General features: G+C 37.3%; 2 protein-coding genes and 1 pseudogene across 2 annotated transcripts; 1 reads left to right on the plus strand and 2 right to left on the minus strand.

Moving 5' to 3' along the window:
* Positions 1-4,919: 4,919 nt before the first annotated feature.
* On the minus strand, positions 4,920-6,008 carry LOC104657701 (olfactory receptor 9K2). Its single transcript, XM_010357569.1, has one exon. The coding sequence runs from the start codon at positions 5,942-5,944 to the stop codon at positions 4,937-4,939; it is 1,008 nt and encodes a 335-aa protein (XP_010355871.1). The 5' UTR covers positions 5,945-6,008; the 3' UTR covers positions 4,920-4,936.
* A 5,514-nt stretch (positions 6,009-11,522) lies between these two features.
* Positions 11,523-39,848, plus strand: LOC104657705 (annotated as a pseudogene).
* A 2,650-nt stretch (positions 39,849-42,498) lies between these two features.
* LOC104657702 (olfactory receptor 9K2-like) lies at positions 42,499-43,440 on the minus strand. Its single transcript, XM_010357570.1, has one exon. It carries the CDS (start codon positions 43,438-43,440, stop codon positions 42,499-42,501), a length of 942 nt encoding a protein of 313 aa, XP_010355872.1.
* Positions 43,441-72,089: the final 28,649 nt, after the last annotated feature.

Raw genomic sequence — 72,089 nt, forward strand, 5'->3', positions numbered from 1 at the left:
CTTGCCAGGTCAGCCCTAATTCACTGTCCAAGTGCTTTCCAGGGGAACACAGGGTTGTGCCTGCCCACAGAGTTCAGATAGAAGCAAGACCACTGGGCTGGAAGCTCTAGCAAGCATGGTGCATCTGATTATGAGAAAAAGAAGTGGGTGGAATTGCCTGCTCTGCCATCCGGGTGTTTCCAAGGCAATGGGAGGCTGCACCCCTTGGTAAATTCGAGCAGAAGTGTAACTGCTGGGCTAAAAGCTATTGCAGGCATGTCTTGCCTGGCTACAAGAGGCAGGGGTGTGTGGAGTCTAGCAGGCATTGCCAGCAGCAGGTGTCACCCGCCCTGCCATCTGAGTGCTTCCCAAGACAACAGGGCGCTGCACCCTCTGGCTGAGTTCACATAGAAGCAGGACTGCTGGGCTGGAAGATTTAGCTTGTGTTGCCTGTCTGGCTACCAGCAGAAAAGGTGGGTGGGGTCACGTGTCTGGCTGTCTGGGTGTTTCCCACCACAGTGGGAGGCTGAACTTGCTGGCTGAGTTCAGGTAGAAGAGGGATCACTGGGCTGGAAACTCTAGCAGGTGTTGCCCGCCTGGCTACCAGTGGCAGGAGTGATGCCATCCAGGACAGTGGGAAGCTGTACCCACCACCTGTGTTCACACAGAAGTGGGATCGCTAGGCTTAAAGTTCGAGCAGGCATTGCCTGCAGGCATAGCTACCAGTGGCAGGGGTGGGGGGGATGGGTTTACATAAGATATCTTACAATTATAACAATCTATTTTTAGCTGATAACCACTTAGTTTCAATCATATACAAATACTCCACACTTTTCATTCTTCCCTCCCACACGTACACCTTATGTTATGGACATCATGACTTACATTTTTTAATATTGTGTATCCATTAACATATTTTCGTACTCTTGTCTTTTAAGTTTTATACCAGAATAAAAATTATTTGTGTGTCGCCATTACAATATCAAAGTGTTATGTGTTTTCTACCTTTACTAGCAAGCTTTATACTTTCATATGCTTTCATGCTGCGGTTTAATGTACTTCATTTCAATTTGAAGGACTTTAGTATTTTTAAAGGCAGATGTGTTGATGATGAACTCTCTCACTTTTGTTAGTCTGAGAAAGTTTTTAATCCTTCATTTTTCAAAAATATTTTGCCAGGTATGGTATTCTTAATTGGCGCTTTTTTCTTCCAATACTTTGAATTGTATCATCTTATTTTCTTCTAGTCTGCAAGGTTTTGGCTGAGAAATATACTGACTGTTTTATGAAGATTTCCTGGTAAGTGATTAGTTGCTTTTGTTTTGCTGCTCTCAAGATTCTCTTTGTCCTCAACTTTTGAAAATTTAATTATAATATTTATCTGTGTGGATTTCTTTGGGATCATCCCACTTGGAGTCCACTGGGATTCTTGTACTTAGATGTTCATTTCCCTCCCCAGAATTGGGCAGTTTTCCACCACTATTTCTTTAAATAAGCTTTTTGCTTCTTCTCTTCTTTCCTTCTAGAATCTTAATAATTTATAAATTCTTTCACTTGATTATGTGTTTTAGGTTTTCTTTACTGTTTATTATTGTTTGTTGCTGTTACTCTTACTGAATAATTTCACATGGCCTTTCTTCAAGTTGCTGATTTTCTTCTGCTCTGTGAAATCTCCTGTAAAACTCTAGTAAATTTTAGTTCAAGTATTGTATTCTTCCAGCTCTAAAATTTTTGTTTGGTCCTTTTTATATTTTATATCTTTTGTTAATATTCTCATTTTGTTCATGCATAGTTTTCTTTAGTCATGGAGCATTTTTATGATAGCTATTTTGAACTCTTTTCAGATAATTTATATATCTCCAATTCTTTATATATCTCTAAATCTTTAGAATTGTCACTGAAGATTTATTTTGTTAATATTTTGAGCCTTGTTTCTTTGCTTATCGCTTTCTTCATGTGTCTCACATGTCTCATATGTGTCATGTGTCTCATAACTTTACGTTGGAACCCACACATTTGAAAAAATAGCCACCTCTACCCGCCTTTACAAACCGGCTTTGTGTAAGAGACCCTCCCCAATCAGCCCTGCTAGAAATTCCAGGGATATGTGAAAACTTTTGGGGGAAAATGTGACTTCTCTGAATCTGTTCATGCAATTTCTCAGAACCAATTACTAGTTTCTTTTTCTTTAGTACTGTCTTGCCTTGGTTTCAGTGGTCACCAGGTATCCAAAGTGTGCTGCTCCTCATCAGCATCCTTAGTCAGGCAAAACTGATTCCATTCCTTAAAGCAGCCTTCCAAAAAGCCTACAACCAGATGTACACTCTGCCACTCTCTTTGCCTGTGAGGTAGAAGGCTCAAGTTATGTGGCTTTATCTGATTCTGCCTAACCATGCTAGCTACAGCAAACCACCTCCACTCCCACCCCACATACACACTCTCCTTTGTTCTCAGAAGCCCCCAGGAATTAAAACTATGCTAGTTCCATCAGTGCTCTTAGTGGAGAATGACAGAAATTAGTCCTTCCTGCAGCCCTCTGAAAAGCTAGAATATTGGATTCTGGCTTGGATTCTCCACTGTTATCTTTGTTCTCAAGGGGGAAGTCATGAGGCAGGGTGCTGTCCCAGTGCAGAGCTGTGCCAGCTTGGTAGAGTAGCTGATGTGGACAAAGTGAAATTTCTCTTCTTACCCATGTCATTGTAGCTTTCCTTGGCTTTGCGATTGCCTGGGGGTACTGCAACTTCTTAAGTGCATTCTGGAATTCTCATAAAGGTATTTTGGTTCATTGTTAAATTAGTGTTTCTGTGAGGGAACCAGGGCTAGAAATTACTATACTGCCATCTTGCTTATGTCACCTACAGAATTCTGTTCTTAATTTTAAAATCCAAAATATTCATTGCTGGTATGTAGAAAAGAAATTGGCATTTGTATATTAACCTTATATTCAGCAACTTTGGTATAACTACTTATTAGTTTCAGAAGGGTGCTTTTTTATTATTTTTAATTTTCTACATAGATAATCATATTATCTGCAAACAAGGAATGTTTTCTCTTCTTTTCCAATTTATAGATCTATTCGTATGAATTTGCTGGAGATCACATAATAAAACACCACAGATTGGCTTCTTAAACAACATAAATTAATTTTCTTAGTGATGGAGGCTAGAAGTCCAAGATCAAGGTTTCAGCAGAGTTGGTTTTCTCTGAGCCCTCTTTCCTCAGCTTGCAGATGGCTGCCCTCTTGTTGATTCTTCACATGGTTGATGTTCTGCGCACATGCATCCCTCATGTCCCTCTGTGTGCCCTAATCTCCTCTTTCTATAGGGACACAAATGATATTGAATTAGGACTTATCGTAAAGCCTTATTTTACCTCCAATAGATCTTTGAAGACCCTATCACTAATTAACGTCATATTCTGAAGTACTAGGGTTTAGGGCTTCACTGCATGAATTTTGAGGGAATACCATTCAGTCCATAACACTTTCATTTCCTTTTCTTTTCTTGTTGCATTAGCTAGCACGTTCATTAAATATTGAAAAGACGTGGTGACAGAAGGCATCTTTGCATTTGCCCTGATAATAGCAAGAAAACTTCTAGTTTCTTGCCATTTAATATAATGTTCACTGTAGGTTTTTTATACATGTTCATCAAGGCAAGAAAGTTCCCCCTTCATTTCAGGTTTTCTGAGAGCTCCTATACTTTTTATCTATTTGTACCATGACCACACACACACTCAGTTTCAAAAATGGGGTGACATACCTTCTTTTGTACATTCTCTTCATTTACCTGCAGTTTTAAAAATCTGCTTTTGTTCACTAATATCAGCATACCTTTAAACCCACATCAATATTATAAACCACTGTAGCAGGTTTCCTGACTTCAATCTAATTCCCCTTTGATCAGTGTTCCATGTAGCCCAAGAAGGGTTTCTCTGATTACCAACCACCTTCTTAAGGCACCCCACTTTGTGATCTCTTTGAGTACCTTTGGTAAAATGTCTGGATTTTGGTTTTATGTCCAAAGATTTGAATATCTCACTAACTTTTAAACTTCCAAAAGAATGAGGTTATTTATCCCTGAGCCCACCATAAGGCCAGAACATATTATACAGATATTCAATAAGGTTAATCAAATATATACCTATATGAAAAGGCATCAATAAGTAAATTTTGGATCATAATCTGTTTTGATGACTTCCCTGATTCTATACCTTTATTAATTATTCCTTAGCAATTATTAACACAAGACAAAATCATGAAAATCAAAATTGAGGGAATGATTGCTCAAAATATTTGAAGATCTCGATTTCCTATTTTAGTTCTTTGCACTGGGACCCAGCACCTAGCAGTACCTTAGAGCACTCCACAATAATAAAGTATAAAGTTTTCCAAATTAATGTATAAAGATTACTTATAGTTTGTGTCTTATTATTAGCACTTCCTTTCTATGTAGCTCACATAAAATATTTGATCAAGGTGAAAATTTAATACACATTTAGCATGCTAATGAAACTAGCTACAAAATTAAAGACATATTTTATTTAAAAATAATCTGGGCATCTTTGTCAACTACCCATGATTGTGTGTAGGAGGGATGGGCAATCCCAAAGACAAACACCAGACAAAATTTTGCCGAAGCACTATAACAAAGTAAAAAATATTGTTCTACATTATGCTACAAGAATCAATAGATATAAATTCAGTGAAATAAAATGTTGAAGACCAGTGAGAGGGTTTATCATAAAAATACTTCCCTAATGTCCAGGATAGCTCCAATATCCAAGATTTTCAGAATTAATGATGTCTTGGGGGAGTAAAAAGTAAAATATGGAAAGCATACATCACATGAAAAAATCTACTAAAAGTATTTTTATGACATTCAGGAGAGTAACTTTTATTAATGACCACAAGTGTATTAAATAAATAGCCACAATACAATTGGTGCAAGAGAAATAATCAAAGACTAATATTTTTCTTCTCTAGAAGTTTTTTTAGAGCCTCTTGGACATCTTTGTTCCTCAGAGAATAAATCAAAGGATTCAACATGGGAGTGACTAGGGAGTAACATAAGGATGCCACTTTACTCAGCTCAGGAAATCTGTCAGGAGTGAGATACATAAAAAAGACAGCACCATACAGCACACTCACAACTCCGAGGTGAGAGCTGCAGGTGGAGAAGGCCTTCTTACGTCCCTCAGTAGAGTGTATCTTTAGAACTGTGGACACAATATACATATAAGATACAATAATGACTATGATAGTAGGCAAGATAATAATACATGATAAGGAAAAAGATATCATTCTATGGATAAAGAGATCAGAACAAGATAGTCTCTGAAGCGGGCGAGAATCACAGTAAAAGTGGTCAACAGCCCGAGAAGCACAAAAAGATAAAGTAAATGTCATGCTGGTCTGAATAACTGAGCTAATGCAGCCACAAAAATAGGAACCAGCCACCAACTGAGTACAGAGACGTGTTGACATTTGAACAGAGTAGAGCAGAGGGTTGCAGATGGCAATAAAGCGGTCATAAGCCATGGCCGCCAGGAGAAATCCCTCAGTCACAATGAAGAGGGCAAAGAGAAAGAGCTGGGCCACACAGCCTGCAAAGGAGATAGACTTGCTTTCAGACCAGAAGTTGATTATAGCCTTGGGTGCAATAACAGATGAATAGAAAAGATCAATGAAGGAGAGATTGCCTAGGAAGAAATACATTGGTGTGTTCAGCCGAGGATCAGTCATAATAATGGCCATCATCCCAACATTCCCTAGAAGGATCATGGCATAAACAAACAGAAATAGCAGGAAGAGGAGACTGTGGAGCTCTGGGCGGACCCTGAAGCCTGCAAGAATGAAGTCAGTCATTTCTGAGTGATTGCTTGCTCCCCTGTCACACATGGTAGAAACCTGTTGAGAGGCACAGGGCAAAATATACAAATGAACTCTTGGTTTGGATCCTAGCATTACAAATAATCTCTTATGATATTAAGATTTACAAAGCTATTTTAATTTTAGCCTCATAAGTATACTGTGACTTAAAGCCAACCATTGCTATTGAAACCAAAGATTAGTTGTATTTCTTAATTCTTTAAGTGGTAGAGTTAGGTTTTTTTGCCTCTGCATCTAATACAATGCCTTTCTACCCAAATGCCTTTCATATTTCCAAGTATCACTTCTCTATACACTTCCCACTCATGATTCACACAATAACTTCAACATCATAAAGCAGTGACTGGAAGAGAGCACAACCAATTTAATAAATGACTTTGGGAAGCACATTAGGTAGTTTGGGTTGGGAGATATTTGGGGTTTTAGTAGTCAAGTTTAGGAAAACGGGGACTTAATTTGGAGTACCAACAAATATAAAGGAAGTGACTGAGTTAAAAAAAAGAAAAAAACTACTTGTGAAGTGCAATTACCTTTCACGAGTCATGGAAACTGGATTCTGATGGAAGTTATGTACCTGCTAAGATAGAAGGTGTGCACAACCAAGCACAAATTATTAGTACTCACATTCAAAAATTTCTGTCCCAGATGGGCCATCAAAGCACTTTCTTTTTTTTTTTTTTTTTTTTGAGACGGAGTCTCGCTGTGTTGCCCAGGCTGGAGTGCAGTGGCCGGATCTCAGCTCACTGCAAGCTCCGCCTCCCGGGTTTACGCCATTCTCCTGCCTCAGCCTCCCGAGTAGCTGGGACTACAGGCGCCCGCCACCACGCCCGGCTAGTTTTTTGTATTTTTTAGTAGAGACGGGGTTTCACTGTGTTAGCCAGGATGGTCTCGATCTCCTGACTTCGTGATCCGCCCGTCTCGGCCTCCCAAAGTGCTGGGATTACAGGCTTGAGCCACCGCGCCTGGCCTCAAAGCACTTTCATAAAGAAAACTTCCTTTCATTTCTTGATCCCAAGACTTGGAGATCTTTGTTTTAACTTCTATTTTAAGTTCAGGGGTGCAAGTGCAGGTTTGTCACATAGGTACATTTGTGTCATGGGGTTTTGCTGTACAGCTCATTTAATCACTGAAGTATTAAGCCTAGTACCCATTAGTTATTTTTCCTGACCCTCTCCCTTCTCCCATCCTTCACTCTCCAAAAGGCTCCAGTGTGTTTTTCCCCTCTATGTGTCCATGTGACTTGCAGTTCTTTAAAAAGAGATCGACAGTAGAACTCTTCTCCAGATAAAGGAGTTACTTTAGAAATTAATACTGCAAAGGATACATATGGGGGCATTGTTGTTTACACTTTTGTTTGCCCTGAATACAACTTTTGTAGCCATTATTAACTCATTACTGCTCAAATAGATTTTTTAACTTCATACAAGCCACTCTTTCTTTGTCCTAAGGGCCTTCTGTGCATCAGTCTGTCTAGGCAACAATAATAACGAACATGTACATGGCACTTTTCATGTGCCAGACACTTTTCTAAATGCTTTCATAGTAGCTTATTTAATCCATACAATAATAACATGAGGTGGGTATTATTATATTCCCAAGTTTACAGATGAGGAAACTGAGGTACAGAGAAATGAAGTCTGCTGAAATTCACTTACTAGAGTCAGAATCAAGATTTGAAGCCAAGAAAACTGGCTTCAGAATCCATGCTTTTAATCATCATTAATGATTAATCACTGTACTATATCAGCTTTTAATAAAGGACCCTTCTTGTTCCCCTACCTTACTTCTGCTTATACTTTAGAGTTTAGTTAAAATTTCATATTTCCAAATAAAATCTCTAATTCTTCAACCTGGGTCAAAACATCTCATCCAAAGACAATTGAAGAGACCAACTATCACCATATTTTAATATTGAGATTACATATTAATTATTCTTCACTTGACAATAGCTTACTTAAGATAAAATTCAATTTGTTCTCCATACATTGTTAGCATAACATTATGTGTCTGGTAGCTGGCAATTAATCAATACATATCTATTATAGATCAAAGTTGAATGATAATGATCATGCAGAAACAGAGAAAAACATAAAAACTATCTATCTAATACTGCAGTGGTTAGTACAGGTTTTAGGTTTAAATAAATCTAGGCTCCAGTTCTGCTTCACTCACTTTCTAAATGGGACTTTGGACAAGTTATTTATGCTCTCTCTCTATGCTACTGTATTCTCATATATAAAGTGGAAATAAGAGTCCTCAAAGTTTTCTTGGGAATAGAAAATGACTTATGTACATAAATCGCTTAGCACCATTTATGGTAAAGTAAGTATTCAGTAAATGTTAGCCATTGTTTTCATTATAATCTTCAGTGCTCAGTCCCACTATTCATACCAAATAATGCTTATTAGGTTGAAAATTAATAATATATATGTTCGTTTTTGGACAAAACATTCTCAGTTGAGGGGAAGAATCAATCTGTTGAAAGTTTAGAGAGATGAAGAAATCTTGGAGAAATGGGACATTTTGTCTGAGAAAAAAGATTACTAAGAGAAAAGTTGCATAAGATGTTATCATTATTTAAGACTGTATTAAATGTTGAAAATAAAATATTCACCCATTTTATCAAAAATTAGATATGTAAATAATTAAAAAGTAGTAAGAGCTTATATTAGATTGCACTTACGGTCTGGAAAGGTGTAAGATATTTAAGAAGTGAAAGAAAGCTGACTGAAGTAAGCATGAAAAATCATTTTTTGAAAAATAATAGGCCGGGTGCGGTGGCTCAAGCCTATAATCCCAGCACTTTGGGAGGCCGAGACGGGCGGATCATGAGGTCAGGAGATCGAGACCATCTTGGCTAACATGGTGAAACGCCGTCTCTACTAAAAAATACAAAAAAAAACTAGCCGGGCGAGGTGGCGGGCGCCTGTAGTCCCAGCTACTCGGGGAGGTTGAGGCAGGAGAATGGCGTAAACCCGGGAGGCGGAGCTTGCAGTGAGCTGAGATTCGGCCACTGCACTCCAGCCTGGGTGACAGAGCGAGACTCCGTCTCAAAAAAAAAAAAAAAAAAAGAAACAAAAGAAAAATAATATATATCATTTATCTTTGTTTTATTCTCATCTAGAGGCAAAACAGATTATTTTAACTTCTAAGATTTATTCCTATCAAACTCATTCCAACATTATAATTTAATATTATTATTAAATGTTAATTATTCCTCACTTGAAAATAATATCCTTAACATCAAACTCAGCTTGTTTGCTGCGTATTGTCAACATAATGTTCTGAATCTAGTGAATGACAATAATTCAGTACATATTTATTACATAGAAAAAAGCTGAATGATAATGAGCATGTAGAATCAGAGGAGAATAAAAAAACAAATTTATTAAAATAAATTTATATCATTAACTGTTATAAACATTATAACATTATAAATGTTAATAAATGCATTGCTGATTACCTTTTTTACTGGAAAAGAGAGTTCTTCCCGGAGAAGCCAAGAACAAGTACCAGTTTGTGACTTATTTTTCAAAAACTTAACATGTTTTAAAAGTTACTTTTACCTTGTATTGTTTAGTGACTTGTCAGATTCTGTTAATAATGAAGCAGCAGAGTTCCAATGTTTTCCTCTGTTTATTGTTTTAATTCTAGAAAGGATAAACAAAATTAATTAATGACTGTCATAATTATAAGTACTGAAAAATCATTACTTTGAAATAAAATGAATCATTCCCCACAAATGTACATTTATTATTACAGTTTTAGATTCTTCCTATAGATAAATGTGGCTTATGTGCCTCATTGCTCTATTTTAAAAACAGTCCTTTTTTTGGTAGTTGATTTCCTAAAAAATTTTATAGTCCTTTTTATAAGAGAGTCAAGGTGAATTTTTCAAATCATGTTCTGCCAAAACTGAAGTAATTCCAGGAACTATAGTCTACAGTTATGCAAAGTGAACCTGAGAAATCAATCCATAGGATATTATCTATCCTGCATTGTCAGAAGCTTGGACGCTTTCAAGGCAAGAGGACAGATTGCCATGGATATGCAAGTAGAGGTCTTAAGCTCTTTGGCACCTTTCTGAATACTGCCAAAATATCAACAACAGTTATCCATGAGGGCTTTGGTTTTGCTATAACTTTTTCATATAATTGCAGTATTGAGATTTCCTTTGTCTTCTGGGAGACAGTACCTCTGGGAGAGAAGAAAACAAGTTGATTAATTAATAAGACTTCTAGGATCTAGAAGCAAGATCCGTGAAGACCTCAGAGACTCTAGATTTTTTTAAAAAGCCTAAGAGGACTTAAAGTACATATGAGACATTATTTAGGAAAAATTACAAGGATCTTTTAATTTTAACTTCTTCACTGAAAAAGAAGCATTTTCAATTTATCATTATAGCACAGTTTTTGATAAACAAATAGAAATAGATATGAAAGGAAATGTGGTTCATAATGCAATTTGTAGGAAAATTTGGGGTCCTAGTCATAAAGTTAATTTCATATTTACTTTCAGAATTCCATTCACCCAAATCTCTCCTTGGTGACTTTTTAACTATATTTTCTCAATAGTAATTGATAAGAAAAGATAGAATAGCATGACCATGATATGGGCAAAATCCAACAAATTCCTTCTAATCCATCAAGTAAAGGCCAAATGATTAACTGGATCTAAAGTTGGGTTTATATCGTAATTTTAATCACTTTAAAGTTGTTTATTCAGGTGTTATGTATTAAGTTAGTAACTTCTCATCAGTCACTATATATAGTTCAAAATAATTTAAAGAACTGTTCTATATCAGGAAAAAAATCATAATTTGTCTTTGATAAATCTTTAACTGCTATAAATGCATATGTGTAAAATAGGAAGAAAAGGGGAATGGGTGGAAAGAGGAGAAAATAATGATGGCTCATAAAGTCGTCATATATGCAGCTAGTTAAAGGCAATATTGATATTTATCCACCCCATATTACCTTTTGTCTGAACATCAGCCTCAATATCTTGAAGTTGTTTACTGGTAGGGTGACACAAACTTCACCGTTGAAGGATCCAAGACCCTGTGGTCCTGCCTGTGATTAATTGCTGTGGTTGTTCATTAATATTTACAATGAGTCATGGCAGTATTAGAAGGGTTTCTGGAAAATGTTCTAGGTTACTGCTATACTCCTTCTACTAATATCTGTTGCTAATAAGAATAATTTACCCAAGAGAATACAAAGCATTTTTTTTAACCTGTTGGTTCAGCAAAATGAATGTGTTCAGTAAAGAGACTGAATTTAGAGGTCATTTTATCAATTGTTGTGTTCTCCTAGTAAAATTATCCCTCTGTTAAGCAGTAAGAATATTCATTCAGCAGGGACAAATGTCATGCAGGCATCCAGCAAAAAAAAAGTTGAGAGTGAGTTGATAGGTTTTACAGTGGTGGCTGACATTCCCATTTTGAACCCTTGTACTTCGACCTGTAATTGCTTAGTATATTTGTTGCTAAAGAAGAGCACAGATTATATCCTGGATGACAGTTACTCACCTTTCTAAAGCAATGACATCCAGTTGGTCCAACAACTGAATCTTTAATAAACGATTCCAGTCGCTGCCGCCGACGCTACCACAGCGTTTGGGTGTAGTTTGGAATCCCTGCGCTGCGTTAACAATGAAGCAGAGTTCGAACGTGCCGACTTTTCTCAGCAAGATGTGGACGCTTGTGGAGGAAACCCACACTAACGAGATCATCACCTGGAAGCAGAATGGCCAAAGTTTTCTGGTCTTGGATGAGCAAGGATTTGCAAAGGAAATTCTTCCCAAATATTTCAAGCACAATAACATGGCAAACTTTGTGAGGCAACTGAATATGTATGGTTTCCGTAAAGCAGTACATATCGACTCTGGAATTTAAAGCAGGAAAGAGATGGTCCTGTAGAATTTCAGCATCCTTACTTCAAACAAGGACAGGATGACTTGTTGGAGAACATTAAAAGGAAGGTTTCATCTTCAAAACCAGAAGAAAATAAAAATTCGTCAGGAAGATTTTTTTTTTTTAAATTATAAGTAGTGCTCAGAAGGTTCAAATAAAACAGGAAACTGTTGAGTATAGGCTTTCTGAATTAAAAAGTGAGAATGAGTCCCTTTGGAAGGAGGTGTCAGAATTACGAGCAAAGCATGCACAACAGCAACAAGTTATTCGAAAGATTGTCCAGTTTATTGTTACATTGGTTCAAAATAACCAACTTGTGAGTTTAAAACATAAAAGGCCTCTACTTTAAACACTAATGGAGCCCCAAAGAAGAATCTGTTTCAGCACATAGTCAAAGAACCAACTGATAATTACCATCATAAAGTTCCACACAGTAGGACTGAAGTTTTAAAGCCAAGGGAGATGATTTCAGATGACATCATTATTTACAATGTTACTGATGATAATGCAAATGAAGAAAATATCCCAGTTATTCCAGAAACTGGGATATTATATCATATCCATACATTATATCACATATATATATATCTATATCTATCCAGGATGTTATATATGGTCCCTCCAATTGTACCCAGTACCCTGATATTGTCACCGTTGAAGATGACAATGAAGATGAGTATGCACCTGTCATTCAGAGTGGAGAGCAGAGTGAACCAGCCAGAGAATCCCTAAGTTCAGGCAGTGATGACAGCAACCCTCTCATGTCTAGTGCTGTCTACTAAATGGCTCATCCAGTCTGATCTCAGAAGACCCAGTGACCATGATGGATTCCATTTTGAATGATAACATCAATCTTCTGGGAAAGGTTGAGTTGTTGGATTATCTTAACAGTATTGATTGCAATTTAGAGAACTTCCAAGTCGTGCTATCAGGAAGACAATTTAGCATAGACCCAGGTCTCCTGGTTGACTCTGAGAAAAAAGGATTAGAAACTACCAAGAACAATGTAGTTCAGCCAGTTTGGGAAGAGGGAAGAAAATCTAAATCCAAGCCAGATGAGCAGCTTATCCAGTACACTGCCTTTCCACTTCTTGCATTCCTCGACTGGACTCCTGCTTCTTCTGTTGAACAGGTGAGTACAACAGCATCATCATAAGTTATGTCCTCTGTAGATAAATCCACAGAAGTTGATCAAGTGAAATTTATCCTACAGTGCAAACACACAAACACAAATCTATAAATATGGTATACTATATTAACATAATGAAGAACATAAACCATATGATCATCTCTATAGATGCAGAAGAAAAACATTTGACAAAATCAAACATCTTTTAATAATATAATAAAAACTCTCAAAAATATGTGGAGAAGAAATATACCTATACCTCAACACAATAAAGGCCATACATGACAAGCCTACATGCGCGCGCGCACACACACACACACAAACACACACACACATCTGCGTTGCTGATATGGTTTAGCTCTGTGTCCCCACTCAAATGTCATCTCAAATTGTAATACTTGTGTGTCGACCGAGGGAAGTGGTGGGAGTGATTGGATCATGGGGTGGTTTCCCCCATGCTGTTCCTGTGATAGTGAATGACTTCTCACAAGATCTGATGGTTTAAAAGTCTGTGGCAGTTTCCCCCTCACTCTCTCTCTCTCCTGCCACCTTGTGAAGAAGGTACTTGCTTCCCCTTCACCTTCCACCATGATTGTAAGTTTCCTGATGCCTCTCCAACCATACAGAACTGTGAGTCAATTAAATCTCTTTCTTTATAAATTACACAGTCTCAGATATGTCTTTATAGCAGTGTGAGAACAGACTAATACAATTGCCTACTGGTGACATTTATTAACAGCCTTTTTTATTAATAGGCTAGTTATCAAACTTCTGTAAGTGGTAACATTATGTTTTCTACTTTCTCAGATAACATTTTTAATATAGTGCTTCATAATTAACCCTGGCTTTTCCCTTTTTTCTATACTTTCATTACTATAGTGATAATCCAGATTTGGTACCTACTCAACTCAACTTGAACATGATTTTTTAAAAATCCTATCTGATTTCTTTTTTCTCCTCAGCATTTACTTTTTAAGATTCCAGATTTATCTTTCTCAAACACTATTTTAATTATGTCACTTGTTTCTTAAGAGATTTTGTTACTTCCCAATTTCCTATTTAGCAAATTGGGCTTTCTATTACTCTCCAAATTGTAACCTCTATGAAACCAGATGAGATGCCTCACTGCATTCATTCATCTTGCACAGTGTAGGCTTAACACGTTGATTTTAATTATACCCAATACATTCTCTCTGAACCTAGTTCTAAATCCTACCAATATTTAAGATTCCATTCATATCTCCCCAGAGTTACTATTGTCTTGCTACGGTAGCCAAACTTGGCATCACTTCTCCATACTCTTCTAAAATATTATTATAGTTATCCCTACATATGATAGCATCTATTTATGCTTTGATTACTTAATGCATGTCATTTTACATTTACAATTGAATTTTCAGTTCCTCACAATGAAATGCATTACTTGCAAGATCCAATAACACTTATCATAATTTGGAGTGCAGCATAAGTGCTCATTCACTTTTAATTTATTGAATTCATTTATAGTTCATTTGTGATGGTTAATATTGAGTGTCAACATCATTGGATTGAAGGATGCAAAGTATTGTTCCTGGGTGTGTCTGTGAGGGTGTTGCCAAAGGAGATTAACAGTTGAGTCAGTGGACTAGGAGAGGCAGACCCATCCTCAATCTGGTGGACACCATCTATTCAGCTGCCAGTGAAGTGAAGCTAGGATAAAAGGAGGCAGAGGAACATGGAAGGACTAGACTGGCTAAGTCTTCTGGCCTCCATCTTTCTCCTGTGCTGGATGCTTCCTGTCCTCAAACATTGGATTCCAAGTTCTTCAGCTTGTTGGCTCCTGAACCTACAGCAGTAGTTTGCCAAGCACTCTCAGGCCTTTGACCACAGACTGAAGGCTACACTGTCAGCTTCCCTACTTTTGAGATTTTAGGACTCAGACTGGTTTCCTTACTCCTCAGTTTACAAACAGCCTATTGGGGGACTTCACCTTGTGATCATGTGAGTAAATACTTCTTAATAAACTCCCTTTCATATATGCATCTATCCTATTAGCCCTGTCTCTCTAGAGAACCATGACTAATACATCTTATTTTAAAAAATTTTGAAGTAACTTGCAACAACTGCAGTAACAAACTAATTTATTAAATGTATTCAAAACTTAATTTGGGCCAAGCATTTTTCTAAGCACTTTACATGAATTTCATAATTTAATCATTAAAACAATTTCATATACTAATGGAACCTTTTATAAGTATATGAATACCAATAACCTTTTTTATTATACTTTAAGTTCCAGGATACACGTGCAGAACATGCAGGTTTGTTACATAGGTATACACATGCCATGGTGATTTGCTGCACCCATCAACCCCTCATCTATATTAAGTATTTCTCCTAATGCTCTCTGTCCCGTAGCCCTTCACCCCCGACAGGCCCTGGTGTGTGATGTTCCCCTCCCTGTGTTCTCATTTTTCAACTCACACTTACGAGTGAGAACATGCTGTGTTTGGTTTTCTGTTCCTGTGTTAGTTTGCTGACAATGATGGTTTCCAGCTTCATCCATGTCCCTGCAAAGGACATGATCTCATCCTTTTTTATGACTGCATAGCATTCCATGGTGTATATGTGCCATATTTTCTTCATCCGGTCTATCATTAATGGACATTTGGGTTGGTTCCAAGTCTTTGCTATTGTGAATAGTGCAGCAATAAACATACATGTGCATGAGTCCTTATAGTAGAATGATTTATAATCCTTTGAGTATATAACCAGTAATTGGATTGCTGGGTCAGATGGTATTTCTGGTTCTAGATCCTTGAGGAATTGCCACACTGTCTTCCACAATGGTTGGATTAATTTACACTCCCACCAACAGTGTGAAAGCATTCCTATTTCAACACATCCTTTCCAGCATCTGTTGGTTCTAGACTTTTTAAAAATCGCCATTCTAACTGGCATGAGATGGTATCTCATTGTGGTTTTGATTTGCATTTCTCTAATGACAAGTGATGATGAGCTTTTTTTCATATGTTTGTTGGCCACATAAATGTCTTCTTTTGAGAAGTGTCTGTTCATATCCTTCACCCACTTTTTGTTTTTTTCTTGTATATTTGTTTAAGTTATTTGTAGATTCTGGATGTTAGCCCTTTGTTAAATCTTAAAAATGCCCCTTTTCAGATGGATAGATTGCCGAAATTTTCTCCCATTCTGTAGGTTGTCTGTTCACTCTGATGATAGATTCTTTTGCTGTGCAGAAGCTCTTTAGTTTAATTAGATCCCATTTGTCAATTTTGGCTTTTGTTGCCATTGCTTTTGTTGTTTTAGTCATGAAGTCTTTGCCCATGCCTATGTCCTGAATGGTGTTGCCTAGGTTTTCTTTTAGGTTTTTTGTTGTTTTAGGTCTGACATTTAAGTCTTTAATACATCTTGAGTTAATATTTGTACAAGATGTAAGGAAGGGGTCCAGTTTCAGTTTTCTGCATGTGGCTAGCCAGTTTCTCCAACACCATTTATTAAATAGGGAATCCTTCCCCACTGCTTGTTTTTGTCAGGTTTGTCAAACATCAGATGGCAGGACATGTGCAGCATTATTTCTGGGGTCTCTGTTCTATTTTATTGGTCTATATATCTGTTTTGGTACCAGTACCATGCTATTTCAGTTACTGTAGCCTTATAGTATGGTTTGAAGTCAGGTAGCATTATGCCTTGAGCTTTGTTCCTTTTGCTTAGGATTGTCTTGGCTGTATGGGCCTTTTTTGGTTCCATATGAAATTTAAAGTAGTTTTTTCTAATTCTGTGAAGAAAGTCAATGGTACCTTAATGGGGATAGCACTCAATCTGTAAATTACTTTAGGCAGTATGGTCATTTTCACGATACTGATTCTTCCTATCCATGAGCATGGAATGTTTTTCCATTTGTTTGTGTCTTCTCTTATTTACTGGAGCAGTAGTTCGTAGTTCTCCTTGAAGAGGTCTTTCACATCCCTTGTAAGTTGTATGTCTAGGTATTTTATTCTCTTTGTAGCAATTGCGAATGGCAGTTCACTCATGATTTGGCTCTCTGTGTGTCCATTATTGGTGTAGAGGAATACTTGTGATTTTTACACACTGATTCTGTATCCTGAGACTTTGCTGAAGTTGCTTACCAGATTAAGGAGATACTGGGTTGAGACAATGGGGTTTTCTAATATACAATCATGTCATCTGCAAACAGAGACAATTTGACTTCCTCTCTTCCTATATGAATACCCTTTATTTCTTTCTGTTGCCCGATTGCCCTGGTCAGAATTTCCAATACTGTGTTGAACAGGAGTGGTGAGAAAGGACATCCTTGTGTCATGCTGGTTTTCAAAGGGAATTCTTCCAACTTTTGCCCATTCAGTATGATATTGGCTGTGCGTTTGTCATAAATAGCTCTTATTATTTTGAGATACATTCTATCAATACCTGGTTTATTGAGAGATTTTAGAATTAAGTGCTGTTGAATTTTGTTGAAGGCCTTTTCTGCATCAATTGAGATAATCATGTGGTTTTTGTCATTGGTTCTGTTTATGTGATGGATTCCATTTATTGATTTGCATATGTTGAACCAGCCTTGCATCCCGGGGATGAAGCCAACTTGATCGTGGCAGATAAGCTTTTTGAAGTACTGCTGGATTCAGTTTGCCAGTATTTTATTGAGGATTTTCACATCGATGTTCATCAGGGATATTGGCCTGAAATTTTCTTTTTTTTTGTTGTGTCTCTGTCAGGTTTTGATATCGGGGTGATGCTGGACTCATAAAGTCAGTTAGAGAGGAGTCCCTCTTTTTCTATTGTTTGGAATAGTTTCAGAAGGAATGGTACCAACTCCTCTTTGTACCTCTGGAAGAATTTAGCTGTAAGTCCATCTGGTCCTGGGCTTACTTTAGTTGGTAGGCTACTAATTATTGCCTTAATTTCAGAACTTGTTATTGTTCTATTTAGGGATTTCACTTCTTCCTGATTTAGTCTTGGCAGGGTGTATTTGTTCAGGAGTTTATCAATTTCTTCTAGATTTTATAGTTCATTTTTGTATAGGTGTTTATAGTATTCTCTGATGGTAATTTGTATTTCTGTGGGATCGGTGGTTATATCTCCTTTATCATTTTTCATTGTGTCCATTTGATTCTTCTCTCTTTTCTTCTTTATTAGTCTGGCTAGTGGCCTATGTATTTTGTTAATCTTTTCAAAACCCCATCTCCTGGATTCATTGATTCTTTTAAGGGTTTTTCTTGTCTCTGTCTCCTTCAGTTCTGCTCTGATCTTAGTTATTTTTTGTCTTCTGCTAGCTTTTGAATTTGTTTGCTCTTGCTTCTCTAGTTCTTTTGATTGTTACATTAGGGCTTCACTTTTAGATCTTTCCTGCTTTCTCCTGTTGGTATTTAGTGCTATAAATTTCCCTCTGAACACTGCTTTAAATGTGTCCCAGAGATTCTGGTACACTGTGGCTTTGTTCTCGTTGGTTTTAAAGAACTTATTTATTTCTGCCTTAATTTCATTATTTACCCAGTAGTCACTCAGGAACAGGTTGTTCAGTTTCCATGTAGTTTTGTGGTTTTGAGTGAGTTTCTTAACCCTGAGTTTTAATTTGATTGCACTGTAGTCTGAGAGAAAGTTTGTTATAATTTCCATTCTTTTGCATTTATTGAGGAGTGTTTTACTTGCAATTGTGTGGTCAATTTTAGGATAAGTGCAGTGTCATACTGAGAAGTATGTATATTCTGTTGATTTTGGTTGGAGAGTTCTGTAGATGTCTACTGAGTTGGCTTGGTCCAGAGCTGACTTCAATTCCTGAATATCCTTGTTAATTTTCTGTCTTGTTGATCTAATATTGACAGTGGGGTGTTAAAGTCTCCCACTATTATTGTGTGAGAGTCTAAGTCTTTTTGTAGGTCTCTAAGAACTTGCTTTATGAATCTGAGTGCTCCTGTATTGGTTTCATATATATATGTAGTATAGTTAGCTCTTCTTGTTGCATTGATCCCTTTACCATTATGTAATACCCTTGTCTTTTTTTAATCTTTGTCGACTTAAGGTCTGTTTTATCAGAAACTAGGATTGCAACCCCTGATTTTTTTTTTCTTTCCATTTGCTTGGTAAATCTTCCTTCATCCCTTTATTTTGAGCCTCTGTGTGTCTTTGCACATATGGGTCTTCTGAATACAGCACACCAATGGGTCTTGACTCTGTATCCAATTTGCCAGTCTGTGTCTTTTAATTGGGGTATTTAGCCCATTTACATTTAAGGTTAATATTGCCATTGGTGAATTTGATCCTGTCATTATGATGCTAGCTGGTTATTTTGCTCTTTAGTTGATGCAGTTTCTTTATAGTGTCGGTGGTCTTTACAATTTGGTATGTTTTTGCAGTGGCTGGTACCTGTTTTTCCTTTACATATTTAGTGCTTCCTTCAGGAGCTCTTGTAAGGCACACCTGGTGGTGACAAAATCTTTTAGCATTTTCTTGTCTGTTAAGGATTTTGTTTCTTTTTTGCTTTTGAATCTTAGTTTAGCTGGATATGAAATTCTGTGTTGAAAATTCTTTTCTTTAAAAGTGTTGAATATTGGCCCCCACTCTCTTCTACTCTCTCTCTCACTTGCCCTGGGTATCTGCTAGGAAGAGAAGGAAACCAGGGATGCCTGCTCCTTTCTTTCGAGACGAGTAGCCATTCATTTTCAGTCTGTACCCCTTTCGAATGCATCCTGAACCACTGGGACTCCTTTGGGAAAAAAAAAATGCCTTTATTTTTCCTTTCTCCTCCTCGGTTCTCCACAGATAGGTAATCGTGTCTCTGTACTTCAGGACACTCCCCTCAGATGCATCCTCCAAACTGGAAGGAGTTAATTTCCCAAACCTTAAACTTGTTGGTTTAGGATTGGGCTCAAGAAAGGGAACCCAGAAGCCCAACATGCTGGCAAAAGGGTCAAGTTTTCTTTTACCAGTCAGGCTTTTGACCCCACTCTCCCTGTGCAAACTGGTAAAAGACCTCAGGATTTTTGAGCTGTTCTTATCCCTCCCCTTGTTCCTTTTTGTTACATGTTTTCTAATAACTCAGTTTGTCTCTTCTTGACTTCAGGCCATCAAATTCCAAACGGCCATGCAACTGGAACCTAAGATGATGGCCCCTTCTGCCAGGGACTCTTAGATAGGCCTCTGAGGGAGCTCTGACTGCCATTTTCCCAAAACAGCGCCCTCTGTCAGCAGGAAGCAGTTAAGATTGGTCTTCATCCTTATCCCTATCCTTATTCTAACAGTTAGATGTGCTTCTTTAGAGGGGAGAATGAGACAGCCGGGTGGGAAGGGGTTCCCAGAGAAACTCCAGTCAGCCTGCATGCTGGAAGGAGTGCATGCTTGGGTGGAGCTTGGGAAGTTCACATCATTTGCAGCAGGGAGGAGCCTGGCCCTCCACTTCCTGGGTGGAACCTGGGATTCAGTCCTTGACAGGGGAAGCCCACTGGCAGGAAAGCACACTCTCTCACTTTGCTAAGAGTCTCTGTTTCGCTTTTTCTTCTTTTTCACCTAATAAAACTCTGCCTTACTCACCCTTCAAATTGTCTGTGAGCCTAATCTTTCGTGGCCGTGTGACAAGCACCCCATCTTTAGCTGAACTAAGGAAAGGTCCCGCAATAAGTTATACCTGAATGACAAAGCAAGGTTAAAAAATTGTGCTAAAAATTAAGTGTTACATAAAATATAGTTCTAGTCAGAAACAAACAACATAAATTGCTCAATTGCTTAATTATGTTAGAATGTTCAGGCTAGAATAGTACCTGTATTAGTCTATTTGCATGCTGCTAATAAAGACATACCCAAGACTCGATAATTTATGCAGAAAAGAGGTTTAATGGACAAACAGTTTCACATGGCTGGGGAAGCCTCACAATCGTGGTGGAAGGCAAGGAGGAGCAAGTTGCATCTTACATGGTTGGCAGCAGGAAAACAGAGAGCTTGTGCAGGGAAATTCCCCCATATGAAACCATGAGATCTCATGAGACTTGTTCACTACCATGAGAACAACACCAGAAAGACCCACCCCAAGATTCAATTACTTCCCACCAGGTCCTTCTCACAACACGGGAATTGTGGGAACTACAATTTAAGATGAGATTTAGGTAGGGACACAGCCAAACCATATCAGTACCTTTTAAAGTTTGGTTAAATTAGTACACTCTCTGGTACTACTTATTAATATTTTATGCTTGCTAGCAAATAAACTTGAAAGACACAAGATAAACTCATACGTATTTACTTCTCTTTATCATTTTTCTATAGTTTCTATAAAATATTTTCTTTTACAATAAGAAAACAGGAATTTGAACTGTTACAGAATTTTTATTATGTGTCAAATATTCTTAATATTGAAGAATCATAGCATACAATTCAAAAATACATTATAATGTATGTAGATAACAAACTGAAAGCAACTCTCTCTGTGATAAATTAAGGATAATATTTTCTCTTTTTTGGATGTTAGTTTTAGTATATTACATTCTATAACATTGCTAAATAAAAATAGTTGGAAAATTGGTTAAATATACCTTGCTAAAGTCACATAATTAAAATAACTTATCTGTAGTTTATGAAGGTAAACATAATTTTATCTGCTGTTTATAAAATCCACAGATAAAGCAAAAAGTAACAAAATGTCATTTTGTACTTCAAAAAATGCCCTACAAACAAAAGCACAAGAGTAATTATGACAATAATGTAATTACTGTCAAAGTGAGACAAATAATGTGTTCTTGCTTTAGCTCTAAGTTTATTCAAAAACATTTCAACAAACATTTAAGAGAATATTATATAAATATTATTCATTGCATAACCATGCCATTGAACTCACTAACAAGGAAATATAATTATAGGCAATAAAACTTATGCAGCTTAGAGTACATTTGAGGTTACAAAGTCAAACTAATTTATACTTATTTACATATATTGATTCACTTGAGATTTCTTGTAGTTTTGTTTTGCTGTAGAATTGATACAATTTTTTCTTATGAAAAAAACTCAAGTTCTAAATTCATTGTGCAAAAGTAATCTTTCCTTTATATTCTACCAGTATTATTCTTGCCTCTTATTCTTGTTTGAAGATTTCTCTAACTTCTTTCTAGGGTGTTTTACAGTTTAGACAGACAATGTGAGTTAAAATGCTGCAGGATCCTTACTGACTTCACTGTGTGTATTAGTCAGCGTTCTCTAGAGGGACAGAACTAACAGGATAAATATATATATGAAGGGGAGTTCATTAAGGAGAATTGACTCACATGATCAGAAAGTGAAATCCCACAATAGGCCATCTGCAAGCTGAGGAGCAAGGAAGCCAGTCCAAGCTGCAGAACCTCTAAAGTAGGGAAGCCAACAGTGCAGTCTTCAGTTTGTGTCTGAAAGCCCAAGAGCCCCTGGCAAACCACTGGTGTAAGCCCAAGAGTCCAAAAGCTAACAACGTGGAGTCTGATGTTCCTGGGCAGGAAGCATCCAGCATGGGAGAAAGATGAAGGCCAGAAGACTCGGCCAGTCTAGTCCTTCCACCTTCTTCTGCCTTCTTTTTCTAGCCACACTGGCAGCCGATTGGGTGGTGCCCACTCACATTGTGGGTGGGTCTTCCTGAAGGTGGGTCTTCCCCCAGTCCACTGACTCAAATGTTAATCTCTTCTGGCAGCACCCGGAAACACCCAGATACACCCAGAAACAATACTTTGCATCCTTCAATCCAATCAAGTTGGCACTTAATATTAACCATCACACTATGTTACTGTGGTTAATTACCTGAGGTAAAAATGTCAGCTTGTTTGGCTGCCCTTGTGGTAACTAATTATCATATCACATGAGTTTTGCTTCTTTACATCAAATAAAACAAAACGAAACAAAAAAACAAATAAAAACAGAGTCTTTCTGTCTAATTTTGATCCCTCCCTAAGATAAACCTTGATATTCCCCATAAATTGCTGACTCCCTAATAAAAAGAAACTCTTTTCTGAATTTCACAATGCTTATATCTGAAGATATGCCATGGAATTTATGGGTGTGACATAACTGGCATATTTATCACCAAGATCAGATTAACTATAATACCTGTAACCTTGATAATCTTGTGAGTTTTGGGGATTTTGTTTTTCCTTTAAATGGCTGTTGCTTTTCTTTTTTCTTCAATCTGGCGAGCTAGTCCTAAAGCCTAGACTTTATTGCAAACTTTCATTGCAAGTAAACTACCCTTTTTTTTCAAGGTAGGAAAAAAACTACCTTTTTTTCCTTTTTCCTTTGAAACTTCTTTTGAAGGTTTTGCTGGGTAAACTGAAGGCCAAACCTAACTCAACCTCATGTGCAGAGATTTGAGCCTTCTGAAGTGTTTTCACCAAGATCTCTCTTTTCTCAGTTCCCAGGGTGAATGTCATGTAGCTATAGAACTCTTGCTCTAATTTTGTATTTCTTCCCTAATTCTGGTTTTTCAGCAAATCTAACTCTGATCCTGATTTGTCCCCAGCCTCATGCTTCCTCATGGACATCTGATATTGTGGGACAGTATCTATTAGATGACAGTCAACAAGACAGATGTTCTACAGAGTTGACTTTTTTTATTGTTCATCTTGAGTGTTCACTTTATTTTAACATCCTTTAAGCTATGCATTTTATCTGTATGCCATTGTGAGCCTAAATCATCAGAAAGAAAACAATACATTTCTCTCTGGAATAAAGGGAAGATCTTAGAGATCTGGAATAACTATGACTATTATGGAGCTTTTGTGCTACATTTACTTTGACTTACAGCTGCCACTGGAAAATGAGACTTCTAGTTCTCACTATAATCCTGTAAATTTTAAAAATGCCTTTTCTATCCTGCAGTAATTCATTTCTTACAAAGATCTTTTGTACTTTTTCTGAATCTGTGGCAAATTCTCTCTTATGTCAGGAAATATTTGGAAATAAATTGGTTCTAAAGCCATTTTCACACACTGTAATAACATCTATTTCAAACAGGCACATTCACATCTATGAGGAGAAGATGCGTAAATGTTTCCCAAAAACTTTTGAAACTGGTTTTGTATGGCAAAGTCTCTGGCTTTTAAGAAAAGTGTTCATGATTTGATAAACTGTACAAAATAGAACAAATGAATGAAAGAATGAAGAATGGAGAAAATTACTTTTGATTTGAGAAGAACAGTTTCATGACTATGAAAAATCTAATAATTCTGAGTACATGATTTCTCTTTCTCCTCTTTCATACAATAAGAAAGGCCCATAGAAATATATAAATGATGGAAAATTCAGATGTAAAATTGTGCTTCACGTACTGACATCAAGAACTTAATGGTGCTTAAAGTTATGACCCTAGCTGAACCCTCAATCTCACTCAACAGGTGCTACAGAAAAAGCAATACACAATATGTTGAGAGTTAGTCAGCTAAAAACTATTTCTGAATGTGCTAATCTGCCTACGAGTTTGATAAGAATAAAGTGCGTTTTGAGTCAGAAATACTTTCTCAGCAAACACATTGATATATCTTCACTTATAGAACTACACAGTAGTCTGTTGATCAGATGAAGCTGTTCTTCGTTAGCTTATAAAGACTAGAAAAGCATTTTCAATATGAGAAAACTGTAAAATTTTCTAGAAATACTTCATGCAAAATGTTCTACATTGGTTGGTTTGCTTAAAATAAGCTTCGGACACTTGATAAAACTTAAGGAGAAAAATAATTTAGCTAAATTTGTAAGGGTTTTGGTTATTAGTCTTTGTGGTAGATATCAGTGTAGTGCAAGTTGTTAGAAAGACAAGAAAACAAAGTAAACTTCAGTATTCTCCAAAAAATGAGATTCATATTTGATATATTAATGTGGTAAAAAAAAAAAAAGCCTTGTGTAAGTTGACAATAATTTTGGCTTTGAAACAATGATATTTCTTCTGCCTGCTCTTATCAGTTTTAAAAAATAATGTGAAAATAATGATTTCATTTATACAAGATTTAGATTCATTTTCTCATGCAAAGCCTAATCAATTTAAATTTCCTAAATTACTTTTACTAGATTTTATAATAAGTTCTCACTTTCACAAAAATGATATAGTAAGTGGGAATTTATAATTATATCAGTTAAAAGCTCAACTAAAGCAAAGCATAATATCTGGTTACTTTTAACAAGCATTTCCTCTCATAAACATATTTACTTCTTATAATGCTGATTATAATGAAAATTTAATAATTCTACTTACACTATTTGGACAAACATTTAAATACCATATCTAAGCATGACAAAATGCTCAATCATCAAGTATAGGTTTAATTTATACATGGATCTCTTTTATTACATAGAATATAAACTGGCCATCATTTAATATGTGGAAAAGAATATGTAGGATTTGGGATGCATTAGTATCATTTTCATATTTAACACTTTAAGGCATATCTGAAAAGTCATGCCTGACTATGGGAGCATGTGTAGGAAAGAAAAGAAAGGGAGTAACGCCAATTTAAAATTGTCTGGTTGTGTCAACACATTATAAAATATAAAAGACAACTTTTTTGATATAGTATGTTGTAGAAAGTTTGAAGGTAGACTTTCAAAAAATGAGTATAAGAGAAAACAATAAAATGTTTATAATTTTGGCCATGTTGGGTGCCTCTTGTTTTATTTATACACAGGGGGAAATCTTTTGAATCCTTTCATGCAATGTGTTACACAGATGGGAACATGACAAACTGATTTTTGAGTACATAGGCTACCCTAAAACAAGTTAATTGGTTCACAGAGTGTAGACGTTCTTTATAGTGTCAAAATCATCTCACTTGAGAACTGTTAACATTGTATGCTTTTCTTTGCATTTACAACAGTTTTTCATTTTGTCTATTCTGAATAAGCTAGAATTTCTTTTTTTTTTTTTTTTTTTTTTTTTTTTTTTGGTTGAGATGGAGTCTCGCTCTGTCACCCAGGCTGGAGTGCAGTGGCCGGATCTCAGCTCACTGCAAGCTCCACCTCCCGGGTTTATGCCATTCTCCTGCCTCAGCCTCCCAAGTAGCTGGGACTACAGGCGCCCGCCACCTCGCCCGGCTAGTTTTTTGCATTTTTTTAGTAGAGACGGGGTTTCACCGTGTTAGCCAGGATGGTCTCGATCTCCTGACCTCGTGATCCGCCCATCTCAGCCTCCCAAAGTGCTGGGATTACAGGCTTGAGCCACCGCACCCGGCCTAGAATTTCTAATTATCAGTTTTTGCTTCTCTGTTTATTTTCACTGTAGCCTGAAACTGTAACCATTTTTAATGGCTTGTGTTCATATCTTGTCTCTTCTATCAACTCTTCCCAAATTCAAGCCACAAATTCAGAATAATGAAACTCTTTTGGTGTCTCTTTCCCAAACAGCATCCATAAAAACTTTCCCAGAGAGAATTTACAAAGATCTTTGCTGTAACATTATAACAGAAGAAATCCATGAGATTCTCCGTATTTATCATCGCATCAGAGTAAATGTGGGATCAGGAAAGCATTCATAGTAGTCAACTGGTGGGACCTGGCATAGGACAGCAGAGCATGGTGGGTTGTAGATGGTTCCCACACAGCAGAAAGGCCCCAGGCAGAGTGTTGGATAATGGGCAGGATGCAAAGGGTATTTACACAGGTTTATACTAGCAGCAGCCCAGCAACAAGTGCAGAAGCCAGATTAAGATAAAAAGAACAATCATGTAGGGAAAAGAGAGACAGCTGTAATGAGAGAATAGAGAATGTATAAAGTGGAATTAGTCAAAAAGTAAATATATTAAACATAATGAGTATTGGAGAGGGAGTTTGCAATATGGAAATTGAGAAACCAGAATAAACTCTGTACTGAAGATTGGAATTCATAGTATAAGAATAGATTCACTGTAATTGTTCATTCTCACACTGCTATAAAGAACTACTTGAGACTGGGTAATTTATAAAGAAAAGAGTTTTAATTGGCTCATGGTTCTACTGGCTGTACAGGTAGCATGACTGGGGAAGCTTCAGGAAACTTTCAATCATGGCAAAAGGCAGAGGGGGAGCAGGCACATCTTCACATGGTGGAGCAGGAGAGAGAGAGAGAAGTGGGAGGCGCTACATGTTTTTAAACAACCAGATTTCATGAGAACTAACCCACTATCACAAGAACAGCAAGGGGTAAGTTTGTCTCCATGGTACAATCAGCACCCATTAGGCACCATCTCCATCATGGGGGATTACAAGTCAACATGAGCTTTGGGGGGGGACACAAATCCAAACCATATCACTCATTCATAGAAATGTAAAGGCAAAGGATGGTATGTATGCAAACATGTATGAGTGCACGTATGAATATATGTGGATGTGTACATATACGTATGTATGTCTGCCAACTAAGAGACCTACCAGCACCTAAACAGCAATAACATTGAACACACATCACCCATATCTTGATTTCCAAATACACTTCTCCACTAAAAGGAACCAGGGATTCTTGGAGAAATGCCTAATTTCATATCAGATAGGCAAAGAAAACAAAAATCTGTTACGTTGTTTTGTGTCAAAAAGTATAACGTGTTAAAAGAATATTGGAGGCCGGGCGCGGTGGCTCAAGCCTGTAATCCCAGCACTTTGGGAGGCCGAGACGGGCGGATCACGAGGACAGGAGATCGAGACCATCCTGGCTAACACAGTGAAACCCCGTCTCTACTAAAAATACAAAAACTAGCCGGGCGAGGTGGCGGGCGCCTGTAGTCCCAGCTACTCGGGAGGCTGAGGCAGGAGAATGGCGTGAACCCGGGAGGCGGAGCTTGCAGTGAGCTGAGATCCGGCCACTGCACTCCAGTCCGGGCGACAGAGCGAGACTCCGCCTCAAAAAAAAAAAAAAAAAAAAAAAAAAAAAAAAAAAAGAATATTGGAGATAAGTCAAAAAAACACAGAAGCTAGCTCAAAGAAACTCCCACTGGCTAAATTTGGGATAATTTGAGCATCAAAATAAATAATGTCAATAAAGTATTATAACACATTAAATAAAGTAGAAAACCATGAGTTCATGCTGATATAAATAAATAAATTTTTCAAAATTAGAGAACTAGAATATCTACATGGTCTCACAATATTTAATAATAAAAATACTTACTAATTACAAAAAGAGAAAGTAAATTTACAGAGGAGGAAGATAGCAGATACGATTTTAATCAAATGGGTTTGGGACAGATTGACTTTGTGTGCCACTGAGAGAACGTATTGTAAACACGGCTCACTCCACTTGTTTGATAATCCTGCCAAGGATACATACCTGAATTTAATCATTAAGAAAACCAGAAAAACACAAACTTGAGGGGCATTCTACCCAATAACTGGCCTGAAATCATCAAGAATATCAAGACAAAAAAAATCAAGGAGTATCAAAGAAAGACTGAGGAATTGTTCTATATTTAAGGAGACTTACATATACAACTGGATGCAAAAATGTGACTCTAAACTTTACATATTACCATTCCTTTTACTATCAATGATGCTTTTGGAACAACTGCTCAATTAGGAGGTTTAGATGACGGTAAAGCAATCCTGATTCTGTGTACTGAAATATGATTATGAGGAGAATGTCTTTGTTGGTAGGAATTACACACGAAAGTATCTGGGGAAGATGGACTACTACGTTGGCAACTTACTCTCAAATGATTTCTTTTAAAAGATCTTTATTTTGTACCAACAATTCTCTATAAGTTTGAAATTATTTCTAAATTTAATGTTTCTGTGTGTTAACTCTCAAAACATCATATTTATCTGATGATCCACTTATATAGCACTACTCTATAGCACTATAGTACATATTTAGTGACCAGTCGAGTGTATTTGGAAATAGGTTAAAAATATCTTTCGTTGTCCAACTCCCAGCACGAGTGACACAGAAGACTGGTGATTTCTGCATTTTCAACTGAGGTACTGGGGTCATCACACTAGGGAGTGCCGGACAATCGGTGCTGGTCAGCTGCTGCAGCCTGACCAGCAAGAGCTGAAGCAGGGCGAGGCATCGCCTCACCTGAGAAGCGCAAGGGGGAAGGGTATCCCTTTTCCTAGCCAGGGGAACTGAGACACACAACACCTGGAAAATCGGGTAACTCCCACCCCAATACTGCGCTTTAAGCCAATTGGCACACCAAGAGAATATATCCCACACGTGGCCGGGAGGGTCCCACGCCCACGGAGCCTCCCTCATTGCTAACACAGCAGTCTGCAGGGATCTATCCGCAAGGCAGCAGTGAGGCTGGGGGAGGGGCGCCCGCCATTGCTGAGGCTTAAGTAGGTAAACAAAGCCACTGGGAAGCTCGAACTGGGTGGAGCTCACAGCAGCTCAAGGAAACCTGCCTGTCTCTGTAGACTCCACCTCTGGGGACAGGGCACAACAGGGGAAGCAGCAGAGGCCTGTGCAGACGCGAATGACTCTGTCTGACAGCTTTGAAGAGAGCAGTGGATCTCCCAACACGGAGGTTGAGATCTAAGAACGGACAGACTGCCTGCTCAAGTGGGTCCCTCACCCCTGAGTAGCCTAACTGGGAGACATCCCACACTAGGGGCAGTCTGACACCCCACACCTCACCGGGTGGAGTACACCCCTGAGACGAAGCTTCCAAAGTAAGAATCAGACAGGTACACTCGCTGTTCAGCAATATTCTATCTTCTGCAACCTCTGCTGCTGATAACCAGGCAAACAGGGTCTGGAGTGAACCTCAAGCAATCTCCAACAGACCTATAGCTGAGGGTCCTGACTGTCAGAAGGAAAACTATCAAACAGGAAGGACACCTATACCAAAACCCCATCAGTACGTCACCATCATCAAAGACCAGAGACAGATAAAACCACAAAGATGGGGAAAAAGCAGGGCAGAAAAGCTGGAAATTCAAAAAATAAGAGGGCATCTCCCCCTGCAAAGGAGTGCAGCCCATCGCCAGCAATGGATCAAAGCTGGTCAGAGAATGACTTTGACGAGATGAGAGAAGAAGGCTTCAGTCCATCAAACTTCTCAGAGCTAAAGGAGGAGTTACGTACCCAGCGCAAAGAAACTAAAAATCTTGAAAAAAGAGTGGAAGAATTGACAGCTAGACTAATTAATACAGAGAAGGTCATAAACGAAATGACAGAGATGAAAACCATGACACAAGAAATACGTGACAAATGCACAAGCTTCAGTAACCGACTCGATCAACTGGAAGAAAGAGTATCAGCGATTGAGGATCAAATGAATGAAATGAAGCGAGAAGAGAAAGCAAAAGAAAAAAGAAGAAAAAGAAATGAACAAAGCCTGCAAGAAGTATGGGATTATGTAAAAAGACCAAATCTACGTCTGATTGGGGTGCCTGAAAGTGAGGGGGAAAATGGAACCAAGTTGGAAAACACTCTTCAGGATATCATCCAGGAGAACCTCCCCAACCTAGTAGGGCAGGCCAACATTCAAATTCAGGAAATACAGAGAACGCCACAAAGATACTCCTCCAGAAGAGCAACTCCAAGACACATAATTGCCAGATTCAACAAAGTTGAAATGAAGGAAAAAATCTTAAGGGCAGCCAGAGAGAAAGGTCGGGTTACCCACAAAGGGAAGCCCATCAGACTAACAGAAGATCTCTCGGGAGAAACTCTACAAGCCAGAAGAGAGTGGGGGCCAATATTCAATGTTCTTAAAGAAAAGAATTTTAAACCCAGAATTTCATATCCAGCCAAACTAAGTTTCATAAGTGAAGGAGAAATAAAATCCTTTATAGATAAGCAAATGCTTAGAGATTTCGTCACCACCAGGCCCACCTTACAAGAGACCCTGAAGGAAGCCCTGAACATGGAAAGGAACAACCGGTACCAGCCATTGCAAAAACATGCCAAAATGTAAAGACCATTGAGGCTAGGAAGAAACTGCATCAACTAACGAGCAAAATAACCAGTTAATATCATAATGGCAGGATCAAGTTCACACATAACAATATTAACCTTAAATGTTAATGGACTAAATGCTCCAATTAAAAGACACAGACTGGCAAACTGGATAAAGAGTCAAGACCCATCAGTCTGCTGTATTCAGGAGACCCATCTCACATGCAGAGACATACATAGGCTCAAAATAAAGGGATGGAGGAAGATCTACCAAGCAAATGGAGAACAAAAAAAAGCAGGGGTTGCAATCCTAGTCTCTGATAAAACAGACTTTAAACCATCAAAGATCAAAAGAGACAAAGAAGGCCATTACATAATGGTAAAGGGATCAATTCAACAGGAAGAGCTAACTATCCTAAATATATATGCACCCAATACAGGAGCACCCAGATTCATAAAGCAAGTCCTTAGAGACTTACAAAGAGACTTAGACTCCCATACAATAATAATGGGAGACTTCAACACTCCACTGTCAACATTAGACAGATCAACGAGACAGAAAGTTAACAAGGATATCCAGGAATTGAACTCATCTCTGCACCAAGCGGACCTAATAGACATCTATAGAACTCTCCACCCCAAATCAACAGAATATACATTCTTCTCAGCACCACATCACACTTATTCCAAAATTGACCACATAATTGGAAGTAAAGCACTTCTCAGCAAATGTAAAAGAAGAGAAATTATAACAAACTGTCTCTCAGAGCACAGTGCAATCAAACTAGAAATCAGGACTAAGAAACTCAATCAAAACCGCTTAACTACATGGCAACTGAACAACCTGCTCCTGAATGACTACTGGGTACATAACGAAATGAAAGCAGAAATAAAGATGTTCTTTGAAACCAATGAGAACAAAGATACAACATACCAGAATCTCTGGGACACATTTAAAGCAGTGTGTAGAGGGAAATTTATAGCACTAAATGCCCACAAGAGAAAGCAGGAAAGATCTAAAATTGACACTCTAACATCACAATTAAAAGAACGAGAGAGGCAAGAGCAAACACATTCAAAAGCTAGCAGAAGGCAAGAAATAACTAAGATCAGAGCAGAACTGAAGGAGATAGAGACACAAAAAACCCTCCAAAAAATCAATGAATCCAGGAATTGGTTTTTTGAAAAGATCAACAAAATTGACAGACCGCTAGCAAGACTAATAAAGAAGAAAAGAGAGAGGAATCAAATAGACGCAATAAAAAATGATAAAGGGGATATCACCACCGACCCCACAGAAATACAAACTACCATCAGAGAATACTATGAACACCTCTACGCAAATCAACTAGAAAATCTAGAAGAAATTGATAATTTCCTGGACACTTACACTCTTCCAAGACTAAACCAGGAAGAAGTTGAATCCCTGAATAGACCAATAGTAGGCTCTGAAATTGAGGCAACAATTAATAGCCTACCCACCAAAAAAAGTCCAGGACCAGAGGGATTCACAGCTGAATTCTACCAGAGGTACAAGGAGGAGCTGGTACCATTCCTTCTGAAACTATTCCAATCAATAGAAAAAGAGGGAATCCTCCCTAACTCATTTTATGAGGCCAACATCATCCTGATACCAAAGCCTGGCAGAGACACAACAAAAAAAGAGAATTTTAGACCAATATCCCTGATGAACATCGATGCAAAACTTCTCAATAAAATACTGGCAAACCGGATTCAGCAGCACATCAAAAAGCTTATCCACCATGATCAAGTGGGCTTCATCCCTGGGATGCAAGGCTGGTTCAACATTCGCAAATCAATAAACGTAATCCAGCATATAAACAGAACCAAAGACAAGAACCACATGATTGTCTCAATAGATGCAGAAAAGGCTTTTGACAAAATTCAACAGCCCTTCATGCTAAAAACGCTCAATAAATTCGGTATTGATGGAACGTACCTCAAAATAATAAGAGCTATTTATGACAAACCCACAGCTATACTAACTGACTTCAAACTATACTACAAGGCTACAGTAACCAAAACAGCATGGTACTGGTACCAAAACAGAGATATAGACCAATGGAACAGAACAGAGTCCTCAGAAACAATACCACACATCTACAGCCATCTGATCTTTGACAAACCTGACAAAAACAAGAAATGGGGAAAGGATTCCCTATTTAATAAATGGTGCTGGGAAAATTGGCTAGCCATAAGTAGAAAGCTGAAACTGGATCCTTTCCTTACTCCTTATATGAAGATTAATTCAAGATGGAATAGAGACTTAAATATTAGACCTAATACCATAAAAACCCTAGAAGAAAATCTAGGTAGTACCATTCAGGACATAGGCATGTTCAAGGACTTCATGTCTAAAACACCAAAAGCAACGGCAGCAAAAGCCAAAATTGACAAATGGGATCTAATTAAACTAAGGAGCTTCTGCACAGCAAAAGAAACTACCATCAGAGTGAACAGGCAACCTACAGAATAGGAGAACATTTTTGCAACCTACTCATCTGACAAAGGGCTAATATCCAGAATCTACAAAGAACTCAAACAAATATACAAGAAAAAAACAAACAACCCCATCAAAAAGTGGGGAAAGGATATGAACAGACATTTCTCAAAAGAAGACATTCATACAGCCAACAGACACATGAAGAAATGCTCATCATCACTGGCCATCAGAGAAATGCAAATCAAAACCACAATGAGATACCATCTCACACCAGTTAGAATGGCAATCATTAAAAAATCAGGAAACAACAGGTGTTGGAGAGGATGTGGAGAAATAGGAACACTTTTACACTGTTGGTGGGATTGTAAACTAGTTCAACCATTATGGAAAACAGTATGGCAATTCCTCAAGGATCTAGAACTAGGTGTACCATATGACCCAGCCATCCCACTACTGGGTATATACCCAAAGGATTATAAATTATTCTACTACAAAGACACATGCACACGTATGTTTATTGCGGCACTATTCACAATAGCAAAGACTTGGAATCAACCCAAATATCCATCTGTGACAGACTGGATTAAGAAAATGTGGCACATATACACCATGGAATACTATGCAGCCATAAAAAAGGATGAGTTTGCGTCCTTTGTAGGGACATGGATGCAGCTGGAAACCATCATTCTTAGCAAACTGTCACAAGAACAGAAAACCAAACACCACATGTTCTCACTCATAGGTGGGAACTGAACAATGAGGAAACTTGGACTCGGGAAGGGGAACATCACACATTGGGGCCTATCATGGGGAGGGGGGAGGGGGGAGGAATTGCAGTGGGGAGTTATACATGATATAAATGATGACCTGATGGGTGCTGACGAGTTGATGGGTGCAGCACACCAACATGGCACAAGTATACATATGTAACAAACCTGCACGTTATGCACATGTACCCCAGAACTTAAAGTATAATAAAAAAAAAAAAAACAATAAACAGCAGGCATATACAATAAAAAAAAAAAAAGAAAAGAAAACAAAAAAAAAATATCTTTCGTGTGACTGGAAGAGACACTCTGCTCCAACTAAGAGAAGAAGAATCTTGTCTGAGTTTACTCTATATTTTTTAGAACCCCTTCCTTGCTCAGGTTTCAAAGTCAAGTATTCTGGAAAATGCCCAGTCTCCCTCCAAAAAGCTGGCTGTATATTGTCCTTACATTTCACTGTCAACTTCAAGAATATTTTTACTTGAACCAATTTACTACAAGACAACATAGAGCTGCAAAGGGAGCTCAGGAAAAATTAAATCTTTCCTACTGATAGACAAATGCTCTCATGAATTCGATGAATTTTTAAGTAAAATAGCGACATGTATAGCAAGGGAAACATAACATTCTCTGTTAGAGACACAGTTTTTCAATAGTGTATAAGCCAAATTCTGTACTTTAACATCATTGTTTTCCCTAAGCTTCTGTAATGTCTATTCTCAAGCCCATCCACATTGCTACTTATCCTCATTTGTCAGCTGGCTCCTGCCTGTGACTCTCAGGCAGACTCTGGTCCTGTGCTCATTTTGCTGCTACAACTGAAACTACTAAAACTACTGTCCACCCAGTTCATGAAGTTACCACCCTGAACTCAAAAGTAGAGATGATTCCCTAAAGATTCCATGACCCTTTACAACCTGTTAGCCTCCCACAGCAACACTAGCACACACCGATTTTGCTCCAATAAACTCACCATGGAGCTTGTCACTGCTATATTTTTGCCAGTGGTTCTCATATCTGCTATGGTTTTGAGCCCTCTTTATCTCCCCGTATAATCTCTCTGCAATTGCTAGCTCACACTGCCAAAACACTTTAAAATCATGCCTAGCTTACTTTTCTTTCAATGGTCTATTTTAAAGTAGACTTTGAGCCATCTATTGTAAGTCTCAAATTTAATTAAGGTTCTGTTAAACGTAAGTGCTGTTGACTTAGAATTTCTGCCCATGGTCATGCAAATCTCATAATAAATCCAACCTTCTCAATTTTTTTTAACATTATCTAAATCAAATTCCTACAGATGGATCTCTGTCCCGGACCAGCCTAATAGAGAAGTGTTATGAAAATGCTGTATATCCCCACCCTCCTCAGAGTTAACTCAATAATACAGAATTTTGTAAACAATATTTTAAAATCTTAAGTAAACGATTTTATTTTAAATATTTTTAAACATATCTCCAAAATTATCTCCAACATCATGTTAATAAACTCCAAAAGATATTTCTATCAAACTTTTAATCAATTAAGAAGACCTACTCTCATAATTATTTAATATATCCTGGATAGGTTCACCCTGAGATGTTATAAAATTTTCCATTTACCAGTGACCAAGGAAACAACCAGCGACTTTCAAATCAGCCGTGATGTTTCTCCCTAAGAATGTTCATGGGGCAATGATAACGTGAAAACAATCTTCCTGATATTAGTGGTAATGGTGTAGTGACAGACTTCAAATTGTGGCACTTGACTGAGAGAGCCAAGGAAAATTTCATGTAGACGATAGTAGCAGCTTTGGCTTGTTAGTCAAAAAGATGGATGTGGCACAGTGATCTCCACCTATATTTAGTTAATCATGGGAAATGAAATAAGTGGGTACTCCAGAGACAGAGAGAGAGAGAGAGAGAGAGAGAGAGAGAGAGAACCAATCTATTCAACAGAGACCTAACTTTAGCCACTATGAGTCACAACCTGTTCATCTTCCAATTCTGACAGAGTCACCAAAATGAAGAAGTCTAGGTAGCCCTGAGTAAGGTTCTCATTCTAATACCAAAGATATGAACTGGAATCCTTCCAACAATCCTTCTCCGAATATTTTGGTGGCTGATTTATGGTTTACTAAGCACTAAAGAAAAGTATACACCCAAACATTTTGTGGACCTTTAGAGATATTTGGATTCTGTTTTAGAACTATCACTAGATCTTAAGAACCCAGAATGTTACCCAGGCTGCTCATCAGAATGAAGGACTCCAGAGGGTAAGACAGGGAATGGGTTTTGATTTGTCCTCATCTCCTAACAGATACCATGGAACCTAAAAATCCGTAGTGTATTTCCCACTTCCTAAGTGTATATGTAATTGTGGTATAAGGCTGAAGAAATTGGTAAACATGCACAGCTGATCCATGACATAGAGTAAGGACTAATAAAGTAGTAGGGGACAAATGGAATTTCATGGAGCTTCTTGCTAAAATATATTAAAATTTATACAGCTCACAAGAGGAATAGCAGAGAATTAGTGCCACCAGCAAAGATGACAAATAAATGTGATGCTTTCTTTGCATTTATCTGACAGTTTAGCCAGTGAAAGAACAGGGCTCTTGAGAGTCAGTTTAGCTTACCATAATTTTATCAAATGATGAGCGTAGTGGTAGTTATTAAAACAGATATGATCCCTACTAGAACAAAAACATTCAGCGCATGAGAATATATTATGCACATATTTATTTGAAAATAATATATACAAGATCACTTTGTTTTTACTTGATAACAAAACAATAAGTATTTGGCATCCTGTAAATTCTCTATTCCCACATGGTTCAAAAAGAAATTGAGGAGCTGTAGTCTTTCATTAATTCTGCCTCTTTTTTAAATAAGGAAAAATAAATGCATGTATTTCCCAAACTCTCCAGCAGACTATTTACTTCAACTTATTTAAGTATATTTTAATAGAATATGTTTCCATTCCTGAACTAGTTACCACTAAAGAGGAATAAAAACGCTATAATAAGAGTAAACTAAAGATCTACCACTGGTGATAGAAACTTTCCTGACACGAGGTTTGTCAAGAAGAAAGAAGACAGTGCCTCCCTATGAAGGCAACTGAGAGTATACACTACAGTACGTGTACCCCACAAAACTAAAACTCTCCAGGATGCAGATTAGAACAAACTCACTAGACATTGGAATCTGAAAAGCTGAGATCAAAGGCAAGAGAACACCAAATACAAAGAGAAGTAAGAAATGTATAGTAAGAAATGTAACCTCATGGCCTGTTTCACAAATAAGGACTTAGTTTGCTTCAAATTTACTTCCTCGATAAATATTTTAAGACAACTTTAATATTTAATTAAATTGTTTATGTTTTCTCATTCATATTGAAAGGTATATTTGTTTACATATTTTATTTATTATTAATTATAGTAGGGATGATGATAGCTTACCATCAGTGTATAGATTATAAACTATTAAAACAGGATTCTCAATTAATTAATATAAGAATGGAAATCGACTGGGAATGTTAGACTAGTAGCTAAATAGAGCAACACAAAATATTTTGAATCATGTCTCTTAAGGGATAGAATGACAATAATTTTGTAAAGACATGAACTTTTTGCATTATGTTACATGTTCAAGTTTGATAACTGTATGAACTGAAAGAAAAGAATCTGGACAGTAGAATATCTGAGATGGATTGTTAGAATAATGAGTGAATACATGCTCAAAGTGGGAACATAGGGTCTTATTCACTGTAATTTAATTTTCCAGCAGAAGGAAAAAGAGCCTTAAATTTATCGAAGTAAATATTTCCAAGAGTAGCATTTGACAAGTTTGGTTTACATTAGAAATTTTTTCTGTTTTCTGTTTTCTGTTTTCTAGTTCCCTGGAATGTTCAGGAGAAACTCATCTTCTCCAGCCTTACTATTGTGTATGTGCAGACAGAGCAAAAGAAAATTTATGACTAAATGTTTATCTTTTGCTTAAATCCAAAGCCAGTTTGTGGAGGTTGTCACAAAAGAAACCTAACTACAAGACATTCAACTGAGGAAGCTGATGCCAATCATCAGAGTGTCAAAAAATGTAAACAAGTGGGTGCTTTAAAAATGTTGATAAAGAAAGAAGAGGCCAGGCACCGTGGCTCTATTCTGTAATCCCAGAACTTTGGGAGGCCAAGGTGGAGGGATCATGAGGTCAGGCAATCGAGACCATCCTGGCTGACACAGTGAAACCCCGTCTTTACTAAAAATAGCCACAAAAAAAATTAGCCAGGCGTGGTGGCACGTGCCTGTAGTCCCAGCTACTCCGGAGGCTGAGGCAAGAGAATCACTTGAACCTGGGAGAGGGAGGTTGCAGTGAGCCGAGATCGCGCCACTGCACTCCAGTCTGGGCGACAAGAGCCAGACTCCGTCTCAAAAAACAACAAAGAAACGAACAAGACAAAAAGAAAGAAAGAAAGAAAAGAAAAGAGAAAGAAGGAGCTATTTCAAAAATCTATAAGCCTGGCCGGGCGCGGTGGCTCAAGCCTGTAATCCCAGCACTTTGGGAGGCCGAGACGGGCGGATCACGAGGTCAGGAGATCAAGACCATCCTGGCTAATATGGTGAAACCCCGTCTCTACTAAAAAATACAAAAAACTAGCCGGGTGAGGTGGCGGGCGCCTGTAGTCCCAGCTACTTGGGAGGCTGAGGCAGGAGAATGGCGTAAACCCGGGAGGCGGAGCTTGCAGTGAGCTGAGATCCGGCCACAGCTCTCCAGCCTGGGCGACAGAGCCAGACTCCGTCTCAAAAAAAAAAAAAAAAAAATCTACAAGCCATATTTTATAAACCTAAGAAATATGGAAATTAGTGTTTGTAAAGTTTGGAGGTTTTGTTGTTTTGTCTTTTTATACAAAATTGGAATAATTAGGAAATGACTTTGAAATGAATTCTTTTTTTTCATTCATGTTATTTTCAGTTCTGACATATCCTGCTTTTTTTAACCCACCTCTTCCCTTTTTTTCCTCTTCCTCTCCGCACCTCAACTAGTAGTTTTGTCCTCACTCTGATCACTAGGATAATAGTTTACATTCAGAATTTTTATTGATTTTATCACCTATTCTGTTATCATGAAATTGGGCAAAGTGATATCTCGTTCTCAACTCACAAGAGTAAGAATAACATAGTTCAGTATCAATCCACCACTGAAGCATTTTTATACTTTATTAGTTCAGCTGCTTCAATCAACATAATAATTTAAATCCCATAATACGGACTTGAAACTACCTGAAAGCAAATGGAGTAAGCTCTGGGTGCTAGCAAACAATGTTTAATTTAGTGATTTTAACGTAATTTGTGAAGTTTAAATCAGTGCTTATCATTTGCAACTGTCTGAGTCAGAGAATCTTAGCGTCCTGATAATAGAAAATCATATTCTAAGTACCCTCACCAAAGGTCCACATCCATACGCCAAATGTTAACAGAACTAAATGTTAGGTAAATACCAACATCACATCAAATTTAAAGACAAAGTGAAGTACATGATGCTACAGATCAATCAATATATGTGTATGGCCGAAAAGTTATAACCAGGGAAAATAAAACAATGCAATACAAGTACGTTGAGCATTTAAGAAGCCTAATATAATCTTCAGCCTCTCAAGATCATATCATTATATTAAAAGCTTTTTCAATGTGGATTTTTGTATAAAGTTTTAAAGTACCCTCTAAATAAAAACTTTTGATGTATAGGATGCAGAATGTGAATTTCAAACTCTCTTGGATGTAGCAATGTTTCAAAAGCAATCTACACATAATTTAAAAATAAAACACTTCGTCAATGAGAGTCAACAAAATGTTGGTATAACATTGGCTTGTTCTGATGGAATCTTGATGGCACAAGTAACAAGAAAGTTATAAATTGGGCACTACTTTTTATATGAGGCATATGAACCCAGAAAAAAATTTACCAAGGAAAATATTTATGACAATTTAAAAGAAAATAAGAAATACCTGAGTTTAACACCTTGGACATCAGTCTGCCTTAGGTTTTCCATTTTTTTTCTGGATTTCTTTGAATATTTGAGGTAATTTAAACAATGCCACATATGAGGTTATTCCTCGGAATACTGCAATTGTTATGGCTACAAAGCAGAATATGTAATCCAGCATATTTAAGACTAAAGCAAATGGATCTAGGCTGCATTCTTATTCAATATTCTACTGCCTTTCCCCAGTAGTCCTTAAGTACTCACACTGGGTAGGTGCATCAAAAAATGACAGTCTAAGGCTAATGGGCATTCAGTATAAATAGTAAAACCTAAACCTAAGAAAGGAATCTCCAGACTAATAATAATTTATACCAAATATCCATTTCCCCAGTGAGTTGAATTTCTATTTCGCTCTCAAATACCATTTTTATGAAATTAAGCATTAAGAGAAATGGCATATTGACAGGCCTAGGGAGGGGCAGATAAATATAACCTTGACTTGTTAAGTATCTTAGCTTCCTTCTTTATCTCTTAGATAAGAATAATTATCCTCAAATTCCTTCCCCTAATAAAATTTAATCTACAAATATGCATTCCATTGCACATTTATCAAAGGAGACTTAGTTAGCTAAACAAAAACAGAAAAAACAGACCTAAAGATCCATATTCTAGGTTTTCAAGATATCAAGTATATGAACAAAACTGGAAGATGTATTTTATTTATTAGGTTTAATTTTTGTCTTTGATGATGTTTTCTAGATTTAGGGATTGTAATTGTCTAAAGTATTTCTTAAATCACTGGCACGGCCAGGTGCAGTGGCTCACGCCTGTAATCCCAGCACTTTGGAAGGCCAATGCGGTCAGATCACGAGGTCAGGAGTTTGAGACCAGCCTGACCAACATGGTGAAACCCCAACTCTACTAAAAATACAAAAATTAGCTGGGCGTGATGAAATATGCCTGTAATCTCAGCTCCTCAGGAGGCTAAGGCAGGAGAATCACTTGAACCCAGGAGGTGGAGGTTGCAGTGAGCCGAGAGCGCACTACTGCACTTCAGCCTGGGCAATAAGAGCAAGACTCTGTCTAAAAAAAAAAAAAAAAAAAAAAAATTCACTTGCGAAATACTAACCCTGACCTGACTTTTTTTCTGGAACCTGGCTTCCCTTGATACCTATCAAAGTTGTGGGGCAGTGTCTTAACTACCCTTTTCTCAACTGACATTTAAAGTTTAGGACTAATCAAGTTTTTAAATATCTCATGCCCAAACTAATACACACAGATATACACTAACAAACACATATACATGTGTATGCATGCATGCACATATACAATCCAACCATTCTTAAAGGCTACTGTAAGGTATGCATGCATACACATATATTTATATATACACACACATATAATTCAACTATTTATAAAGGCTACTATAAAATCTTGTGATATCTGTAACTGAGATTTTCAAGCTGACTTCATTTCAATACAGAGCTTTCACTAATTGCATATTCATAACCAATAATTGGTATTCAGAAGATAGAGAGCATGAGCTAAAAACATCATAAAATCATAAGAAGACATTTTCATTATATTAGAGCAAAACAGGGATGACTGTCATTCACAGAGCATTAAATAAAATGTCTTGATTTCAACCAAATCAAAGCAATTTGCCCATATGTCTTCTTTGGCCCCTATAATTCAACGAAGAGCTTTATTTTACCTAATGCTTTTCATGGAGAAGGTTATTTTTCCATTCTATTTCCTATTCATCAGATACACATGCTCTCACGTCTTTGGCATGTCATCAGAACCAAAACACAATCCTAGCCTTTATACCAAATATCATTTGCATATAAACCAGTTGGGACACACAGTCTCCAAGTTAGTCATCGTATAAAGTATGTTCTGTATCTAAATTTCACCTAGGCATGCAAAGAGAAATAATTAAATATTATACCTCCCCATTTCACCTAACATATTATTACGTGAAAAGACAGAAAGAAAGTGACAAATACATTACTGTTTGTAGAAACATAACAGGCTTTCATAAATATCCAGAACTTTCCAATTTAACATTGCCTTGGGAAAAAGTAAGTACTTTATGCAAACATTCCTTATGGGAAATTATTCATGCTGTGGAATAGAAGAGTTAAGGAGTTTTATTTAAAAAAACAATAATAAACTTGGCCAGGCACAGTGGCTCACGCCTGTAATCCCAGCACTTTGGGAGGCAGAGGTGGGCAGATCATCCGAGGTCAGGAGTTTGAGACCAGCCTGGCCAACATGGTGAAACTCCGTCTCTACTAACATTACAAAAATTAGGAGGGCGTGGTGGCTCACACCTGTAATCCCAGATACTCAGGAGGCTGAGACAGGAGAATCGCTTGAACCTGGGAGGCAGAGGTTGCAGTGAGCCGAGATCATGCCACTGCACTGCAACTTGGGTGACAGAGCAAGACTCCATCTAAATAAATAAATAAATAAATAAATAAATAAATAAATTTGAACTCTAAATGCCTACATCTAGACAATCAGGCAGTAAAAAATAATTGATGTAAGAAACAGAAAAACAAATAAAAGCAGATTTAGAGTAAAACTTTTTTCTTCCGTAAGACTTTTTTCATGGCATCTTTAACATCCTTATTTCTTAAAGAGTAGATTAAAGGATTTAACATAGGTGTGAACAAAACGTAACATACTGAAGCCAGTTTGCGAAGTTCAGGGTTATTTGGAGGTGTGAGATACACAAAAGAGACAGTCCCATAGAGCAAACTTACAACCCCCAGGTGGGAGCTGCAAGTGGAGAAGGCTTTCTTCCTTCCTTCACTGGAGCGGATCTTTACAACTGTGGACACAATGTACATATAAGATATGACAATGACAACTATTGTGGGCAAAATAATGAAGACAGCCAAACTAAATGACACCATCTTATTCATGAAGATATTAGAATAGGATATCTTTTCAATCGGGTTTGAATCACAGTAGAAGTGATCAATGACTCGGGAGGCACAGAAAAACATGGATAATGTGACACTGATTTGAAGGATGGAACTGACCCAGCCACAGAGGTAGGAACCAGCCACCAATTGGATACAGACACTTCTTGACAGGCGAACAGAGTAGAGGAGTGGATTGCAGATGGCAACGAAGCGGTCATAAGCCATGGCTGCCAGAACAAAGGCCTCTGTTACCATGAAAAGTGCATAAAGGAACAGCTGTGCCACACAACCTGCAAAGGATATGGTCTTTTTATGAGATAGGATGTTGACCATGGCTTTGGGTACAATAACAGTAGAGTAGGAGAGATCGATGACGGAGAGATTGCCTAGGACGAAATACATTGGTGCATTCAGCCGGGGATCAGTCACAATGATGCCAATCATACTAAGGTTTCCGAGAAGAACCATCCCATAAATAATCAGGAATAGTAGGAAAAGGAGACTCTGGAGCTCTGGACGAACTCTGATGCCTACAAGAATGAAGTCAGTCACTTCTGAATGGTTGTTTCCTCCCTTGTCACCCATGGCAAATTTCTGCTTCAAGATATAAGAGGAAGTCAGCAAATAAATGTTCTACACTTCCTCTACTATAACAAAAACACTTACCATTAAAGAAAACTTCATAGTTAGCATATGCCTTCATTATCCCATTAAGTTTACACACATAAGCAAATGAAAGATGAGAGATATTTTGACTTGCCTAAGGTAACACAACTGGCTTACAATGGAGTTTGGACCCAAGGTACAGTATTTTGTATCCACACTAGTAATAATTTCAACACAATGTAGTTTGATACTTTTTTATATCTCTCTATCTTGTTACATAAGATGGTTTGTGATTACATGTCATTTGTGATTGAGGTGACGATTTCAAAATATTATCAGCAAATTCCTAATACTAAGAAAAAGACTCTTCCTTAAGTTTGAATCTATTATGTAATATTCATTTTTCCTTTAAAAACACATTGCTTCAAAATGCTAATAAATAAATGAGGGAAAAGAAAGCTAAAAGTACATTTCAAGGTAACATGAACTTTACACCAAAAGAGCTCTTACAACCTCAAGGAAATTATCAGTTAACTGTTTTACTTTGAGATCTTTTTTTTTTTATTGAAAAAAATAAACAGGATACATGTGCAGAATGTGCAGGTTTATTACATAGGTATACAGGGATCTTTTAAAATGCAATCAGTCTTCAACTTCTGGAACTAGTTTAATTTTATTTAAGGACAAAAGTAAAATGTAAACTATGTCTTTATATTTTTTATTCTATGAAGTTCATTGATTCTGCTTTTTTCTACATAAATCTGTCAAGAAAGTCATGCCATCAAACTTTTCCAAATTTGAGAAAAAATAGATGTAAATTAAGAAAATTATATTTGCTATACGATCTATACAGTCAATAAAAATTATGGACTATGTAAAAGAATAGATTGTATAGCAAATTTTTTGAACTCTTAAGCTGATGGTAAGAGCTTAGTAGTTTAAGAATAAATAGTATTAATTTCTTAAACACACCCAAATTAACCTATTTGAATTTGGGTGACCTATTAAGCAACCAAAACAACTTTGGTTAATTTGACATATTTCTGGTTTTTATTTTTATGTAAAACAACAGACTCATTGTCTATTAAGTTGTCTAGCAATTAAAGATGATCCTACCACATCTTTTCTTCTTTGGTAGCATTTAAGCAAAGTATCATTCATCCTTCCAAGGAGTGGTATGGATAATAAAAGTGAGCAAATGATCCAGAAAAATATCTTTGCCAAAACTGAAATAAGTGCTATGCTAGCAATCATAATTACAGAGCATGCAGAATTCCTCTGACTCTTTATCCTCCCTCAAGTGTTAAGAGGTTTAAGAGGTTTACTTTTTTCATTTTCCTATATTCTACAAAAGGCTCTCAGATCCCAAAGCCTTCATGACCTTCCTTACATCTTTCATTTGTTACCTCTCTCAATAACTTCATCCAAAAAAGACTAAAATTAATTAAAATACATTCAAATCAACAGAAAAAAATGATTGAACATAATAACATTAGTATTCTCAGTCTCCACTGTCCTCACACCAACTGTTCCACCATACATTTGAAACCTATTCAAATAAATGTATAGTCATTTAGTTTTATTGGGTGAAATAAATTAGACTTACAGCTTAAAATGCATGAGGATGACTAAATTTTATTCCTGGAATAGAATAAAGCTTTTTAGGCATGAAGCTGAATAGAACAGTTTCACACATCAGCCATCATTTGTTGGTTTGGAATAGGAAAAGGAGGTCAGTTATAGAGAATAGAAATGACTTTTAAGACATGCTAAAATCATTTCAGACATGTCTCTCCCTTCTGTAATAATAAGTCACAAGCTTGTGACAATTAGTTTGATTGTGGTGATCATTTCACAATGTATAGACATTAAAACATCAAGTCTTACACCTTAAGTATATATAATTTTTATATCAATGATATGTCAACTCTTTTAAAAACTCATAAGCTTAACAGGCCTTGTTGTTTAACCATATATATATATATATATATATATATATATATATATATATATATTATAAAAAGGAAGAAGTAGAGGAGGAGGAAGACGGAGAAGGGCAGTTGAAAGAGAAGGAAAAACTCTTAAATTCTTATACCAAATCGAATGCTACTTTTTGACCCTTTTTGAAAGTGACATTCGTTTTTCAAGAATTAATACATTTCCAACTTTCTGATTATCAACTAACGTGTTGAGTCAATATGTTTAAGGATCTATGCTGTGTCAAGTATTGTGTTTGGCACTAAAAATGAAGACAAAAAAGGTAATTCCAACTTAAAACATGGTATGATACCTGATATGAGACGTTTATGACGATATAATAACTACCTTTAATTCATTACTAAATGACCAATAGTAAATAAATAAGCTCACTGCTAACTTTTGAAGAACACATGTTTTTAAATGTTAAAGATGATAAAACCTTTAGGTAAGACATTCTTGGAGCATAGGAACTTTAGTATAGACAGCCTTTTGAGAGCAAGCTGACTTTAGAATAATTACAGGATTATAATTATAGAATTTCCATGCAAATTTATAGAATATTGACCATCAAAATATTTATCTCCATTAATAAAGAATTTTAAATAAAGAGCCAATTTTGGTATGAAATAATTGGAATAGCAATAATGGAGAATTTTTATGATTGTGAGGTTTTCTAAGAAGTGAAACAAGAAAAATTATAGAATACATATCACTAGGGCTAGATTTTAAACATCAATTATCATGTTCCCAGTCTGATTTAGTCATGATCTTTCTTCAAGCAATAAAATAGGAATATTGAAGTTTATTCTCATGTTGATAATTTTTAATTTATGGCTTAGCACATTTTGAAACTCAAGAAAAAAATGTATTTAAGCATATTGAAAATGTTCTGGCTGTCTTATTATATGATTAAAATAAATATGATTTGTTGTTTTATAATTATTCTTACCTGAATTTGTTTCTTTTGTCTTGTAAACTTTTTCACATGAAACTATAAAGTTCCAAATTCTTTTTACTTCCTTCTATAAAAAAAGATATATTGAAAAATAAAAACTATCAATGACAACATCAAAATTAAACATCTCAAATAATGTTTAATCCCCAGCAAAATAACAATCCTCATAGGCATGGCATGACCATGTTCTTTGCGGTTTTGCCTGGCTCCATAATTTCCCATTACCTGTTATTAAAGTTTGTTCTTTCTTTAATATAATTTTGTTTGAAAACCTGTTATAGTTGTCTTCCTGCACACAGTATGAAGATGACGGACTAGGAATCTCTGTCGTTTTCTCAGAGAATAATGGGTCTTTCCCTACCAAAATTGAATAAATGCTAATTGAATCTATGAAATCAAACTGCATGAAAATCTCTTGCCTCCCTGCTGTCACATTTCACAGGCCTTAGAATGAAGATGGGAGCAAAATGGAAATTTAAAGTGAACAAAACTCTGATCCCTGATGGCCTATGAAGATAGCAGCAGCTGGAATCCATAGTTGTCTTAGTTTTTTTCCAATCTCATGAAACTATTTCAGAGAATTGCAGCATAACATTTTTCAGAATTTTGGAGGAAGAAGCTCCTCTGAGAGAAGGCTGAAAAATAAGTCAATTATAATTTCATAACAAGGTTAACCTCCAGAGCCATCCCATGAGGTCATATGAGGAGCAAACACTAAGTGTGATTTCTGTACTTGTTGAATACTCTTGGGGTAATCACCAAGTTATTTTGGACAAGACTCCTTATTATAAAGTGTTTTCTTTATATTAAGAGAAAGTTTGCTTCTCTATAAATTCCACCCACCTGAATGTTAGAGTCTTAACCCATTGTTCTGCTTTCTGAAAGTCCACTGAATACTTCTATTTTATCTTCTGACACGCAAAAGACAAATACATTAATGCCCCCTAGTCTACATTTCTGGATTCAGCATCCTTAATTTGTTAGGATCTTTTAGTAGCAATTGAATAATTTCTAAGTATCCTTTTCAAAAAATCTACTGCCACAATTTGACATCAGGCTGTATATAGTCTATCAAGTTGAAATATGACTGCCTAATTACTTGCAATGTAACTCTTTAAGGCATATGAGACAGAAAGTGTTGTTTTTCAAATATTGCTTCACACTGATCTTCCAGCCAAAAGAAACCTTTAGTTTTATTCTTGTTTTTGTTTTATTTTGGTCTTATGTAAATTGCTACTGAGTTTGGTGTTCCATATTCTTGTTCTGTGACTTCTCTTATATTGTCTTTTCTCTAACTACACTTTTTCAATATTTTATATCTAACCATTTTTTACCTTTTAAGTTGCTGCTTTCATACTATATTTCCATGTTATAAAAACCAATGTAATATATTTGTGTGCCCTTCATGTCTTATTAGTGAGTGCTGCATGTTTTTGGACATAAGGAAGTTTTATTTTATTGCTTTTAAGTTTTTATTGATATAACTTTTTTTTTTTTTTTTTTTTTTTTTTTTAGGCAGAGTCTTGCTCTGTCGCCCAGACTGGAGTACCATGGCACGGTCTCAGCTCACTGCAACCTCCACCTCTGGGATTCAAGCAATTCTCCTGCCTCAGCCTCCTGAGTAGCTGGGATTACAGGTGCACACAACCATGCCCGGCTAATTTTTGTGATTTTTAGTAGAGATGGGGTTTCACCATGTTGGTCAGGCTGGTCTCAAACTCCTGACCTCGTGATCCACCCACCTCGACCTCCCAAACTGCTGGGATTACAGGCGTGAGCCATCGCGCCCGGCCTTGATATCACTTTTAAACAGAAATAATTCAAGGTTGTTTGATAAAGCCTGCTTCCAGGTTAATGAAGATCAATTAATCAGCTTAAGAAGTGTACACTTTTTGGACCACTATAAATCTAGCCTTTTATTTACAAAGACTATAAAATATTTTATCAGAAAAAGATACATTATATGATAGTCTTCTGAATAACAATTTCCTTAAACAGAAAAGGATTTCAATTCACTTTTTCTGATTCTTCAGGAACCTAAAAAATTCTGTAAAACCTAAGATACTGTATCAAATTATCAGATATATTCCAAGCATTGTGATATGTATACATAACTACAAACTTAATATATAAAATAAACTTTCGTCATTTTTTCTATGGATATACTGAATTGTCATCTCAGAAACTGTTCAAATGTGTGAGCTATGATGATTCTAATTCACAAAGCCGAGGATCCAGAAACCCGCTTCAAATGCAAGCTCTTTACAATCTGACTTCACAACATGTATCCCCAGCTTTAAGTCACACCCCACTTCTTCTCCTGCTTATAATCACCCTCAGTTTACTACTCCCATTTCCAGAATAGACGGGGATTTCCTGGCTCCCTGTTGTTACTCATTCATTCACTTATCAACCTGAATTTCTTTCCCACCCTTTTATTTTCACTTCTATACTAAAATAACTTATTGATAGCATCAACACAATCTCTAAACACTTGGTATATTCATTTACCATTACAACATAAAATATTGCCTTTAATATGAATTTGGCGTGTATAGTTTAAAACCAGGTGCCTATTTGGAAGTCCTATTAGCATATCAGACAACTTGGGCCAACTCTTCTCTCAGTCCTGGCTTGGTGGCATAGCTACAAATATGAAAGACAGGAGGGAACACAAAGAACATTGCTTCCTCAAAAGTAACACATTTTCATCAGTTTATGACACCTTATTTACATGATGGCTGTTGAGAAAATCATTTTTAAAACTTTAGGTGGTGTAGTGTAAAACCAAGAAAGTATCTGTTCAGTACTTGATTGAAATAACATCTCATATTAAGTGTTCTTAACACACACACACAACAACAACAAACAGTAGAAAAAGAAAAGAAAGCAAACTGCAACTATGAATAAAAAAGGTAGTATAAGAAAACGAAAATGATTTCCCAACCAGGAAATGTATGGTCATTTTAGTGTTACGTTATTAAGAAAGTCAGCTGGACATTTTTATCTCTTCAGATTGAATTAAGATCCTAATGTTTCTTTTGTTTTGTATCTTTGTTTTCAATACAATAGAATATCACGTTGTACAACATACATATTAAAACATACATATTAAACACTACTTTTTTTTGAAACAGGAAATATCAGAAGTAAGACAAATAAACCAGTACAAAAAGTGGAAATGTGTCACTCTTACATGCTTACTTTTCTAACCATCAAACACACAGGTCTAACTCTCTGTTTTCTCCATTTCATCCAACACACACACACACACATACACACAGCAATAGCTAATGTGACACTTTTAATAGGTTTCTATACTAGTTATCACACTTCTTTAAGTGATAATATGGTATTTTCCATTTTCTAGGATAATATTTTTATCCTAGTACCTCAACATAACTAACTAGTACTTCAAAAGAACCCTGAGGTTCATCTATTTTTGTTTATTTTCACTGCTACAGAAATAATCCAGACTGAGCACCACCTTGACTTCACTTAATGTATGTGTTTTTTTTTTAATCGTACCCGATTTTCTTGTTCTTCTCAACATTCGTTATTTTTAGTTTCTAGATTTATCTTTTTAAAACACTATTTTATGGCTGCATAGTATTCCATGGTGTATATGTGCCACATTTTCTTTATCCAGTCTATCATTGATGGGCATTTGTGTCAGTTCCAAGTCTTTGCTATTGTAAATAGTGCTGCAACAAACATATGTGTGCATGTTTCTTTACAGTAGAATGATTTGTAATCCTTTGGTTATATACCCAGTAATGTGATTGCGGGGTCAAATGGTATTTCTGGTTCTAGATCCTTGAGGAATCGCCACACTGTCTTCCACAATGGTTGAACTAATTTACACTCCCACCAACAGTGTAAAAGCGTTCCTATTTCTCCACAGCCTCGCTAGCATCTATTGTTTCCTGACTTTTTAATAATTGCCATTCTGACTGGCATGAGATGGTATCTCATTGTGGTTGTGATTTCCATTTCTCTGATGATTAGTGATGTGGAGTAGTTTTTCATATGTTTGTTGGCCTCATGTATCTCTTCTTTTGAGAAATGTCTGCTCATTCCCTTTACCCATTTTCTAATAGGGTTATTTGTCTTTTGCTTGCTGATTTGTTTAAGTTCTTTATAGATTCTGGATATTAGATATTGGTCTGATGCATAGTTAGTGAATATTTTCTCCCATTCTGTAGGTGATCTGTTTACTCTGTTGATAGACATTTTTGTTGTGCAGAAGGTCTTTAGTTTATTTCCCACATGTCCATTTTTTATTCTGTTGCAATTGCTTTTGTGTACTTATTCATAAATGCTTTCCCAATGCTGATGTCCAGAATGATGTTTTCTAGGCTTTCTTCTAGGATTCTTATAGTTTGAGATCTTACATTTAAAACTTTAATCCATCTTGAGTTAATTTTTGCTTAGGGTGAAAGGTAGGGGCAAAATTTCATTCCTCAACATACAGCTAGCCAGCTATTTCAGCACCATTTATTAAATAAGGAGTCTTTTCCCCATTGCTTGTTTTTGTTGACTTTGTCAAAGATCACATGGCTATAGGTGTGCAGCTTTTTTTCTGCATTCTGTATTCTGTTCCATTGGTTTACATGTCTGTTTTTGTAATAATACCATGCTGTTTTGGTTACTGTAGCCTTACAGTATAGTTTGAAGTCAAGCAATGTGATGTCTCCAGCTTTGTTCTTTTTACTTGGGATGGCTTTGGCTATTCAGGCTCTTTTCTTTTTCCATATGAATTTTAGAATGGTTTTTTCTAGTTCTGTGAAAAATGAGATGAGTAGTCTGATTGGAATAGTGTTGAATCTGTAGATTTCTTTGAGCAGTATGGCTATTTTACCAATATTGATTCTTTCTGTTCATAAGCATGAAATGTTTTTCTGTTTGTTTGTGTCATCTATGATTTCTTTAAGCAGTATTTTTTAGTTCTCTTTGCAGAGATCTTTCACTTCCTTGGTTAGATGTATTCCCAGGTATTTTAGTTTTGTGTGTGGCTACTAAAAACAAGATTGCACTCTTGATTTGGCTCTCAGTTTGAATATTATTGGTGTATAGAAAAGCTACTGATTTTTGCACATTGATTTTGTATCCTGAAACTTTACTGAAGTTGTTTATCAGTTCCAGGAGCCTTTTGGTGGATTCTCTGGGCTTTTCTAGATATAGGATTATATCATCTATGAAGAGACATAGTTTGACTTCTTTTTCTTTTTGGATGCCTGGCTTTTCTTTTTTTGTCTGACTGCTTTGGGTACCACTTCCAGTACTATGATGAATAGGAGTGATGAGAGTGGACATCCTTGTCTTGTTCAAGTTCTCAAGGAGAATCCTTCCAGTTTTTGCCCATTCAGTATGATGATGGCTGTGGGTTTGTCATAGATGACTCTTATTATTTTGAGTTATGTTCCTTTAATGACTAGTTTCTTGAGGGTTCTTATCTTGAGGGTTCTTATCATGAAGGGATGTTGGATTTTATCAAAAGCTGTGATGATCATATAGTTTTTAGTTTTAATTCTGTTTATGTGGTGAATCACATTTATTGATTTGCACATGTTGAACCAAGCTTGCATTCCAACAATGAAGCCCACTTGTTCGTGGTGAATTAACTTTTTAGTATGCTGTTAAATTCAGTTTTCTAGTAATTTGTTGAGGAATTTTACATCTATATTCATCAGGGATATTGACCTCTAAGTTTCCTTTTTCAATCTGTTTTTGCCAGATTTTGGTATCACGGTGATGCTGGCTTCATAGAGTGAGTCAGAGAGGAGTCCCTCCTCCTCGATTTTTTTGGAATGGTTTTGGTAGAATTTGTACCAGTTCTTCTTTGTACATCTGGTAGAATTTGACTATGACTGTATCTGGTCTGGGGCTTTTTTTAGTTGGTAGGTTTTTCATTACTGATTCGATTTTGGAACTCAATATTGATGTGTTCAGGGTTTCAGTTTCTTTCTGATTCAATTTTGAGAGATTGTATTTCAGGAATTTATCTATTTCCTCTATATTTTCTAGTTTGTGTGCATAGAGGTGTTCTTAATAGTCTTTGAGGATCTTTTGTATTTCTGGGGCATCAGTTTTAATGTCACCTTTGGTGTTTCTGATTGTACTTTTAAAATTATGTTTAAATTAGGTAATCTGAACCACACCTGGAGTAAAAAGCCAATTGAAAGACATAGAAAATTAATAATATAAAATAATGTAACTAATATGTCAACTAATTAATAGGTGACTATTAAGTTTAAAATCTAAATATGCTATATTATTTGCTTTAAGAAAAATAATTATAAGATATATACAGATGTATTTAATGTTAACAGCAAATATCTCTGGAAAATAAGCTTACACATATAATTTAGATTTTAGATTTTGAATAGGAGCAGTTTTTACACAAGAAACTACTTATTTGATAGTATAGCAGTTAAAAGTATGAATTATTTAAAGAGCTGATGAAAGTTATAGACTTGATCCCTCTGAGGCAGATTCATTCATGATATTCTAGACATAAATAAAGATCTGAAGATTAAAAGATAGGACTCGTATATGAAGCTAGTTTAATAAATATTTAAGCTGCAAGTACAGAGATAATACAGACCAGATAGCAAGGTCAATGCTATATCATAATGTAAAATCCACAGAGATGGTGGGTAAACACCTATTTTAAAGTTTATAACACATCACATGCAGCGAGCTCTGCAATAGAAGAGTGGGTGCAAGATTTAGTTTAGTCTTCCTTGCATAGGAATTCTCTCCCATCTCTCTAGCCTTTCATAATTGAAGTGGAGAAAGGAAGAAAGAGGACAGGGAAATTCGGATTTGAAAGATACTGTTATTATGATATACCATCATGGCTCTCTAGCTAGGAAAAGCTTGAAAATTGACTATTTTACTAATGAGTTTTTGTAGGTTCTTCAAAAACTCTCCCCAATTCCTGAGTCTCTCTCCCCAATGGTTCCCTTGGTGAAAATAACTACTCAGAATTTACATTGGTTATTTAGTTTTGCCTCAGCATTTAGAAACCCTGCAGTTAATTTCTCTCCACTGGTATCTACCATGTGCTAGGACTGCCTTTGGAATAGAATATTACAGTAAAAATCCATTTCCACATCCTGAAACACTAGTTACATCTGATATTTACATGCTCTGTGTGTAACACATGAAATCAAGAGTCTCAACTCAATTTAATCTGCATTTTTAAAATAAGAACTATAGCAAATTTCAGAAACTATTTTAGAAATTGATGATTCTTGCATAAATAATGAAACTGAGGCATAAATCAAGAAGTTCTTTGAAACCAATGAGAACAAAGAGGTAACGTACCAGAATCTCTGGGACGCAACTAAAGCAAAGTTAAAAGAGAAATTTATGCCAAATGCCCACATCAGAAAGCTAGAAAGATCTCCAATTGACACCCTAACATCACAACTAAAAGAACTAGAGAAACAAAAGCACACACATCCACAACCATCTGATCTTCAACAAACCTGACAAAAGCAAACAATGGGGAAAGGATTCCTTATTTAATAAATGGTGCTGGGAAAACTGGCTAACCATATGCAGAAAATTGAAACTGGACCCCTTCCTTACACCTCATACAAAAATTAATTCAAGATGGATTAAAGACTTAAATGTAAAACCCAAAACTATAAAAACCCTAGAAGAAAATCCAAGCAATACCATTTAGGATATAAGCATGGGCAAAGATTTCATGACAAAATTGCCAACAGAAATTACAACAAAAGCAAAAATTGACAGATGGGATCTAATTAAACTAAGGAGCTTCTGCACAGCAAAAGAAACTATCATCAGAGCAAAGAGGCAACCTATAGAGTGGGAGAAAATTTTTTAATCTATCCATCTGACGAAAGTCCAATATCCAGAATCTACAAGGAATTTAAACAAACTTACATTTAAAAAGAAAAGTGGGCAAAGGACATGAACAGACACTTCTCAAAAGAAGACTTTCATGTGGTCAGTAAACATGACAAAAAACTCAACATCACTGATCATTAGAGAAATGCAAATCAAAACCACAATGAGATGCCACCATCTCACTCCAGTCAGAATGGCAATTATAAAATGTCAAGAAACAGCAGATGCTGGCAAGGTTGCAGAGAAATAGAATGCTTTTACACTGTTGGTGGGAATGTAAATTAGTTCAAACATTGGAGAAGATGGTGTGGTGATTCCTCAAAGATCTAGAACCCAAAATGCCATTTGAACCAGCAATCCCATTACTGGGTACATACCCTAAGTAATACAAATCATCCTACTACAAAGATAAATGCATGCATGTGTTCATTGCAGCACTACTTACAATAGCAAAGACATGGAATCAACCCAAATGCCCATCAATGATAGACTGGATAAATAAAATGTGGTACATATTTACCATGGAATATTATGTAGCCATAAAAAAGAATAAGATCATGTCTTTTGCAGGGACATGGATGGAGCTGGAAGCCCTTATCCTCAGCAAACTAATGCTGGGACAGAAAACCAAATACCGCATGTTCTAACTTATAAGTGGGAGCTGAACAATGAAAACATATGGACACAGGGAGGGAAGCAACGCATACTGGGGCCCGTCAGGGGATGGGGTGGGGGGAGGGAGAGCATTAGGAGAAATAGCTAATGCATGCGGGCCTGAATATCTAGGTGATGGGTTGATAGTTGCAGCAAACCACCATAGCACATGTTTACCTATGTAACTAATCTGCATATCCTATACATGTACCCTGGAACTTAAAATTAAAATTAAAAAAAGAAATCAATTATTCTTTTTTAATTATGAAAAATAAATCATTTTATTAATTAAATCTAAGGTCTGCTATTCATGTTAAATATATCCTTTAGAAGTAATACTAGGAGAGGTGGTTAAACAATTTTATCCATTGAGATTGCCCAGGAGCTGCTTCAGTTTTAGAAGTTGGAGAAGATGAGTTAGACCCAATAAAAGTCACTGGTTAGTGATTTATAGACAATATCAAGTAGTCTATAAATCAGTTAGGGGGTTTGAATTGGAACTCTACATACAGAAAAATCATGTCTCCTTGTCTCCCAATTACTAGTGTTCTTAGAACTTCTCTTTCGTCATTTAACAATTGCAACTACAACACAAAAACTTCCTTCATTTTCAGTACTATCCAACAAACCCAGAATCTCCCCACTGGGATTTATTATACTCATACCGTTTCTAGGCAGAAAATAGTTTTCATTAAGATGTAAATTTAATGAATTTCTGAGAAACTTGTTTCTGCTCCATTTGGCATGGTGCCTTGTAGACTTAGTCCAGGTGCTTCCTAATCATCACAAAAGTGGAAACCAAGAGCTGAAGACCAGTTTTAAGCAAATGTTTTCTGTTAGACTTTCCAGCCTGCCAACAACTTTGTCATGTTGTTTTCTTTTTATCAAAGCAATTGGGAAAAAAACAGAATCACATGATCTTTAGATGAATGTAAATAGATGAATTTAAATTATTATTTTAAATTTTAAAATTTGTTTTAAATTTCAGGAAGTCCTGAATTTTATTTTATTTTAAATTTAGGAAGTCCCTCATCATCTCATTATTTTTATCTCTAGCTCAAACATGGATGGAAACACGCTTAAGAACAGCCACACTGATTGAAAATTTATGAGAATTATACATAAAATATATATATGTGAACAATTTCAAACAAAAAGGGAACACAGAAGACTAAACATGACACTTAAGGAGAAAATACAGTGCATGTTACAAAAAAAATTAGAAATATCTATGATACAGAGAGATCTGGAAAACCCTTGAGAAATAAAGAGCAGATGATCTTAAAATGATCTTACTTAAAAGAAGTAAAAATGATGTTGCCATTTGATTTCTTAAAGGTTGCACTGAAAGAATTGAGTCAAGAACTTAGAACCCAAAATTTTGTAATGTAAATGTAAGGATATCGTAAAGATATTCTCAGATAAACAAAGCCTAAAAGCTTTACCACAATAAATGTAACTTTTAAGAATTCTTGGAAGAAGCATAAAGCAATAGAATAACATAATGAATAAGTTTAAGATCAGCTCCTCAATTTGATAGCTCTGTCATTGATGACCTCAAGTAAGATATTTAACCTCCTTAAACTTCAATTTCTTCATCTTTAAAGCAGGAACAATGATAGTCCACATCCCAGAGGACTATGATGATTAAATAGATTAATGTGGCCAGGCACGGTGGCTCACACCTGTAATACCAGCACTTTGGGAGGTAAAGGTGGTGGATTACCTGAGGTCAGCAGTGCGAGAGCAGCCTCACCAATACAGTGAAACCCCGACTCTACTAAAAATACCAAAATTAGCCAGGCGTGGTGACAGTGCTCCTGTAGTTCTAGCTACTCGGGAGGCTGAGACAGGATAATTGTTTGAACCCAGGAGGCGGAGGTTGCAATGAGCTGAGATCATGCCACTGCACTCCAGTCTGGGCGACAGAGCAAGACTCCATCTCAAAAATAAATAAATAACAATAAATAAATAATGTATTTCATACATTTATAAGACTGCAGTAACAACAGTAAGCACTCTATCAGTGTTGTCTACTAAAACCTTTTGACATCATATTCAATGGTGAAAAGAAGATAAAGGCATACAGATTGGTCAAGAAGAAGTTTAAATTTCCTTATTCAAAATTACATAATTTTGCATATAGAAAATCCTAAGGATCTAGCCCCCTCACCACCCTCAAAAAGCTGCTAAAACCGAAAGATAAATTTAACAAAACCTTGGGATACAAAACTAATATATAAAAATCAATTTGTTACTATATACTAACAACAATTGTAAAATTTAATTTAATTTAATTTTAAAAGTACCTTTTATAATATCAAAATAAAGAATTAGGTATAAATTTTATCAAGGATGTTTAATATTTCTACATTTAAAACTACAAAATATTGCTATAAAAATCTAAGTAAATTAAAATATCTTAAGGATTCCAAACGTTAAGTGACTGTGTTCCTTTAGGTGAAAATAACAACATATTGCAGGAAAATAAATTACAAATTTTCCCAGTAAACTAGTGCATGCAGACAACTCAAACTACCACAAGGTGGCAGCACATCCCCATGATAGCACCGACATTACCTGTCCTAGTCAGTGGTAAAAAGTCATGGTGGGCTTCTGAGATGATGTTCCTATTAAGTCCTAACTATTCAATCTAGAAAGAACTTCTGGATCAATTGAGCCCACACTTTCCTTCAGAGTCCAAAGAGGAAACTGAATTTCTGAAGATTTAGGCAACTTATCAAAGGTCAAAAATAGGTCATGACAGAACCAGGATTAGAACCTTATCTTTTAGTTTCCAGGGCAGACCCCCTCACAGTATTATAAACATTCATTGTGGCCTTTCTCTATTCCAGATCCTCTAGCGACTGTTATTTCTAAGAGAAATGATACTGTGGAATAACAACATATGTAAACTAAGCAGTGAGCAAAATTTTTGCTTAGGTCCTCCTGATAGAGGCAGGAGGCAGAGAAATTCTAGGCAGACGGAGATGGGGCGGGTTCCTGGTGAAAACCCACCTTCATGCCAAAGTGGCCTGAGACCTGTAGCCCAAAGTGAGAACTTCTATTCCTCTTTGCCGACTCTCTCCCAATTGGCTCTGAGTAATGTCTTTTTACCAGTCGAACACTGGCTTTTCCAAAACTACCTACAGCCTGCCCCACCCCCATTCTGTGCCTATAAAGACCCCAGACTCAGTCAATAGAGAAGAGAGGCAGTTTGACTTCACTGAGGCAGCTTCACTTTAGGGAACAGCTGGCTGGACTTCGTGAAAAGAGCCGGCCAGACTTTGGGGGAAAGACTACCTGCTTGTGCCATCCCTGTCCAGCCACCCTGTCTGCTGAGAACCATTTCTATCACTTCATAAAATTCTCCACCTTCATCATCCTTCAAGGCCAACCTCATTCTTCTTGGACACTGGACAAGAGCTCAGAACCCAATGAGTGCAGGTACCCAAAAAAGGCTGCTACACTGGCCCTTTGCCCTTGCCAGCAGAGGGCAGCCACCCCATACAATGAGGCAAGGGGCCAACTGAGCTCATAACACACTGCTGTCTGCAGATGGCAGAGCTACGAGAGCACTGTAAACATGCCGTCTGGGGTTTCGGGGTGGCAGGCACTCCCACCTGGGTGCCACTGCAGGCTCCGCACTGAGCTTGCTCCTGCTTGTGCCCAGAGTGGCTGCCTGGATCCCACTCACTCACTCACATGCTCTCTCTCACAAAGGGTTGAGTGTGGTGGGCCAAGTAAACAGGGCACCCCCATCATGAGTCTGACAAAGGGGCTGAGAAAAATCCTGCATCACTCCAAACCTTTTTCTAGTTCCAGCTCTCCCTGACCTAACACTCTCCTTTCAGTATCTTCCCATTTCCTAATCCCTTTCCCACAATAAAATAGGAGATATTCTGATATCAAGAGACTTATTCATATTTTGGCTGAACTTCATTTGTTTACTTTGATGTTAAAAGGAATAGATATCTCTCATGTTTAATATTGGGCTATAGAAGTAGATTAACCTTTTACTTGACCTTAAAGTCAGATTCTCATTAAAGCTGAACCCAGCCAGGTAACTAAGTATTCTGGTTTTCCTGGGCCTGAGAGGTTTCTCAGTTCTAAAACAGGGAAAGTTCTGAGGTGGGCAACCAGGATGGTTGGTCACCCTAGCTCATTTATGTGAAACTGGGATTTGAGAGGATGTACAATATGATAGACCAGACAAAACAAAATGCATCTGGCCATCCCTTTTTGTATCTCTTGCCATCTCTCACTTCACTTCAGCCCACATGTATAGGACTAAATGTAAGTCTCTGCTATGGTTTGAATGTTTTTGTCGACTCCAAACTCATGTGTTGGAAACTTAATCATCCATGTAACAGTGTTGGGAAGTGGCACCAAATGGGAGGTGTTTAGGTCATGAGGGCTCAGTCCTAATGAATGAATTAATGTTGCAATAAAGGGGCTTTTGGAAATGGGTTCCCCTTCTGCTCTTCTGCCATGTGAGGAACAGTGATCCTCCCCTTTGGAGGATGCAGCATTCAAGGCACCATCTTGGAAGCAGACACTAAATCTGCCAGTATCTTGATCTTGGACATCCCAGTCTCCAGAACTGTAAGAAATAAATTTCTGTTCTTAATAAATTTCCCCAGAATATACTGTAATGTATTCTGTTACAGCAACGCAAAACTAACCAAGACACACACTGTGCTGGGCCACAGGAATTCAAGGATGAAATATAGTATTATCTCTACTCTGAGTTGGGTAGCAAATTTTTGCACAGATATGATTCCTGGACAAAATTTTTACTAAATATGCTTTAGGAAAATTCTCATATCAACCTGGCTTATTTTATAAATATAGTAAATCAAATATGTATACACCATTTTTGTGCCTATTTCTAACAAAACATAGTCTTTTTTAAAAAACTGTAGATAGCTTGTGATAATAGCTAACTTCTGCCAACTCCTTACCAACTTTCTGGAATTCTGCTCTCTGTCTGACTCTAACTCTTCAAGGGAAAATCTGTTATTGTCCTCAGGCTTCAAACCAGAAAATTGAGGACTAAATCAGAAAAGTACAATTAATCAAGCACAACATCATACAAATAACAGTGGGAAAAGTAGGTTTCAAACCCAAATCTGTTAACTCTAAAGCCTATGCCCTCACCCACTTCACTGAACCACTTCTCATCTACAGGGGATCTTGTTCTGTCAAGAACTTTCTGCGTTAATGAAAATGTCTTATATCTGCTCTTTCCAGTATAGAGTAGCCCCTAGCCACGTGACCATTAAACATTTGAAATATTGACTTATGTGACTGAAGGACTGAATTTTTAACTTTATTTCATTTTAATTAATTTAAACAGTCACATAGGACTAATGGCTACTGTACTGGACAGCACAGGCCTGGGTTTGTATTATGTCATGTGAATGTAACAGAGTAGATCAATGTAGTGTGACATAAGAAGAATATGTGAATGTAACAGAGTAGATCAATGTAGTGTGACATAAGAAGAATATGTGAATGTAACAGAGTAGATCAATGTAGTGTGACATAAGAAGAATGGGCATTAGAACCAGGCCACTCAGCCTGCAGTTCGCACCCACACCACTCAACCACTGTGTGAATTAGAGTAACGTTTTTTTCTTTAAATCTCTCTGAGACTCAGTTGCCTCATCTATAAAATGAGAATAATTATAATTATACTAGATAATTGCTGCAAGTTTCAAAGACATATATACAGTATTTGGCACTAATAATCAATAAACATGTTTCATTTGCCCCTTAAAGATCTAAAATGGTTGAGAAGGAAATTGCATGAGCTTTATTTGTCCAATATTTCTTCCAATATTTGACAATCTAAGTCAGAAAATTCTTCTGTATCTCTCTCATTTTAATATAACTTGGTTTCTTTCATTACATTTTCTCTCTAGAATTATTGTTGGGATTAAAGTCAGAATCATACATGTAAAATAACCCAGTTATCTCAGTCACCAGCGCATAGTTAAGCTCAGTAAGTATTTTCCCCCTCCAGTCCTTCAGCTGGGACTCAGAAAAATTTGTTTTTGAAAAAAAATTCACAAACATCCTTGATGGGGTGGTCGGGGGAACTTACCTCTACTTCTTCAAAGTCAAAGGATAACTGAATTCTCACTTTAGACTCAGGCATGTGCAAGAAACAGGTACTGTACCATCATTTCACTGGTGAATCTATGTTAGGATGGCTGAAAACAGTGTCATCTAATGGATGGTACCTGGAGGGTCATGAGAAGAAGCCAGGCTCTAATTTTATTTTGATGCTTACTGGTTCGGGGGTAAGTCACTTTCTCATTCAGTACCTCAGATTTCCCAGCTAGGAAGTGGGTAGAATCACCTCAGATCTCCCTCAGAATTCTGTTAGGATGAAGATCCTCAATAATATGAAACTTCTCAGCAGTATAAACTACATTTTCATGTCAACAGTATCTCTTGACCATCTACCATACCACTGTGTATTATATAAATATTTTTAAACACTTCTATGAACTGTAAAGCATTCATCATTTGGTAAAACAGAAAAAAATGTCATCTCCATTTTAATAATTTGGAAATGGATTTTCAACAAACTCATTTGTCCAAGCCGTACTCAAGTCCAATATCCTAGACCACACAACCACTAACTTGATCACACTCTTGCAGAAAAAGAGGCTAAAACTTGATCCATGGTGTATTTAAATAAATTCATAGGCTGGGCCCAGTGGCTCACACCTGTAATCACAGCACTTTGGGAGGTCAAGGCAGGAGGATCACTTGAAGTCAGGAGTTCAAGACCAGCCTGGCCAACATAATGAAACCCCATCTCTACTAAAAATACAAAACTTAGCCAGGCATGGTGGTTCACGCCTGTAATCTCAGCTACTCAGGAGGCTGAGGCAGGAGAATTACTCGAACCCCGGAGGTGGAGGTTGCAGTGAGCCGAGCTCTCACCACTGCACTCCAGCCTGAACGACAAAGGAGACGCAGTCTAAAAAATTAAAATAAAATAAAATAAATTGGTAGGTTTAGCTTCTTGTGAAAGTGGTATGATTGGTGCTTCAGAAGAACTTGCTTGAATGAAAAGTGTTACAAGACGCTGGAATCAACTGACTGGGGACAGGTCTGGGGAGTGTGGGCTGGATGGCTGGGCCTTGGTGCTGCTCCTCCCTGTTCTCTCTCTCAACAGCCTATGGAGAAGGTGATTGAGCCTTTCCAAGCTGCAGTTTTCCTTGCCAGCCACTAGGTGGATACCCAGTGTAATCCTGCAGAGTTAGTGTAAATGGCTTAGAGGGTTTAGGATTTCCAGAGTTAATGGCCCCATCGGGAGGGACTAGGCCAGGGCTGAATGCGAGTGAACAGACTCTCAACAGCACGATTAAGCCCTGAGATTTAATCATTTGCTCAGAAGTACACATGGAAACAAAATCATAGCAGGCCTCCAATCCTGTCCACAACCCCGGTCATTCCTGCCACTGCAGGATCCTTCTTTGGACTTTCGGGGTTCAAATCTCGGGGCCCCTTAGCATCCTTCCAGCCCTGAAACACCAGCATTCTAGAAATCATGACCCAGAGCTCAGGTGTCAGGGTAGGGCCTTAGCCCTGGGTGTGAGAGGTGTTGACCCCTCTCAGAACCTGTTAAATCAGAAAAGAACTCTGTCTGAAGTTACAAAGAGAGGCTGACCAGGAAGAGACAGCAGGAACCAAGTAACCTGTGCAGAGGCTTCTGAAGATGGTGAAGAGAGTGAAAAATAAGTCTTTGGCAAGGAATAAGCTTTTTATTTTGCACTTGTTTCCTTAGTTCAAATTTGCAAAACCCTGCCTATAAAATAACCCCTGGTATGTATACCCCCTTGGGTCTTTTCTTCTACGCAGTAGGAAGGTCTGATACACGCCCCACCTGGATGCCCCTCAATGACTCCTTCCTCAAACTGTTGCTGCTGCGGAGCCATCTGTCACCCTCCCAGCGTCTGCAGCCCTCTCTGGAAAGCTCAGCTCCCAGCAAGCTGCGGCCCAGGTTCAGGGATGGATGCCACAGTCACAAGGATCACTGCTAAATGGGGAGGGCATGGAGGAAAGAACAGACTCATTTTAAACTTTACGGAAGTAAAGAACACTCTAGACATTTGTTTATAATTCAAATAAGTATGTGTGGGACAGATTCTATGAGTAAAACATTATTTTTAAACGCTAGTTCCTGACCCCAACAATCATAAATTATGCCCTTACTGATGGAGCAAGAAAGCACTGTATAATCTGTACCACTTTGCCAATCAATCAATACCTGTTAAAACTGTAAATTTTGAAGAGGAAAAGGTACTTAAATTCATTATATATACAGTTATATACATATATCTATATGGGAGATCATATATTTTTCAGGCATGAGGGTCTGATGAGATGAGAATGGGGATGGTTTGAATTAAAGGAGGCTACCCACTTCTCTAAATGAGGGTCTGAACTACAGTTGGGAATTCAATTTAAAAAAAAAGAAATTTAAGATTAAAAAGTGATAAATAACAGATGAAGTAACAAACTATCATGAAGACTTAAAGGAAGGAGCCAGAACCCATTTAGCTGATTTCAAGAAGTCAGGCAAGATTGAAATAACTCATGGAGGGGAGAAAAGGGGGCTTGAAAAAAACAAGAATCTCAAGCAAAGGGATACATAAGAGCAAAAGCACTGAACTAAGAAAACCCAAAAGCCAAGTCTGCATTAAATGGGGAAAAAAATATGGTCTGATTTGGCAAGTATATAAAGTACATTATTAGGAAGTATTTGAATAAGTGATTGGAGTGGTAGATTAAGACTGTTGTGTGGAGGCTTTGAATGTTGGACTATTCTCAATATTACTACTTACTTCAATAAGAAATTAGGAAGGTCTTGTAATTTCTTTTAGAAAGCGTTCCAAAATATGCTGTCAAAGACTAAGCACCAGGAAAGACAAAGAAAGGGACATGGTTATTCTATGTCTAAGTTTCTCAAATCCAATCAAAGAATCAAAATCTCAGCTGCCTAGATCTGTCCCTTCTGTCATCCTCTGATCCAACTGCCAACCCCACCATCCACCCATATCACCCCCTGGGGAGAACACCTAGTCCCTGAGCTGATCTCAGCCTTGAATTTGCACCAATGTCTCTGATTAGCAGGAGTATTCCTAATTTTATATTATAAAAAGTTTTCTTCATAAATACATCGTTTGGATTTTTAAAAGAATACAGTTATACAGTAAATCATGTTTGCTTTCATTGACAAAAGATGGGATAGAGAGGTGAGTAGTAAGGGCTATGGACAAGGTATATCTAGGAAAATTTTAAATATGTAACAAGATGTCAAGGAAACAAAGTGAAAAATAAAAACAAAATAAAAGAAATAATGTATGTATATATCAAATTGCAAAGCAATTCTACTGAAGTTTGAAAGTAATGTGGGAGATTCAAAGTGAGTAATCAGATGAAGTATAAAAACCAATCGTCAAATCTGCAGATATTTTATCTGCATGCCAAACATTCTGCCTCTTTGAACATCACTGAGTAACTAATCAGTTTTTTCAAAAATCCATTCAGTTACGTCTAGCAGAACAAAGATAAACATATGACCTACAAATTTGCATGATGTTCTGTTCACTTGTGGCATTTGGGGGGTAATAGTAAAATGAATGAGGTGTCTACTCATGCCACCTTTATGCTAATGTCGTAACATGCTAATATTTAGGATAGCTAGCTATGAGGCTGCCCTCTCAGTTCCCATAGCCCTAGAAATACGAGATTCTTCCCAAACAAAATTGTCTGTGACATAGGCAAGCAATTCTATTGTTACTTTCTTGCCCTTTTCCACCCTAAACCCCTGCCTATACTTCCAGGTCTCTCTTCTATTTTTCTGTCTCAGACTCTCTCTGGCATATGTGAAGGGCTAGAAGCTGCCCTCCCCAATCCCTGTCCACACTGGAAGAAAATGAACATAAGAGAGCAGAGCTATTCCCCCAGGGCTCCACATGGCTGATTTCCATAGGAAACAATCAACTTGACTCTGGTCTGATTGTTCGGGTGTAGAGGCTGGATGAGAGGGAGGTGGAGGTAGCCCTGAAAAGGGCAGCTCTGCCCACGGCTCTAATGAGAGTCAGGACTGAGACTGGAGTCATGACAGATGGAGTATGAATACCAGACCGGCACCTTGAAAAAGTTTCTCATGGGCCTGCAGAGGGATAGGAGCAGAGACCAGATCTGGGGCCATCCCTGCTTCTGACCCACCCTCCACTTGTCAAAGAGGCAATGAGCAATCTACAGCTCCCTACACAAGTTTTGGTGAAAATATGCCACCCTAAGAAGACAGCAAACTCTCCTCCAGGAAACGATGCTTTGTTAAGGGCAACTTCACCAAAATATACCATTCACAGAGCTAGTGTATGACCACTGACATTGAATCTTGTCACTTCTCTCTGTAGAAATGCCACAAGGTCTCCCCATGGTCAGCAGGGCCAAATCCAAACACCTGACTGAGGTTGATCATAGTTTACCGGATCTCATCCGTAACCAGACTTCTACACACACACGCCACACACACACACACACACACACACACACACACACACACACACACACAGTGACTACCAATCTATGTACTGGTACCTTAGAATATTCCCTCTTACCAGGACACCCTAACTACTTTCGAGTTTCTGTTTTCCCTGCCATTCCCACTGCTCAGACTACTTCTGTTTTTACTGTTTTAGGTATAGCTTAAACATCTTTATAATCCTGACTTCTCTCTGTACAAACCTCCTTTCTCTGCGTCATGTAGTACTGAGTCAATACTTACACATTAGCAAATATCACATTTTCTGTGGCTATGTAATACTCTGTCTTTGTAATAGACATAAATCCCCTTGAAGGATTCAGCAGGGCCTTATGTTTGTATTCCACGACTAGATCCTGGTGACAGTTTTAAAAAATGCCTGTGGAATTGAATTGTTTTATTCTGGCCACTTCTCAAGATTACAGATGTCATTGGAGCATAGGTTATGCTGTGCTATGTTCTTCCTTTAAATTCCCCTGCTGTCATGTCAGGTCCACGAAGTATAAAGTAGCTTATACAGTGGGTGGTTAAAAAGCATATTTGCCTACAGATTACCACTTTGTTGGTGACTTCTGCATGCCAGCCATTTTACATATACAGTATAAAACCTTCATTCTCAAAACCATTCTGGGAGGGTCAAGCCTTCTCACAGTTACAGATAATGAAATCTGAAGCTCGGTTGTGGAGCTTGCTAACTGCCACACAGTAGTTAGTATTAGAAGTGTTACTGGAACCCCGGCTCAACTCTGATGCTTTTTCCACAGTCCCTTATATTCTCACTAAGCTCATAGAATTATTAAGAAATTTATGCTTCAGTTTCTGCTATTGGGCTTTTCCTGTGTCTCAGAGAAAAGGGCAGGAGATATGAGTCTTTCACAGAAATTTTTCTGATTCCCTTGAATAACATGTAATGCAAATTTGAGGGAGAAAAAAAAATGAGGACAAAATGTTCCACTGCCAACCTGAACTCTTTCTCTATAGAAGAGGTAGATAAGTTGTAAGCATTGCAACTTTATGAGTTATTTTAAAAAATAATCTGAGGGAAATTAAATTAGAAAACAATTATACAGAGAGGTATAGTGAAAAGAACACTGTTATAAAGGTGAGTAGCCATGGATTATAGCTTTTTCATCTTATACTAGATCCAGGTTCATAAACACCTTGTTAAATATCTTATAACTTCATCTTACACATTTTACTTACAGTTCCTTTCATCGGACTGGATGAATTTATAGTCAGCCTAGATATATCACTGTCTTAAATTCTAGTCTGTAATATTCTCATCACCTTCAATATATTTTGATGATTTTGGTAGCAGAAATTAGGAGTATATCTTTTGAATGACTGAAAGCAAAGGTTACAACATTAACAACTGATTCAAGTAAGTTGAGGGTGCTAGAAGGTAAGAGATGCTATGATGTTTCCTTTGAGAACTTAAGAGGAGCAAAGAAACTGGTTTCAGTGAAAAAAATAAATATTTGGTGTCAGGCATGTAAGAGGAGAGGAGGATAAAGGGAAATTTGGCTGGAAGAACAAAAGCCCAGAAGGAAGAGAAATATGGATAGAAGGAAAATAAATTCTGTTTCAGAGCTGTTAGATCACCTGTAGATCCCGCATCCCTATCCCCACCCCTGCTTCTTGGGATGGAAGGACTTCACTGTATGAAAAGAAAAAGAAACCCTCTTACTCTTAGAGCTTTTGAAAAACAAAGAAGAATAAAGGAGGTTAGATCCTCATCTGAGCCCTATTTTCTGCAAAGCTGGATGCATTAGATGCTAATCCCTCAGGCCTTAGGGGGCTGCCACACTCAGTTGATGACCCCTAATCCCCTCTTATAGGTCCCCTAGAGTAAGTGATACTGTGCTAACTGCCCGGATGGGACTCTGGCCACATCTGGTCTCAGGACCCTCTGCTCTGCATTGAAATAGAAGGATGGATAAACAATTTGGACTTTCTCTTATTCTCCCTTTGAAGGGTGCACCTTATTACACAAAGTGTTGAGCTCCTGACTCAATTAGTCTGCTAATGTGATTATATGCTAATCTGAGTTTTATTTTGCATCTGATTTTCATGTTATTTACTTGATTTTAAAATAAGCAGCAGCCCTTCTCTCTGTGGTTCCCACTCCATAACAGAGTGCGTCAATCCTCACTTCCTACGTGATCCAGGTATTCTTCAATTACAGTTGGATGGGTCCAAAGACATCTATCATCTCAAGAAATTGCCAGAATCAAAAAATTCTGTACCATAGACATTTTTAAGCTGTCACCAGGATCTAATCTTGGAATTGCTCTTCAATTCAAGTTAAATCAGGGCTATGTGAAGTCACAGATCTCTCCTTTTTGACATTCTATAAATCCTCACAATATTATTGGTTCAGTCCCTGACATATATGTATCCTTTGAAAGAAGAAAAAAAAAATTAGCCTTTTTTTTTTTTTTTTTTTTTTTTTGAGACGCAGTCTCACTCTGTTGCCCAGGCTGGAGTGCAGTAGTGCTATCTTGATTTTAGTCATTTTTTAAAAATTTCTCAAAAGAAACCTGGGTGCATGGTAATGGGCTCTGAATGATTATTATAGTTTTTTAAAAATATTTTCTGTTTTTAATAATTTTTATAATAGCAATAAAAAGGCAAATATATATCATTTGCTATGCACAATATATTCACAACGGATCTCTAACAAAGATAAAATTATTTTACCCATTTTACACATAAGGAAACTGAGACACAGAGAACTCTTGTATGCCCAAGATTATATTGTTAGTAAGGGGCACAGCTGGGATGAAGGATACCTCTTATCACTTGTTTAACAAAAGTTAAAAATTAAAAAATAGCATATACAAATAATGTTAACCCATTGGCATATGGGTGGGTGAATACTGAGAAAGCCTTGTCTAAATTTATACAGAATTTCAGGAAAGCCAAATATTGCTGTGGGGCTCCCCATACTGATACTCTAAATTAAAGGATCTCAGGTAAGAACAATTATAGTTGGGTCAAGGAACAGCGGAAGGCAAATGGCATGGCAAAAGAAGAAAAAAACATCATTTTTTAAAATTTACTGTTTTTAATTGTCTTGCTCAATGTGCTCTTTGGAAAGGAAAATTAGCCAAAGAAACAAGAAAGAAGGGTAACAATGAAGCAAAAGAGAACAGAGAAAACAATCTCTCTCACATATGTATTTATCGTTCTCAGTAAACCTGTGTTTAATGACAATTAAATGCTAGTTAAAGATGGGCTCAGTACAGAGGATGCAGAGAGTAGTAAAAAAAAAATCATTGAAGTAAAAAATGAGTAAAATAAGTATGTAAATATCTCTATTGGAAGGCAGAATATGATAGATCTCATTGAGAGTTACGAAGTGCAATGGATGCTCAGGAAAAAAAAAATCACAATTCTTTAAGAGTCTCCTGAGGGTGCATTCTGAGCAAATATCCTTTCCCTGAACCTTGAAAAATGAGTACAAATGTGAACTACACTCTGACAGACATAAAGGGCAAATGAGTGCTCAGGAAGCTCTGTGGCAGAATTTGTTGGGGTTCCAACAGGATGAGACTTTTCTCAAAATCCAAAGGACAGGCAACCCATTGCCTCAATCTTTACCATTTAGGAAGAGAAGGGAGGGCTGAAGTGGAGGGTCCAGGAGACTTTGATAGAGAAGGAAAAGTCAGATTCGTGGAAGCTCTGGGTGTATTTGGGCTCTATCCAGAGAATGTGGGTAAGACAACCTAAGAAAAAAATTATTTCCTCTTACCTTGTCATGAAAAACAGGCAGAATCTAAAGAGTGAATACTTTTTCTCCTTAAAATAAAATTATTGATAGGGGTACTGTTCTTTCCTCATTGTGTTTGGTAAGGTTTTACCCAGCCCCTAACGGCAGACCTTGCTAGCACAGATGGGCCTTTCAGCTCAGCCTGAGTTTCTATTCTCTGACTAGCACCAGACTCCAGCCAACACAAAACTCCCCTCTAATTGTAATTGAATCCACACTTTTATAGTTCATTACCTCTCTGATAGACTAGATTAGATTAGGCTGAAGCTGTGGCCAGCCCAGCCCTCAACCCAGGTTGGAGCCCAGAAAAACGGGCAGGCTCAGACAGAAAGAAGGCACCTGACAGTGATCTGTCTTTCCTCCTAGCCATTAATCCATTTCTCTCCATGACAACCTCCCCCACCGCCTGCATTCCCTGCCCAACACACACACCCACCATTTGGGGATCAAAGGTTGGGACTCTGCAAAATTAGAAAATGAAAGTGATGCAGAAGCCCTAAAGATCATCTAGCCTTAACCACTTTGTTTTGTAAATAAGGAAACTGAAGCCCAGATAAGGAAGGAAATTCCCCAAAGACAAAGAGCAGAGAACCCTCGTGTGATGGCCGTGGAAGTATACCACATAGATCTTCTGCAAGAAAACTTACTGCAGAGAACATAATTGACTGACAAGTCCAGTTTGGTCCCTCTTGGACACGCCGCTGTATATGCAGGGAGACTACATTACCCCTGTGCTGCTCCCACCAGTGACTCAGCACAGCACAGGTCCTATAGCATGCAGGACTCCTCCAACAGACAATTTTGACTCAGCCTCCCCACTGGCATGCCCGAAACCGTCTTAGAACCATGCTGCAGTTTCGGGTCCTTTTCTGCACAATCCTTCCTTTTCCTCTGCTTGTATAGGTATCAGACCACTATCTGAAGGCTGTCCCTAGCTACTCACATTCTCTTTCCCTTATCTGTCATAGGCATTCCTCCCCACAAACTTCTCTTGCTTGTCTAATTTATATCTTGGTATCTGTTTCTCAAACATCTTGAATTAATCTACTTTGTCTCTTCCCTTATAGCTGAGGGATCTCTTCTCTCTCCACCCAAACACAGTTATGCATTTACTCAGTGGTTCCATCATAAGAAGTCCTCTCTGTAGATCCATATTTAAATTCTTTTTGCTTCTTTTTTATGTTTTCTTTGAGTAAAATTTTCTAGAAAGTCATAATTATTTTTATTTTGGTTCTCCTTTTCCGAAATTACTTGTGAGATAACTTCAAATAAGTCCTCAGACACAACTGGAAGAATGGTAACTTCTAGACTCCTTCAGCCATGGAAACCTTAAGTTGTCAAGGGTACAGCCCTTGTCAGGTACTCTTACGGTAGTATTTCAGTCGGCCTGTTTTATCCCGTTAAATGCCATATTAACACATTGGCTTCCAAAGAGCACTGCCCTGATTGTAATTATTGGAGGGATTGGGTCAGAATTTAAAGAAAGGATTATTCCTGTACAAATTCTGATTAAAATGGGCGCCCCCCAACCTCAGCTGAAAAGATTAACAACGGCCCAATCTCCTACAGCCAGCAAGTCTTCGCAAATAACTCCCAATCTCTCTACTGTTAGTTTATCTGTCAAGGATTAAACTGAGAGAGAGGCTTCTCCCAAAACAGGTATTAAAATAACCACAAAGTATAGCCCTCTCATTCCTGGCAGCTGTTGAGCTCAAAGCAAGGGACCTAGAAACTTCTCTTTAATCAAGCATAGAGGGATGGAGTATGAACTAGGATAGGGAGGAGAGTAAAGGGGGGATTGACTAAATTTGAAGGTGCCAGAGCAATGTGAGTTGTTCTTAGTTGCTGAGAACAATCAGGAAGGTCAGGAGAGTTCTGCCTTCACATTACTTTAGTGGAAAACATCCCAACGTAGTGGATAGAACAGGACATACCTGGTCAAAAGACCAGCCAGACTCAGCCACTTACCACTTATATTCAGTCCAAGCCAGACTCAGCCACTTACCACCACTTATATTCCTAGTTTTCTCAACTGAAAATGGAAATACTAGTAACCATCTTATTTGTCTCACTCTAAGAAGACACGATTCACGTGTTAGATCTTAGATAACTAGAACCTGCTTGTGGGAAAGATCACTGACAGTCTTCAATATCTGTTTTTTCACTTCTTATGTAGAATATAAGGGGAAGCTAGACCTAGGGTTGCTCAGCACTCTCGCAGCCATGTATGCCTAGGTTCAGGCCATTGGTATACAGTAATTTACAGCTCATGCTCTTATACAGCAAGTTTGTGCCTCTCCTCTCTCTACCCTACCCCCAGCATCCATCCTGCATACCACCTGCAATGTGACTATGAAAGAAGCATCCAGGACAGCCATCTGAAAGATGAATAAAAACCTCATGTTAAGATGGCAAAAAAATAGACAGAAGGATCCTGAGTCTCTGATATCTGTGTAGTTACCCCATCATTCCTGATCACACTTTCTAGACATTTTATAAGAGAAAAATAATCTGCTGTGTTTACGCAATGACTGTTTTGAATTTCTTTGATTCAGTAACCAAATGGATATCCTAATATCCCAACCATTCCACCATTCTATAAATACAAATTTTTATTATTGTCATTATTAATATTATTCTAGTAGCTGCCTAGGAGCAGGGATATCTCAGGGTCCTAGAACCTGTGCGGTCCTGAAGAAAAGCTCCAAGTTTTAGCTCCTATGTTAAACAGCTTCCATTCACCAGAGCACTGTTTTCATTTTAATTTAGCTTAATCCAAAGAACAATGTAATAGCATTATTTTG

The sequence above is a fragment of the Rhinopithecus roxellana genome, chromosome 10, assembly GCF_007565055.1.
Source record: "Rhinopithecus roxellana isolate Shanxi Qingling chromosome 10, ASM756505v1, whole genome shotgun sequence".
Classification (NCBI taxonomy): domain Eukaryota; kingdom Metazoa; phylum Chordata; class Mammalia; order Primates; family Cercopithecidae; genus Rhinopithecus; species Rhinopithecus roxellana.

Bases quoted from the DNA above. Each gene is read 5' to 3' on its own strand.
- LOC104657701 (XM_010357569.1), bottom strand. From the start codon at position 5,944: ATGCTAGGATCCAAACCAAGAGTTCATTTGTATATTTTGCCCTGTGCC.
- LOC104657702 (XM_010357570.1), bottom strand. From the start codon at position 43,440: ATGGGTGACAAGGGAGGAAACAACCATTCAGAAGTGACTGACTTCATT.